The sequence below is a fragment of the Rutidosis leptorrhynchoides genome, chromosome 11, assembly GCF_046630445.1.
Source record: "Rutidosis leptorrhynchoides isolate AG116_Rl617_1_P2 chromosome 11, CSIRO_AGI_Rlap_v1, whole genome shotgun sequence".
Classification (NCBI taxonomy): Eukaryota; Viridiplantae; Streptophyta; class Magnoliopsida; order Asterales; family Asteraceae; genus Rutidosis; species Rutidosis leptorrhynchoides.
In genome coordinates, this window is record NC_092343.1 from 14111997 (window position 1) to 14184085 (window position 72089).

Here is a 72089-nt window from a genome sequence, read left to right on the forward strand (position 1 = left end):
TTGTTTGTTTGAAGCGATTTGACTGTGAATGTGTTTTTGTATAAAATGGTATGTGAACACTAGTAAGAACGAGTAAAATTGGCTTAATACTAATATTTAAATGGACGTCAGAATGGTTTCACGAATTATTTCGTTGATTATTTCTATAATTATTTCATTGGTTTCTCGAATTGATTCAATGCTTTCAACAAGAATATTTTTTTATAGTTTTAATTTTACTTTCCCAGATATTAAATCTCGCGTAAAAGTACTCATTTTAGTATGTGAAATAAATAGACTTTGATTGAATTTTTCTGTCAAAATACACTTATTTTTTCTAAATTTTCTCAATGAATCGGTCTAGATGAAATTGATTGGTTGAAGTGGTTTGATTGTGAATGTATTTTTGTATAAAATGGTATCTGAACACTAGTAAGAACGAGTAAAATTGGCTCAATACTAATATTTAAATGGACGTCAGAATGGTTTCACGAATTATTTCGTTGATTATTTCTATAATTATTTCATTGGTTTCTCGAATTGATTCAATGGTTTCAACAAGAATATTTTTGTACAGTTTTAATTTTACTTTCCCGGATATTAAATCTCGCGTAAAAGTACTCATTTTTGTGTGTGAAATAAATAGACTTTTCATGAATATTTCTGTCAAAATACACTTATTTTTTTAAATTTTCTCAATGAACCGGTCTAGATGAAATTGTTTGGTTGAAGCGTTTTGACTGTAAAAGTATTTTTGTCTTAAATGGTATGTGAAACCTAGTAAGAACGAGTAAAATTGGCTCAATAATAATATTTAAATGGACGTCAGAATGGTTTCACGAATTATTTCATTGATTATTTCTATAATTATTTCATTGGTTTCTCGAATTGATTCAATTCTTTCAACAAGAATATTTTTTTACAGTTTTAATTTTACTTTCCCAGATATTAAATCTCGCGTAAAAATACTCATTTTAGTGTGTGAAATAAATAGACTTTTCATGAATTTTTCTGTCAAAATACTCTTATTTTTTCTAAATTTTCTCAATGAATCGGTCTAGATGAAATTGTTTGGTTGAAGTGGTTTGATTGTGAATGTGTTTTTGTATAAAATGGTATGTGAACACTAGTAAGAACGAGTAAAATTGGCTCAATACTAATATTTAAATGGACGTCAGAATGGTTTCATGAATTATTTCGTTGATTATTTCTATAATTATTTCATTGGTTTCTCGAATTGATTCAATGGTTTCAACAAGAATATTTTTGTACAGTTTTAATTTTACTTTCCCAGATATTAAATCTCGCGTAAAAGTACTCATTTTAGTGTGTGAAATAAATAGACTTTTCATAAATTTTTCTGTCAAAATACTCTTATTTTTTCTAAATTTTCTCAATAAACAGGGCTAGATGAAATTGTTTGGTTGAAGCGGTTTGACTGTAAATGTATTTTTGTCTTAAATGGTATGTGAAACCTAGTAAGAACGAGTAAAATTGGCTCAATACTAATATTTAAATTGACGTCAGAATGGTTTCACGAATTATTTCATTGATTATTTCTATAATTATTTCATTGGTTTCTCGAATTGATTTAATGCTTTCAACAAGAATATTTTTTTACAGTTTTAATTTTACTTTCCCAAATATTAAATCTCGCGTAAAAGTACTCATTTTAGTGTGTGAAATAAATAGAATTTTCATAAATTTTTCTGTCAAAATACTCTTATTTTTTCTAAATTTTCTCAATGAACCGGTCTAGATGAAATTGTTTGGTTGAAGCGCTTTGACTGTAAATGTATTTTTGTCCTAAATGGTATGTGAAACCTAGTAAGAACGAGTAAAATTGGCTCAATACTAATATTTAAATGGACGTCAGAATGGTTTCACGAATTATTTCGTTGATTATTTCTATAATTATTTCATTGGTTTCTCGAATTGATTCAATGGTTTCAAAAAGAATAATTTTGTACAGTTTTAATTTTACTTTCCCAGATATTAAATCTCGCGTAAAAGTACTCATTTTAGTGTGTGAAATAAATAGACTTTTCATGAATTTTTCTGTCAAAATACTCTTATTTTTTCTAAATTTTCTCAATGAACAGGTCTAGATGAAATTGTTTGGTTTAAGCGGTTTGACTGTAAATGTATTTTTGTGTTAAATGGTATGTGAAACCTAGTAAGAACGAGTAAAATTGGCTCAATAATAATATTTAAATTGATGTCAGAATGGTTTCACGAATTATTTCATTGATTATTTCTATAATTATTTCATTGGTTTCTCGAATTGATTCAATGCTTTCAACAAGAATATTTTTTTACAGTTTTAATTTTACTTTCCCAGATATTAAATCTCGCGTAAAAGTACTCATTTTAGTATGTGAAATAAATAGACTTTTCATGAATTTTTTTGTCAAAATACTCTTATTTTTTCTAAATTTTCTCAATGAATCGGTCTAGATGAAATTGATTGGTTGAAGTGGTTTGATTGTGAATGTATTTTTGTATAAAATGGTATGTGAACACTAGTAAGAACGAGTAAAATTGGCTCAATACTAATATTTAAATGGACGTCGGAATGGTTTCACGAATTATTTCGTTGATTATTTCTATAATTATTTCATTGGTTTCTCGAATTGATTCAATGGTTTCAACAAGAATATTTTTGTACAGTTTTAATTTTACTTTCCCGGATATTAAATCTCGCGTAAAAGTACTCATTTTTGTGTGTGAAATAAATAGACTTTTCATGAATATTTCTGTCAAAATACACTTATTTTTTTAAATTTTCTCAATGAACCGGTCTAGATGAAATTGTTTGGTTGAAGCGGTTTGACTGTAAATGTATTTTTGTCTTAAATGGTATGTGAAACCTAGTAAGAACGAGTAAAATTGGCTCAATACTAATATTTAAATGGACGTCAGAATGGTTTCACGAATTATTTCGTTGATTATTTCTATAATTATTTCATTGGTTTCTCGAATTGATTCAATTCTTTCAACAAGAATATTTTTTTACAGTTTTAATTTTACTTTCCCAGATATTAAATCTCGCGTAAAAATACTCATTTTAGTGTGTGAAATAAATAGACTTTTCATGAATTTTTCTGTCAAAATACTCTTATTTTTTCTAAATTTTCTCAATGAATCGGTCTAGATGAAATTGTTTGGTTGAAGTGGTTTGATTGTGAATGTGTTTTTGTATAAAATGGTATGTGAACACTAGTAAGAACGAGTAAAATTGGTTCAATACTAATATTTAAATGGACGTCAGAATGGTTTCATGAATTATTTCGTTGATTATTTCTATAATTATTTCATTGGTTTCTCGAATTGATTCAATGGTTTCAACAAGAATATTTTTGTACAGTTTTAATTATACTTTCCCAGATATTAAATCTCGCGTAAAAGTACTCATTTTAGTGTGTGAAATAAATAGACTTTTCATGAATTTTTCTGTCAAAATATTCTTATTTTTTCTAAATTTTCTCAATAAACAGGGCTAGATGAAATTGTTTGGTTGAAGCGGTTTGACTGTAAATGTATTTTTGTCTTAAATGGTATGTGAAACCTAGTAAGAACGAGTAAAATTGGCTCAATACTAATATTTAAATTGACGTCAGAATGGTTTCACGAATTATTTCATTGATTATTTCTATAATTATTTCATTGGTTTCTCGAATTGATTTAATGCTTTCAACAAGAATATTTTTTTACAGTTTTAATTTTACTTTCCCAAAGATTAAATCTCGCGTAAAAGTACTCATTTTAGTATGTGAAATAAATAGACTTTTCATAAATTTTTCTGTCAAAATACTCTTATTTTTTCTAAATTTTCTCAATGAACCGGTCTAGATGAAATTTTTTGGTTGAAGCGCTTTGACTGTAAATGTGTTTTTGTCTTAAATGGTATGTGAAACCTAGTAAGAACCAGTAAAATTGGCTCAATAATAATATTTAAATGGACGTCAGAATGGTTTCACGAATTATTTCGTTGATTATTTCTATAATTATTTCATTGGTTTCTTGAATTGATTCAATGTTTTCAACAAGAATATTTTTGTACAGTTTTAATTTTACTTTCCCGGATATTAAATCTCGCATAAAAGTACTCATTTTTGTGTGTGAAATAAATAGACTTTTCATGAATATTTCTGTCAAAATACTCTTATTTTTATAAATTTTCTCAATGCACCGGTCTAGATGAAATTGTTTGGTTGAAGCGGTTTGACTGTAAATGTATTTTTGTCTTAAATGGTATGTGAAACCTAGTAAGAACGAGTAAAATTGACTCAATAATAATATTTAAACGGTCGTCAGAATGGTTTCACTAATTATTTCATTGATTATTTCTATAATTATTTCATTGGTTTCTCGAATTGATTCAATTCTTTCAACAAGAATATCTTTTTACAGTTTTAATTTTACTTTCCCAGATATTAAATCTCGCGTAAAAATACTCATTTTAGTGTGTGAAATAAATAGACTTTTCATGAATTTTTCTGTCAAAATACTCTTATTTTTTCTAAATTTTCTCAATGAATCAGTCTAGATGAAATTGTTTGTTTGAAGTGGTTTGACTGTGAATGTGTTTTTGTATAAAATGGTATGTGAACACTAGTAAGAACGAGTAAAATTGGCTCAATACTAATATTTAAATGGACGTCAGAATGGTTTCACGAATTATTTCGTTGATTATTTCTATAATTATTTCATTGGTTTCTCGAATTGATTCAATGATTTCAACAAGAATATTTTTGTACAGTTTTAATTTTACTTTCCCAGATATTAAATCTCGCATAAAAGTACTCATTTTAGTGTGAGAAATAAATAGACTTTTCATGAATTTTTCTGTCAAAATACTCTTATTTTTTCTAAATTTTCTCAATGAACAGGGCTAGATGAAATTGTTTGGTTGAAGCGGTTTGACTGTAAATGTATTTTTGTCTTAAATGGTATGTGAAACCTAGTAAGAACGAGTAAAATTGGCTCAATACTAATATTAAAATTGACGTAAGAATGGTTTCACGAATTATTTCATTGATTATTTCTATAATTATTTCATTCGTTTCTCAAATTGATTCAATGCTTTCAACAAGAATATTTTTTTACAGTTTTAATTTTACTTTCTCAGATATTAAATCTCGCGTAAAAGTACTCATTTTAGTGTGTGAAATAAATAGACTTTTCATGAATTTTTCAGTCAAAATACTCTTATTTTTTCTAAATTTTCTCAATGAACCGGTCTAGATGAAATTGTTTGGTTGAAGCGCTTTGACTGTAAATGTATTTTTGTCTCAAATGGTATGTGAAACCTAGTAAGAACCAGTAAAATTGGCTCAATACTAATATTTAAATGGACGTCAGAATGGTTTCACGAATTATTTCGTTGATTATTTCTATAATTATTTCAATGGTTTCTCGAATTGATTCAATGCTTTCAACAAGAATATTTTTGTACAGTTTTAATTTTACTTTCCCGGATATTAAATCTCGCGTAAAAGTACTCATTTTTGTGTGTGAAATATATAGACTTTTCATTAATATTTCTGTCAAAATACTCTTATTTTATCTAAATTTTCTCAATGAACCAGTCTAGATGAAATTGTTTGGTTCAAGCGCTTTGACTGTAAATGTATTTTTGTCTTAAATGGTATGTGAAACCTATTAAGAACGAGTAAAATTGGCTCAATACTAATATTTAAATGGACGTCCGAATGGTTTCACGAATTATTTCATTGATTATTTCTATAATTATTTCAATGGTTTCTCGAATTGATTCAATGCTTTCAACAAGAATATTTTTGTAGAGTTTTAATTTTACTTTCCCGGATATTAAATCTCGCGTAAAAGTACTTATTTTTGTGTGTGAAATATATAGACTTTTCATGAATATTTCTGTCAAAATACTCTTATTTTTTCTAAATTTTCTCAATGAACCGGTCTAGATGAAATTGTTTGGTTCAAGCGCTTTGACTGTAAATGTATTTTTTCTTAAATGGTATGTGAAACCTAGTAAGAACGAGTAAAATTGGCTCAATACTAATATTTAAATGGACGTCAGAATAGTTTCACGAATTATTTCATTGATTATTTCTATAATTATTTCAATGGTTTCTCGAATTGATTCAATGCTTTCAACAAGAATATTTTTGTACAGTTTTAATTTTACTTTCCCGGATATTAAATCTCGCGTAAAAGTACTCATTTTTGTGTGTGAAATAAATAGACTTTTCATGAATATTTCTGTCAAAATACTCTTATTTTTTTTAAATTTTCTCAATGAACCGGTCTAGATGAAATTGTTTGGTTGAAGCGGTTTGACTGTAAATGTATTTTTGTCTTAAATGGTATGTGAAACCTAGTAAGAACGAGTAAAATTGGCTCAATAATAATATTTAAATGGACGTCAGAATGGTTTCACGAATTATTTCATTGATTATTCCTATAATTATTTCATTGGTTTCTCGAATTGATTCAATTCTTTCAACAAGAATGTTTTTTTATAGTTTTAATTTTACTTTCCCAGATATTAAATCTCGCGTAAAAATAAGCATTTTATTGTGTGAAATAAATAGACTTTTCATGAATTTTTCTGTCAAAATACTCTTATTTTTTCTAAATTTTCTCAATGAATCGGTCTAGATGAAATTGTTTGGTTGAAGTGGTTTGACTGTGAATGTGTTTTTGTATAAAATGGTATGTGAACACTAGTAAGAACGAGTAAAATTGGCTCAATACTAATATTTAAATGGACGTCAGAATGGTTTCACGAATTATTTTGTTGATTATTTCTATAATTATTTCATTGGTTTCCCGAATTGATTTAATGGTTTCAACAAGAATATTTTTTTACAGTTTTAATTTTACTTTCCCAGATATTAAATCTCGCGTAAAAGTACTCATTTTAGTGTGTGAAATAAATAGACTTTTCATGAATTTTTTTGTCAAAATACTCTTATTTTTTCTAAATTTTCTCAATGAACAGGTCTAGATGAAATTGTTTGGTTGAGGTGGTTTGACTGTAAATGTATTTTTGTCTTAAATGGTATGTGAAACCTAGTAAGAACGAGTAAAATTGGCTCAATACTAATATTTAAATTGACGTCAGAATGGTTTCACGAATTATTTCATTGATTATTTCTATAATTATTTCATTAGTTTCTCAAATTGATTCAATGCTTTCAACAAGAATATTTTTTTACAGTTTTAATTTTACTTTCTCAGATATTAAATCTCGCGTAAAAGTACTCATTTTAGTGTGTGAAATAAATAGACTTTTCATGAATTTTTCTGTCAAAATACTCTTATTTTTTCTAAATTTTCTCAATGAACCGGTTTAGATGAAATTGTTTGGTTGAAGCGCTTTGACTGTAAATGTATTTTTGTTTTAAATGGTATGTGAAACCTAGTAAGAACCAGTAAAATTGGCTCAATACTAATATTTAAATGGACGTCAGAATGGTTTCACGAATTATTTCGTTGATTATTTCTATAATTATTTCAATGGTTTCTCGAATTGATTCAATACTTTCAACAAGAATATTTTTGTACAGTTTTAATTTTACTTTCCCGGATATTAAATCTCGCGTAAAAGTATTCATTTTTGTGTGTGAAATATATAGACTTTTCATGAATATTTCTGTCAAAATACTCTTATTTTTTCTAAATTTTCTCAATGAACCGGTCTAGATGAAATTGTTTGGTTCAAGCGCTTTGACTGTAAATGTGTTTTTGTCTTAAATGGTATGTGAAACCTAGTAAGAACCAGTAAAATTGGCTCAATACTAATATTTAAATTGACGTCAGAATGGTTTCACGAATTATTTCGTTGATTATTTCTATAATTATTTCAATGGTTTCTCGAATTGATTCAATGCTTTCAACAAGAATATTTTTGTACAGTTTTAATTTTACTTTCCCGGATATTAAATCTCGCGTAAAAGTACTCATTTTTGTGTGTGAAATAAATAGACTTTTCATGAATACTTCTGTCAAAATACTCTTATTTTTTTAAATTTTCTCAATGAACCGGTCTAGATGAAATTATTTGGTTGAAGCGGTTTGACTGTAAATGTATTTTTGTCTTAAATGGTATGTGAAACCTAGTAAGAACGAGTAAAATTGGCTCAATAATAATATTTAAATGGACGTCAGAATGGTTTCACGAATTATTTCATTGATTATTTCTATAATTATTTCATTGGTTTCTCGAATTGATTTAATTCTTTCAACAAGAATATTTTTTTATAGTTTTAATTTTACTTTCCCAGATATTAAATCTCGCGTAAAAATAAGCATTTTAGTGTGTGAAATAAATAGACTTTTCATGAATTTTTCTGTCAAAATACTCGTATTTTTTCTAAATTTTCTCAATGAATCGGTCTAGATGAAATTGTTTGGTTGAAGTGGTTTGACTGTGAATGTGTTTTTGTATAAAATGGTATGTGAACACTAGTAAGAACGAGTAAAATTGGCTCAATACTAATATTTAAATGGACGTCAGAATGGTTTCACGAATTATTTTGTTGATTATTTCTATAATTATTTCATTGGTTTCTCGAATTGATTTAATGGTTTCAACAAGAATATTTTTTTACAGTTTTAATTTTACTTTCCCAGATATTAAATCTCGCGTAAAAGTACTCATTTTAGTGTGTGAAATAAATAAACTTTTCATGAATTTTTTTGTCAAAATACTCTTATTTTTTCTAAATTTTCTCAATGAACAGGTCTAGATGAAATTGTTTGGTTGAGGTGGTTTGACTGTAAATGTATTTTTGTCTTAAATGGTATGTGAAACCTAGTAAGAACGAGTAAAATTGGCTCAATACTAATATTTAAATTGACGTCAGAATGGTTTCACGAATTATTTCATTGATTATTTCTATAATTATTTCATTGGTTTCTCAAATTGATTCAATGCTTTCAACAAGAATATTTTTTTACAGTTTTAATTTTACTTTCTCAGATATTAAATCTCGCGTAAAAGTACTCATTTTAGTGTGTGAAATAAATAGACTTTTCATGAATTTTTCTGTCATAATACTCTTATTTTTTCTAAATTTTCTCAATGAACCGGTCTAGATGAAATTGTTTGGTTGAAGCGCTTTGACTGTAAATATGTTTTTGTCTTAAATGGTATGTGAAACCTAGTAAGAACCAGTAAAATTGGCTCAATACTAATATTTAAATGGACGTCAGAATGGTTTCACGAATTATTTCGTTGATTATTTCTATAATTATTTCAATGGTTTCTCAAATTGATTCAATGCTTTCAACAAGAATATTTTTGTACAGTTTTAATTTTACTTTCCCGGATATTAAATCTCGCGTAAAAGTACTCATTTTTGTGTGTGAAATATATAGACTTTTCATGAATATTTCTGTCAAAATACTCTTATTTTTTCTAAACTGTCTCAATGAACCGGTCTAGATGAAATTGTTTGGTTCAAGCGCTTTGACTGTAAATGTATTTTTGTCTTAAATGGTATGTGAAACCTATTAAGAACGAGTAAAATTGGCTCAATACTAATATTTAAATGGACGTCAGAATGGTTTCACGAATTATTTCATTGATTATTTCTATAATTATTTCAATGGTTTCTCGAATTGATTCAATGCTTTCAACAAGAATATTTTTGTACAGTTTTAATTTTACTTTCCCGGATATTAAATCTCGCGTAAAAGTACTCATTTTTGTGTGTGAAATAAATAGACTTTTCATGAATTTTTCTGTCAAAATACTCTTATTTTTTCTAAATTTTCTCAATGAACCGGTTTAGACGAAATTGTTTGGTTGAAGCGGTTTAAATGTGAATGTCTTTTTTTTATAAAATGGTATGTGAAACCTAGTAAGAACGAGTAATATTGGCTCAATACTAATATTTAAATGGATGTCAGAATGGTTTCACGAATTATTTCATGTATTATTTCTATAATTATTTCATTGGTTTCTCTAATTGATTCAATGCTTTCAACAAGAATATATTTTTTATAGTTTTAATTTTAATTTCCTAGATATTAAATCTCGCGTAAAAGTACGCATTTTATTGTGTGAAATAAATAGACTTTTCATCAATTTTTCTATCAAAATACTCATATTTTTTCTAAATATTCTCAATGAACCGATCTAGATGAAATTATTTGGTTGAAGCAGTTTGACTGTGAATGTGTTTTTGTATAAAATGGTATGTAAAACCTAGTTAGAACGAGTAAAATTGGCTCAATACTAATATTTAAATGGATGTTAGAATGGTTTTACGAATTATTTCATGTATTATTTCTATAATTATTTCATTGGTTTCTCGAGTTGATTCAATGCTTTCAACAAGAATATTTTTTTATAGCTTTAATTTTACTTTCCTAGATATTAAATCTCGTGTAAAATTACTCATTTTAGTGTGTGAAATAAAAAGACTTTTCATGAATTTTTCTGTCAAAATACTCATATTTTTTCTAAATTTTCTCAATGAACCGGTCTAGATGAAATTGTTTGGTTGAAGCGGTTTGACTGTAAATGTGTTTTTGTCTTAAATGGTATGTGAAACCTACTAAGAACGAGTAAAAAATTGGCTCAATACTAATATTTAAATGGACGTCAGAATGGTTTCACGAATTATTTCATTGATTATTTCTATAATTATTTTATTGGTTTCTCGAATTGATTCAATGCTTTCAACAAGAGTATTTTTTACAGTTTTAATTTTACTTTCCTAGATTTTAAATCTCGCGTAAAAGTACTCATTTTAATGTGTGAAATAAATAGACTTTTCATGAATTTTTCTGTCAAAATACTCTTATTTTTTCTAAATTTTCTGAATGAACCGGTCTAGATGAAATTGTTTGGTTCAAGCAGTTTGACTGTGAATGTGTTTTTGTATAAAATGGTATGTGAAACCGAGTAAGAACGAGTAAAATTAGCTCAATACTAATATTTTAATGGACGTTAAAATGGTTTCATGAATTTTTTCATTGATTATTTCTTTAATTAGTTCATTGTTTTCTCGAATTGATTCAATGCTTTCAACAAGAATATTTTTTACAGTTTTAAATTTACTTTCCCAGATATTAAATCTCGTGTAAAAGTACTCATTTTAGTGTGTGAAATAAATAGACTTTTCATGAATTTTTCTGTCAAAATAGTCTTATTTTTTCTAAATTTTCTCAATAAACCGGTCTAGATGAAACTGTTTGGTTGAAGAGGTTTAATTGTAAATGTGTTTTTGTCTTAAATGGTATGTGAAACCTAGTAAGAACGAGTAATATTGCCTTAATACTAATATATAAATGGATGTCAGAATGGTTTTACGAATTATTTCATATATTATTTCTATAATTATTTCATTGGTTTCTCGAATTGATTTAATGTTTCAACAAGAATATTTTTTTATAGTTTTAATTTTACTTTCCTAGATACTAAATCTCGCGTAAAATTACTCATTTTAGTGTGTGAAATAAAAGGACTTTCCAAGAATTTTCTGTTAAAATACTGTTATTTTTTCTAAATTTTCTCAATGAACCTGTCTAGATGAAATTGTTTGGTTCAAGCGCTTTGACTGTAAATGTGTTTTTGTCTTAAATGGTATGTGAAACCTAATATGAACGAGTAAAATTGGCTCAATACTAATATTTAAATGGACGTCAAAATGGTTTCACGAATTATTTCGTTGATTATTTCTATAATTATTTCATTGGTTTATCGAATTGATTTAATGCTTTCAACAAGAATATTTTTGTACAGTTTTAATTTTACTTTCCGAGATATTAAATCTCGCGTAAAAGTACTCATTTTAGTGTGTTAAATAAATAGGCTTTTCATGAATTTTCCTGTCAAAATACTCTTATTTTTTCTAAATTTTCTCAATGAACTAGTCTAGATGAAATTGTTTGGTTGAAGCGGTTTGACTGTAAATGTATTTTTGTCTTAAATGGTATGTGAAACCTAGTAAGAACGAGTAAAATTGGCTCAATACTAATATTTAAATGGACGTCAGAATGGTTTCACGAATTATTTCATTGATTATTTCTATAACTATTTCATTGGTTTCTCGAATTGATTCAATGCTTTCAACAAGAATATTTTTTTACAGTTTTAATTTTACTTTCCCAGATATTAAATCTCGCGTAAAAATACTCATTTTAGTGTGTGAAATAAATAGACTGTTCATGAATTTTTCTGTCAAAATACTCTTATTTTTTCTAAATTTTCTCAATGAATCGGTCTAGATGAAATTGTTTGGTTGAAGCGGTTTGACTGTGAATGTGTTTTTGTATAAAATGGTATGTGAAGACTAGTAAGAACGAGTAAAATTGGCTCAATACTAATATTTAAATAGACGTCAGAATGGTTTCATAAATTATTTCATGTATTATTTCTATAATTATTTCATTGGTTTCTCAAATTGATTCAATGCTTTCAACAAGAATATTTTTTTACAGTTTTAATTTTACTTTCCTAGATATTAAATCTCGCGTAAAAGTACTCATTTTAGTGTGTGAAATAAATAGACTTTTCATGAATTTTTCTGTCAAAATACTCTTATTTTTTCTAAATTTTCTCAATGAACCGGTCTAGGCAAAATTGTTTGGTTGAAGCGGTTTAAATGTGAATGTCTTTTTGTATAAAATGGTATGTGAAACCTAGTAAGAACGAGTAATATTGGCTCAATACTAATATTTAAATGGATGTCAGAATGGTTTCACGAATTATTTCATGTATTATTTCTATAATTATTTTATTGGTTTTTCGAATTGATTCAATGCTTTCAACAAGAATATTTTTTTATAATTTTAATTTTAATTTTAATTTCCTAGATATTAAATCTCGTGTAAAAGTACGCATTTTATTGTGTGAAATAAATAGACTTTTCATGAATTTTTCTATCAAAATACTCATATTTTTTCTAAATATTCTCAATAAACCGGTCTAGATGAAATTGTTTGGTTGAAGCGGTTTGACTTTAAATGTGTTTTTGTCTTAAATTTTAGTGACCTGAACTTTTCCATGTTTATATATATTAATTGAGATTGATATTTATATGACTAAATGTTTCCTACGTGTTAAGCAATCAAACTTGTTAAGACTTGATTAAATGAAATAAGTTTCATATAGACAATTGATCACCCAAGTTGACCGGCGATTCACGAACGTTATAAAATTGTAAAAACTACATGTTGTGGTATATATAGACATATATATATGGTTTGACATGAGATTATGATTAGTAAGTATCTCACTAAGTATATTAACAATGTGTGATATACATAAGAAATGAGATTACTAAGTTAAGAAACTCGAAATGATATATATAACGATTATTGTTATGATAACGTCTACTTAATACATATGTATCATATTAAGATATTGATACACTATATTTAACATGATAAAATGATATTTAAATATATCATTAAGTGTTTTAACAATGAACTACATATGTAAAAACAAGACTACTAACTCAAGAATTACGAAACGAGACTTATATGTAACGATTATCGTTGTAACGATATTTTAATGTATATATCATATTAAGAGATATTCATACATCATAATATCATGATAATATAATAATTTAACATCTCATTTGATATAATAAACATTGGGTGTACAACATTAATTGAGATCGTTAACTTAAAGGTTTTAAAACAACACTTACATGTAACGACTAACAAAGACTTTACGACTCCATTAGAATGTATATACATGTTGTGTTTTGATATGTATTCTTACACTTTTGAAAGACTTCAAGACACATATCAAAGTACTTCTACTTAACAAAAATGCTTACAATTACATCCTCGTTCAGTTTCATCAACAATTCTACTCGTATGCACCCGTATTCGTACTCGTACAATACACAACTTTTAGATGTATGTACTATTGGTATATACACTCCAATGATCAGCTCTTAGCACCCCATGTGAGTCACCTAACACATTGAAATTTCCCGTTCTTATTGATTAAAAACGTTCCATATTAATTGATTTCGTTGCGAGGTTTTGACCTCTATATGAGACATTTTTCAAAGACTTCATTCATTTTTAAAACAAACCATAACCTTTATTTCATAAATAAAGGTTTAAAAAGCTTTACGTAGATTATCAAATAATGATAATCTAAAATATCCTGTTTACACACGACCATTACATAATGGTTTACAATACAAATATGTTACATCGAAATCAGTTTCTTGAATGCAGTTTTTACACAATATCATACAAACATGGACTCCAAATCTTGTCCTTATTTTAGTATGCAACAGCGGAAGCTCTTATTATTCACCTGAGAATAAACATGCTTTAAACGTCAACAAAAATGTTGGTGAGTTATAGGTTTAACCTATATATATCAAATCGTAACAATAGACCACAAGATTTCATATTTCAATACACATCCCATACATAGAGATAAAAATCATTCATATGGTGAACACCTGGTAACCGACATTAACAAGATGCATATATAAGAATATCCCCATCATTCCGGGACACCCTTCGGATATGATATAAATTTCGAAGTACTAAAGCATCCGGTACTTTGGATGGGGTTTGTTAGGCCCAATAGATCTATCTTTAGGATTCGCGTCAATTAGGGTGTCTGTTCTCTAATTCTTAGATTACCAGACTTAATAAAAAGGGGCATATTCGATTTCGATAATTCAACCATAGAATGTAGTTTCACGTACTTGTGTCTATTTTGTAAATCATTTATAAAACCTGCATGTATTCTCATCCCAAAAATATTAGATTTTAAAAGTGGGACTATAACTCACTTTCACAGATTTTTACTTCGTCGGGAAGTAAGACTTGACCACTGGTTGATTCACGAACCTATAACAATATATACATATATATCAAAGTATGTTCAAAATATATTTACAACACTTTTAATATATTTTGATGTTTTAAGTTTATTAAGTCAGTTGTCCTCGTTAGTAACCTACAACTAGTTGTCCACAGTTAGATGTACAGAAATAAATTGATAAATTTTATCTTGAATCAATCCACGACCCAGTGTATACGTATCTCAGTATTGATCACAACTCAAACTATATATATTTTGGAATCAACCTCAACCCTGTATAGCTAACTCCAACATTCACATATAGAGTGTCTATGGTTGTTCCGAAATATATATAGATGTGTCGACATGATAGGTCGAAACATTGTATACGTGTCTATGGTATCTCAAGATTACATAATATACAATACAAGTTGATTAAGTTATGGTTGGAATAGATTTGTTGAAATGTCCCGTTCTTATTGATTAAAAACGTTCCATATTAATTGATTTCGTTGCGAGGTTTTGACCTCTATATGAGACGTTTTTCAAAGACTGCATTCATTTTTAAAACAAACCATAACCTTTATTTCATAAATAAAGGTTTAAAAAGCTTTACGTAGATTATCAAATAATGATAATCTAAAATATCCTGTTTACACACGACCATTACATAATGGTTTACAATACAAATATGTTACATCGAAATTAGTTTCTTGAATGCAGTTTTTACACAATATCATACAAACATGGACTCCAAATCTTGTCCTTATTTTAGTATGCAACAGCGGAAGCTCTTAGTATTCACCTGAGAATAAACATGCTTTAAACGTCAACAAAAATGTTGGTGAGTTATAGGTTTAACCTATATATATCAAATCGTAACAATAGACCACAAGATTTCATATTTCAATACACATCCCATACATAGAGATAAAAATCATTCATATGGTGAACACCTGGTAACCGACAATAACAAGATGCATATATAAGAATATCCCCATCATTCCGGGACACCCTTCGGATATGATATAAATTTTGAAGTACTAAAGCATCCGGTACTTTGGATGGGGTTTGTTAGGCCCAATAGATCTATCTTTAGGATTCGCGTCAATTAGGGTGTCTGTTCCCTAATTCTTAGATTACCAGACTTAATAAAAAGGGGCATATTCGATTTCGATAATTCAACCATAGAATGTAGTTTCACGTACTTGTGTCTATTTTGTAAATCATTTATAAAACCTGCATGTATTCTCATCCCAAAAATATTAGATTTTAAAAGTGGGACTATAACTCACTTTCACAGATTTTTACTTCGTCGGGAAGTAAGACTTGGCCACTGGTTGATTCACGAACCTATAACAATATATACATATATATCAAAGTATGTTCAAAATATATTTACAACACTTTTAATATATTTTGATGTTTTAAGTTTATTAAGTCAGCTGTCCTTGTTAGTAACCTACAACTAGTTGTCCACAGTTAGATGTACAGAAATAAATCGATAAATATTATCTTGAATCAATCCACGACCCAGTGTATACGTATCTCAGTATTGATCACAACTCAAACTATATATATTTTGGAATCAACCTCAACCCTGTATAGCTAACTCCAACATTCACATATAGAGTGTCTATGGTCGTTCCGAAATATATATAGATGTGTCGACATGATAGGTCGAAATGTTGTATACGTGTCTATGGTATCTCAAGATTACATAATATACAATACAAGTTGGTTAAGTTATGGTTGGAATAGATTTGTTACCAATTTTCACGTAGCTAAAATGAGAAAAATTATCCAATCTTGTTTTACCCATAACTTCTTCATTTTAAATCCGTTTTGAGTGAATCAAATTGCTATGGTTTCATATTGAACTCTATTTTATGAATCTAAACAGAAAAAGTATAGGTTTATAGTCGGAAAAATAAGTTACAAGTCGTTTTTGTAAAGGTAGTCATTTCAGTCGAAAGAACGACGTCTAGATGACCATTTTAGAAAACATACTTCCACTTTGAGTTTAACCATAATTTTTGGATATAGTTTCATGTTCATAATAAAAATCATTTTCTCAGAATAACAACTTTTAAATCAAAGTTTATCATAGTTTTTAATTAACTAACTCAAAACAGCCCGCGGTGTTTCTACGACGGCGTAAATCCGGTTTTACGGTGTTTTTCGTGTTTCCAGGTTTTAAATCATTAAGTTAGCATATCATATAGATATAGAACATGTGTTTAGTTGATTTTAAAAGTCAAGTTAGAAGGATTAACTTTTGTTTGCGAACAAGTTTAGAATTAACTAAACTATGTTCTAGTGATTACAAGTTTAAACCTTCGAATAAGATAGCTTTATATGTATGAATCGAATGATGTTATGAACATAATTACTACCTTAATTTCCTTGGATAAACCTACTGGAAAAGAGAAAAATGGATCTAGCTTCAATGGATCCTTGGATGGCTCGAAGTTCTTGAAGCAGAATCATGACACGAAAACAAGTTCAAGTAAGATCATCACTTGAAATAAGATTGTTATAGTTATAGAAATTGAACCAAAGTTTGAATATGATTATTACCTTGTATTAGAATGATAACCTACTGTAAGAAACAAAGATTTCTTGAGTTTGGATGATCACCTTACAAGATTGGAAGTGAGCTAGCAAACTTGAAAGTATTCTTGATTTTATGAAACCAGAACTTTTGGAATTTATGAAGAACACTTAGAACTTGAAGATAGAACTTGAGAGAGATCAATTAGATGAAGAAAATTGAAGAATGAAAGTATTTGTAGGTGTTTTTGGTCGTTGGTGTATGGATTAGATATAAAGGATATGTAATTTTGTTTTCATGTAAATAAGTCATGAATGATTACTCATATTTTTGTAATTTTATGAGATATTTCATGCTAGTTGCCAAATGATGGTTCCCACATGTGTTAGGTGACTCACATGGGCTGCTAAGAGCTGATCATTGGAGTGTATATACCAATAGTACATACATCTAAAAGCTGTGTATTGTACGAGTACGAATACGGGTGCATACGAGTAGAATTGTTGATGAAACTGAACGAGGATGTAATTGTAAGCATTTTTGTTAAGTAGAAGTATTTTGATAAGTGTATTGAAGTCTTTCAAAAGTGTATAAATACATATTAAAACACTACATGTATATACATGTTAACTGAGTCGTTAAGTCATCGTTAGTCGTTACATGTAAATATTGTTTTGAAACCTTTAGGTTAACGATCTTGTTAAATGTTGTTAACCCAATGTTTATAATATCAAATGAGATTTTAAATTATTATATTATCATGATATTATGATGTACGAATATCTCTTAATATGATATATATACATTAAATGTCGTTACAACGATAATCGTTACATATATGTCTCGTTTCAAAATTATTAAGTTAGTAGTCTTGTTTTTACATATGTAGTTCATTGTTAATATACTTAATGATATGTTTAATTATCATAATATAATGTTAACTATATATATAACCATATATATGTCATCATATAGTTTTTACAAGTTTTAACGTTCGTGAATCACCGGTCAACTTGGGTGGTCAATTGTCTATATGAAACCTATTTCAATTAATCAAGTCTTAACAAGTTTGATTGCTTAACATGTTGGAAACATTTAATCATGTAAATATCAATCTCAATTAATATATATAAACATGGAAAAGTTCGGGTCACTACAGTACCTACCCGTTAAATAAATTTCGTCCCGAAATTTTAAGCTGTTGAAGGTGTTAACGAATCTTCTGGAAATAGATGCGGGTATTTCTTCTTCATCTGATCTTCACGCTCCTAGGTGAACTCGGGTCCTCTACGAGCATTCCATAGAACCTTAACAATTGGTATCTTGTTTTGCTTAAGTCTTTTAACCTCACGATCCATTATTTCGACGAGTTCTTCGATGAATTGGAGTTTTTCGTTGATTTGGATTTCATCTAACGGAATAGTGAGATCTTCTTTAGCAAAACATTTCTTCAAATTTGAGACGTGGAAAGTGTTATGTACAGCCGCGAGTTGTTGAGGTAACTCAAGTCGGTAAGCTACTGGTCCGACACGATCAATAATCTTGAATGGTCCAATATACCTTGGATTTAATTTCCCTCGTTTACCAAATCGAACAACGCCTTTCCAAGGTGCAACTTTAAGCATGACCATCTCTCCAATTTCAAATTCTATATCTTTTCTTTTAATGTCAGCGTAGCTCTTTTCTCGACTTTGAGCGGTTTTCAACCGTTGTTGAATTTGGATGATCTTCTCGGTAGTTTCTTGTATAATCTCCGGACCCATAATCTGTCTATCCCCCACTTCACTCCAACAAATCAGAGACCTGCACTTTCTACCATAAAGTGCTTCAAACGGCGCCATCTCAATGCTTGAATGGTAGCTGTTGTTGTAGGAAAATTCTGCTAATGGTAGATGTCGATCCCAACTGTTTCCGAAATCAATAACACATGCTCGTAGCATGTCTTCAAGCGTTTGTATCGTCCTTTCACTCTGCCCATCAGTTTGTGGATGATAGGCAGTACTCATGTCTAGACGAGTTCCTAATGCTTGCTGTAATGTCTGCCAGAATCTTGAAATAAATCTGCCATCCCTATCAGAGATAATAGAGATTGGTATTCCATGTCTGGAGACGACTTCCTTCAAATACAGTCGTGCTAACTTCTCCATCTTGTCATCTTCTCTTATTGGCAGGAAGTGTGCTGATTTGGTGAGACGATCAACTATTACCCAAATAGTATCAAAACCACTTGCAGTCCTTGGCAATTTAGTGATGAAATCCATGGTAATGTTTTCCCATTTCCATTCCGGGATTTCGGGTTGTTGAAGTAGACCTGATGGTTTCTGATGCTCAGCTTTGACCTTAGAACACGTCAAACATTCTCCCACGTATTTAGCAACATCGGCTTTCATACCCGGCCACCAAAAATGTTTCTTGAGATCCTTGTACATCTTCCCCGTTCCAGGATGTATTGAGTATCTGGTTTTATGAGCTTCTCTAAGTACCATTTCTCTCATATCTCCAAATTTTGGTACCCAAATCCTTTCAGCCCTATACCGGGTTCCGTCTTCCCGAATATTAAGATGCTTCTCCGATCCTTTGGGTATTTCATCCTTTAAATTTCCCTCTTTTAAAACTCCTTGTTGCGCCTCCTTTATTTGAGTAGTAAGGTTATTATGAATCATTATATTCATAGATTTTACTCGAATGGGTTCTCTGTCCTTCCTGCTCAAGGCATCAGCTACCACATTTGCCTTCCCCGGGTGGTAACGAATCTCAAAGTCGTAATCATTCAATAATTCAATCCACCTACGCTGCCTCATATTCAGTTGTTTCTGATTAAATATGTGTTGAAGACTTTTGTGGTCGGTATATATAATACTTTTAACCCCATATAAGTAGTGCCTCCAAGTCTTTAATGCAAAAACAACCGCGCCTAATTCCAAATCATGCGTCGTATAATTTTGTTCGTGAATCTTCAATTGTCTAGACGCATAAGCAATCACCTTCGTTCGTTGCATTAATACACAACCAAGACCTTGCTTTGATGCGTCACAATAAATCACAAAATCATCATTCCCTTCAGGCAATGACAATATAGGTGCCGTAGTTAGCTTTTTCTTCAATAACTGAAACGCTTTCTCTTGTTCATCATTCCATTCAAATTTCTTCCCTTTATGCGTTAATGCAGTCAAGGGTTTTGCTATTCTGGAAAAATCTTGGATGAACCTTCTGTAGTAACTAGCTAGTCCTAAAAACTGGCGTATGTGTTTCGGAGTTTTCGGGGTTTCCCACTTTTCAACAGTTTCTATCTTTGCTGGATCCACCTTAATACCTTCTTTGTTCACTATGTGACCAAGGAATTGAACTTCTTCCAACCAAAATGCACACTTTGAAAACTTAGCGTACAATTCTTCCTTCCTCAATACTTCTAACACCTTTCTCAAATGTTCACCGTGTTCTTGGTCATTCTTTGAGTAAATAAGTATGTCATCAATGAAAACAATGACAAACTTGTCAAGGTATGGTCCACACACTCGGTTCATAAGGTCCATGAACACAGCTGGTGCATTAGTTAAACCAAACGGCATGACCATAAACTCGTAATGACCGTAACGTGTTCTGAAAGCAGTCTTTGGAATATCATCTTCTTTCACCCGCATTTGATGATACCCGGAACGTAAGTCAATCTTTGAATAAACAGACGAGCCTTGTAGTTGATCAAATAAGTCGTCGATTCTCGGTAGTGGGTAGCGATTCTTGATGGTAAGTTTGTTCAACTCTCGGTAGTCGATACACAACCTGAATGTACCATCTTTCTTCTTGACAAACAAAACAGGAGCTCCCCACGGTGATGTGCTTGGTCGAATGAAACCACGCTCTAAAAGTTCTTGTAATTGGCTTTGCAGTTCTTTCATTTCGCTGGGTGCGAGTCTGTAAGGAGCACGAGCTATTGGTGCAGCTCCTGGTACAAGATCTATTTGAAATTCAACGGATCGATGTGGAGGTAATCCCGGTAATTCTTTCGGAAATACATCGGGAAATTCTTTTGCAATGGGAACATCATTGATGCTCTTTTCTTCAGTTTGTACTTTCTCGACGTGTGCTAGAACAGCATAGCAACCTTTTCTTATTAGTTTTTGTTCCTTCAAATTACTAATAAGATGTAGCTTCGTGTTGCCCTTTTCTCCGTACACCATTAAGGGTTTTCCTTTTTCTCGTATAATGCGAATTGCATTTTTGTAACAGACGATCTCTGCTTTCACTTCTTTCAACCAGTCCATACCGATTATCACATCAAAACTTCCTAACTCTACTGGTATCAAATCAATCTTAAATGTTTCGCTAACCAGTTTAATTTCTCGATTCCGACATATATTATCTGCTGAAATTAATTTACCATTTGCTAATTCGAGTAAAAATTTACTATCCAAAGGCGTCAATGGACAACTTAATTTAGCACAAAAATCTCTACTCATATAGCTTCTATCCGCACCCGAATCAAATAAAACGTAAGCAGATTTATTGTCAATAAGAAACGTACCCGTAACAAGCTCCGAGTCTTCCTGTGCCTCTGCCGCATTAATATTGAAAACTCTTCCGCGGCCTTGTCCATTCGTGTTCTCCTGGTTCGGGCAATTTCTAATAATGTGGCCCGGTTTTCCACATTTATAACAAACTACATTGGCATAACTTGCTCCGACACTACTTGCTCCGCCATTACTCGTTCCGACACCATTTGTTCCTTTCGTTCTATTAACCCCTGGTCCGTAAACCTCACACTTCGCCGCGCTATGACCATTTCTTTTACACTTGTTGCAAAATTTGGTGCAGAACCCCGAGTGATACTTTTCACACCTTTGGCATAGCTGCTTCTGATTGTTGTTGTTGTTGCGGTTATTATTGTTGTTGGGATGATTGTTGTAGTTGCTGTTGCTGTTGTTGTTATTGTTGTTGTTGGGCCGTTTGTTGTAGTTGCGATTGATGTTGCGATTGTTGGGATAATTGTTGCGATTATTGTTGTAATTGCTGTTGTTGTTGTATTGGTGATTATTATCACCGTTATCCTCCCACTTTCTTTTGACTTGCTTCACATTGGCCTCTTCAGCAGTCTGTTCTTTAATTCTTTCTTCAATCTGGTTCACTAGTTTGTGAGCCATTCTACATGCCTGTTGTATAGAGGCGGGCTCGTGTGAACTTATATCTTCTTGGAATCTTTCCGGTAATCCTTTCACAAATGCGTCGATCTTCTCTTCCTCATCTTCGAATGCTCCCGGACACAATAGGCACAATTCTGTGAATTGTCTTTCGTACGTGGTAATATCAAATCCTTGGGTTCGTAACCCTCTAAGTTCTGTCTTGAGCTTATTGACCTCGGTTCTGGGACGGTACTTCTCGTTCATCAAGTGCTTGAATGCTGACAACGGTAGTGCGTACGCATCGTCTTGTCCCACTTGCTCTAGATAGGTATTCCACCATGTTAACGCAGAACCTGTGTAGGTATGCGTAGCGTACTTCACTTTGTCCTCTTCAGTACACTTACTTATGGCAAACACCGATTCGACCTTCTCGGTCCACCGTTTCAATCCGATCGGTCCTTCGGTTCCATCAAATTCCAAAGGTTTGCAGGCGGTGAATTCTTTGTAGGTGCATCCTACACGATTTCCTGTACTGCTAGATCCAAGGTTATTGTTGGTATGTAGCGCAGCCTGTACTGCGGCTATGTTTGAAGCTAGAAAAGTACGGAATTCCTCTTCATTCATATTCACGGTGTGTCGAGTAGTCGGTGCCATTTCCTTCAAAATAGTCAAATGGAACAAGTTAATCATACAGAATATTAAGAGTAGTTAATAGTATTTCGTAGCATAATATGAACTCATTTATAAAAGCTTTTTCTTCATATTAGCGTTTTATAAGTTTAAATTCGGGTAGTACCTACCCGTTAAGTTCATACTTAGTAGCTAATATACAATTCAACTACTACAATTCTATATGAAAAACTGATTATAATAATATTTCGCGTTCAAACTTTTATACAATATTTTACAAACTTACAATACCGCTTATTTTACATAAAGCATGAAATATAGCACACAATAACTTTGATACAAGATAGTTGTGAAGATAATTCTAGCTAGTACACAAGTCGTTCAGCAAAGGCAATAAAGACACGTAATTCATACGTCCAGAAACAAGTCATGCATTCTGGTTTTACTAGGATTACTTCCCATCCTTGGTCTTGTGGAACATAACCATTATGGCCGTTGATAAGACAGCGTGTTGTAACGTCGTCAAAAGGACGAGGGTTACGTAATGTCCAACAGTCCCGTAACAATCTAAAAACCTCATTTCTTACCCCAATTACCGACTCCGTCACTTGTGGAAACGTTTTGTTTAATAGTTGTAGCCCGATGTTCTTGTTCTCACTTTGGTGAGAAGCGAACATTACTAATCCGTAAGCATAACATGCTTCTTTATGTTGCATGTTAGCCGCTTTTTCTAAATCACGAAGTCCAATATTCGGATATATTGAGTCAAAATAATTTCTTAACCCGTTGCGTAAAATAGCATTTGGGTTCCCCGCAATATATGCGTCAAAGTAAATACATCGTAACTTATGGGTTTCCCAATGTGCTATCCCCCATCTTTCAAACGAAAGTCTCTTATAAACCAAGACATTCTTGGAACGTTCTTCGAATGTCTTACAAACTGATCTCGCCTTAAATAGTTGTGCCGAGGAATTCTGGCCGACTCTAGACAAGATTTCATCAATCATGTCTCCGGGTAGGTCTCTTAAAATATTGGGTTGTCTATCCATTTTGTGTTTTTAAACTGTAAAATAGACAAGAGTTAGATTCATAAAAAAATACTTATTAATACAAGCAATTTTTACATATATCATAAAGCATAAGAACACTATATTACATATATTACACCACACGAATACAACTATCTTATTCCGACTCGCTCGTTTCTTCTTCTTCGGTTTTGGTTCGTTTTGTCAAGTTTCTAGGGATATATGATGTTCCCCTAATACGAGCCGTCGTTGTCCACATTGGTTTAGAAAAACCTGGTGGTTTAGAGGTTCCCGGGTCATTGTTACAACTTAAGGACTTCGGGGGTTGACGATACATATAAAGTTCATCGGGGTTGGAATTAGATTTCTCTATTTTTATGCCCTTTCCCTTATTATTTTCTTTTGCCTTTTTAAATTCAGTTGGGGTAATTTCTATAACATCATTGGAATTCTCGTCGGAATCCGATTCATCGGAGAATTGGTAATCCTCCCAATATTTTGCTTCCTTGGCGGAAACACCATTGACCATAATTAACCTTGGTCGGTTGGTTGAGGATTCTCTTTTACTTAACCGTTTTATTATTTCCCCCACCGGTTCCGATTCTTCTTCCGGTTCCGATTCTTCTTCCGGTTCCGACTCTTCTTCCGGTTCCTCTTCGGGAACTTGTGAATCAGTCCACGAATCATTCCAATTTACATTTGACTCTTCATTATTATTAGGTGAGTCAATGGGACTTGTTCTAGAGGTAGACATCTATCACATAATATCAAACACGTTAAGAGATTAATATATCACATAATATTCATATGTTAAAAATATATAGTTTCCAACAAAAATGTTAAGCAATCATTTTTAAAGAAAACACGGTCGAAGTCCAGAATCACTAATGCATCTTAACAAACTCGATAAGACACACTAATGCAAATTTTCTGGTTCTCTAAGACCAACGCTCGGATACCAACTGCAATGTCCCGTTCTTATTGATTAAAAACGTTCCATATTAATTGATTTCGTTGCGAGGTTTTGACCTCTATATGAGACGTTTTTCAAAGACTGCATTCATTTTTAAAACAAACCATAACCTTTATTTCATAAATAAAGGTTTAAAAAGCTTTACGTAGATTATCAAATAATGATAATCTAAAATATCCTGTTTACACACGACCATTACATAATGGTTTACAATACAAATATGTTACATCGAAATTAGTTTCTTGAATGCAGTTTTTACACAATATCATACAAACATGGACTCCAAATCTTGTCCTTATTTTAGTATGCAACAGCGGAAGCTCTTAGTATTCACCTGAGAATAAACATGCTTTAAACGTCAACAAAAATGTTGGTGAGTTATAGGTTTAACCTATATATATCAAATCGTAACAATAGACCACAAGATTTCATATTTCAATACACATCCCATACATAGAGATAAAAATCATTCATATGGTGAACACCTGGTAACCGACAATAACAAGATGCATATATAAGAATATCCCCATCATTCCGGGACACCCTTCGGATATGATATAAATTTCGAAGTACTAAAGCATCCGGTACTTTGGATGGGGTTTGTTAGGCCCAATAGATCTATCTTTAGGATTCGCGTCAATTAGGGTGTCTGTTCCCTAACTCTTAGATTACCAGACTTAATAAAAAGGGGCATATTCGATTTCGATAATTCAACCATAGAATGTAGTTTCACGTACTTGTGTCTATTTTGTAAATCATTTATAAAACCTGCATGTATTCTCATCCCAAAAATATTAGATTTTAAAAGTGGGACTATAACTCACTTTCACAGATTTTTACTTCGTCGGGAAGTAAGACTTGGCCACTGGTTGATTCACGAACCTATAACAATATATACATATATATCAAAGTATGTTCAAAATATATTTACAACACTTTTAATATATTTTGATGTTTTAAGTTTATTAAGTCAGCTGTCCTTGTTAGTAACCTACAACTAGTTGTCCACAGTTAGATGTACAGAAATAAATCGATAAATATTATCTTGAATCAATCCACGACCCAGTGTATACGTATCTCAGTATTGATCACAACTCAAATTATATATATTTTGGAATCAACCTCAACCCTGTATAGCTAACTCCAACATTCACATATAGAGTGTCTATGGTTGTTCCGAAATATATATAGATGTGTCGACATGATAGGTCGAAATGTTGTATACGTGTCTATGGTATCTCAAGATTACATAATATACAATACAAGTTGGTTAAGTTATGGTTGGAATAGATTTGTTACCAATTTTCACGTAGCTAAAATGAGAAAAATTATCCAATCTTGTTTTACCCATAACTTCTTCATTTTAAATCCGTTTTGAGTGAATCAAATTGCTATGGTTTCATATTGAACTCTATTTTATGAATCTAAACAGAAAAAGTATAGGTTTATAGTCAGAAAAATAAGTTACAAGTCGTTTTTGTAAAGGTAGTCATTTCAGTCGAAAGAACGACGTCTAGATGACCATTTTAGAAAACATACTTCCACTTTGAGTTTAACCATAATTTTTGGATATAGTTTCATGTTCATAATAAAAATCATTTTCTCAGAATAACAACTTTTAAATCAAAGTTTATCATAGTTTTTAATTAACTAACCCAAAACAGCCCGCGGTGTTACTACGACGGCGTAAATCCGGTTTTACGGTGTTTTTCGTGTTTTCAGGTTTTAAATCATTAAGTTAGCATATCATATAGATATAGAACATATGTTTAGTTGATTTTAAAAGTCAAGTTAGAAGGATTAACTTTTGTTTGCGAACAAGTTTAGAATTAACTAAACTATGTTCTAGTGATTACAAGTTTAAACCTTCGAATAAGATAGCTTTATATGTATGAATCGAATGATGTTATGAACATCATTACTACCTTAATTTCCTTGGATAAACCTACTGGAAAAGAGAAAAATGGATCTAGCTTCAATGGATCCTTGGATGGCTCGAAGTTCTTGAAGCAGAATCATGACACGAAAACAAGTTCAAGTAAGATCATCACTTGAAATAAGATTGTTATAGTTATAGAAATTGAACCAAAGTTTGAATATGATTATTACCTTGTATTAGAATGATAACCTACTGTAAGAAACAAAGATTTCTTGAGGTTGGATGATCACCTTACAAGATTGGAAGTGAGCTAGCAAACTTGAAAGTATTCTTGATTTTATGAAACTAGAACTTTTGGAATTTATGAAGAACACTTAGAACTTGAAGATAGAACTTGAGAGAGATCAATTAGATGAAGAAAATTGAAGAATGAAAGTGTTTGTAGGTGTTTTTGGTCGTTGGTGTATGGATTAGATATAAAGGATATGTAATTTTGTTTTCATGTAAATAAGTCATGAATGATTACTCATATTTTTGTAATTTTATGAGATATTTCATGCTAGTTGCCAAATGATGGTTCCCACATGTGTTAGGTGACTCACATGGGCTGCTAAGAGCTGATCATTGGAGTGTATATACCAATAGTACATACATCTAAAAGCTGTGTATTGTACGAGTACGAATACGGGTGCATACGAGTAGAATTGTTGATGAAACTGAACGAGGATGTAATTGTAAGCATTTTTGTTAAGTAGAAGTATTTTGATAAGTGTATTGAAGTCTTTCAAAAGTGTATAAATACATATTAAAACACTACATGTATATACAATTTAACTGAGTCGTTAAGTCATCGTTAGTCGTTACATGTAAATATTGTTTTGAAACCTTTAGGTTAACGATCTTGTTAAATGTTGTTAACCCAATGTTTATAATATCAAAAGAGATTTTAAATTATTATATTATCATGATATTATGATGTACGAATATCTCTTAATATGATATATATACATTAAATGTCGTTACAACGATAATCGTTACATATATGTCTCGTTTCAAAATTATTAAGTTAGTAGTCTTGTTTTTACATATGTAGTTCAGTGTTAATATACTTAATGATATGTTTAATTATCATAATATAATGTTAACTATATATATAACCATATATATGTCATCATATAGTTTTTACAAGTTTTAACGTTCGTGAATCACCGGTCAACTTGGGTGGTCAATTGTCTATATGAAACCTATTTCAATTAATCAAGTCTTAACAAGTTTGATTGCTTAACATGTTGGAAACATTTAATCATGTAAATATCAATCTCAATTAATATATATAAACATGGAAAAGTTCGGGTCACTACATTTGTTACCAATTTTCACGTAGCTAAAATGAGAAAAATTATCTAATCTTGTTTTACCCATAACTTCTTCATTTTAAATCCGTTTTGAGTGAATCAAATTGCTATGGTTTCATATTGAACTCTATTTTATGAATATAAATAGAAAAAGTATAGGTTTATAGTCAGAAAAATAAGTTACAAGTCGTTTTTGTAAAGGTAGTCATTTCAGTCGAAAGAACGACGTCTAGATGACCATTTTAGAAAACATACTTCCACTTTGAGTTTAACCATAATTTTTGGATATAGTTTCATGTTCATAATAAAAATCATTTTCATAGAATAACAACTTTTAAATCAAAGTTTATCATAGTTTTTAATTAACTAACCCAAAACAGCCCGCGGTGTTACTACGACGGCGTAAATCCGGTTTTACGGTGTTTTTCGTGTTTTCAGGTTTTAAATCATTAAGTTAGCATATCATATAGATATAGAACATGTGTTTAGTTGATTTTAAAAGTCAAGTTAGAAGGATTAACTTTTATTTGCGAACAAGTTTAGAATTAACTAAACTACGTTCTAGTGATTACAAGTTTAAACCTTCGAATAAGATAGCTTTATATGTATGAATCGAATGATGTTATGAACATCATTACTACCTCAAGTTCCTTGGATAAACCTACTAGAAATGAGAAAAATAGATCTAGCTTCAAATGATCCTTGGATGGCTTGAAAGTTCTTGAAGCAGAATCATGACACGAAAACAATTTCAAGTAAGATTTCCACTCGAAATAAGATTGTTATAGTTATAGAAATTGAATTAAAGTTTGAATATGATTATTACCTTGTATTAGAAAGATAACCTACTGTAAGTAATAAAGGTTTCTTGATCTTGGATGATTACTTGGAATGGATTTAGAAAACTTGGAAGTAAACTTGCAATCTTGGAAGTATTCTTGATTTTATGAAACTAGAACTTTTGGAATTTATTAAGAACACTTAGAACTTGAAGATAGAACTTGAGAGAGATCAATTAGATGAAGAAAATTGAAGAATGAAAGTGTTTGTAGGTGTTTTTGGTCGCTGGTGTATGGATTAGATATAAAGGATATAAAATTTTGTTTTCATGTAAATAAGTCATGAATGATTACTCATATTTTTGTAATTTTATGAGATATTTCGTGCTAGTTGCCAAATGATGATTCTCACATGTGTTAGGTGACTCACATGGGCTGCTAAGATCTGATCATTGGAGTGTATATACCAATAGTACATACATCTAAAAGCTGTGTATTGTACGAGTACGAATACGGGTGCATACAAGTAGAATTGTTGATGAAACTGAACGAGGATGTAATTGTAAGCATTTTTGTTAAGTAGAAGTATTTTGATAAATGTCTTAAAGTCTTTCAAAAGTGTATGAATACATATTAAAACACTACATGTATATACATTTTAATTGAGTCGTTAAGTCATCGTTAGTCGTTACATGTAAATGTTGTTTTGAAACCTTTAGGTTAATGATTTTGTTGAATGTTGTTAACCCATTGTTTATTATAACAAATGAGATGTTAAATTGTTATATTATCATGATATTATGATATATAATATATCTTAGTATGATATATATACAGTTAAATGTCGTTACAACGATAATCGTTACATATATGTCTCGTTTCGAAATCATTAAGTTAGTAGTCTTATTTTTACATATGTATTTCATTGTTAATACACTTAATAATATATTTACTTATAATTTAACATAATTAACCAAGTGTATCAATATCTTAATATGATTCATATGTACCTAGTAAGACGTTGTTATAACGATAATCGTTATATATATCGTTTTCGAGTTTTTTAAATTAATAGTCTCATTTTTATGTATATAACTCATTGTTAAAATACCTAATTAGATACATACTTATAATAAAATCATGTTAACTATATATATAACCATATATATGTCATCGTATAGTTTTTACAAGTTTTAACGTTCGTGAATCACCGGTCAACTTGGGTGGTCAATTGTCTATATGAAACCTATTTCAATTAATCAAGTCTAAACAAGTTTGATTGCTTAACATGTTGGAAACACTTAATCATGTAAATAACAATTTCATTTAATATATATATAAACATGGAAAAGTTCGGGTCACTACAGTACCTACCCGTTAAATAAATTTCGTCCCGAAATTTTAAGCAGTTGGAGGTGTTGACGTATCTTCTGGAAATAAATGAGGGTATTTCTTATTCATCTGATCTTCACGCTCCCAGGTGAACTCGGGTCCTCTACAAGCATTCCATCGAACCTTAACAATCGGTATCTTGTTTTGTTTAAGTCTCTTAACCTTACGATCCATTATTTCGACGGGTTCTTCAATGAATTGAAGTTTTTCATTGATTTGGATTTTGTCCAACGGAATAGTGAAATCTTCTTTAGCAAAACATTTCTTCAAATTTGAGACGTGAAAAGTGTTATGTACAGCCGCGAGTTGTTGAGGTAGCTCCAGTTGGTAAGCTACTGGTCCGACACGATCTATAATCTTGAATGGTCCAATGTACCTTGGATTTAGTTTCCCCCGTTTACCAAATCTAACAATGCCTTTCCAAGGTGAAACCTTAAGCATGACCATTTCACCAATTTCAAACTCTATATGTTTTCTTTTACTGTCCGCGTAGCTCTTTTGTCGACTCTGGGCGGTTTTCAATCTTTGTTGAATTTGGATGATTTTCTCGATAGTTTCTTGTATTATCTCCCGACCCGTAATTTATCTATCCCCCACTTCACTCCAAAAAATCAGAGACCTGCACTTTCTACCATAAAGAGCTTCAAACGGCGCCATCTCAATGCTTGAATGGTAGCTGTTGTTGTAGAAAAATTCTGCTAACGGTAGATTTCGATCCCAACTGTTTCCGAAATCAATAACACAAGCTCGTAGCATGTCTTCAAGCATTTGTATCGTCCTTTCGCTCTGCCCATCAGTTTGTGGATGATAGGCAGTACTCATGTTTAGACGAGTTCCCAATGCTTGCTGTAATGTCTGCCAGAATCTTGAAATAAATCTGCCATCCCTATCAGAGATAATAGAGATTGGTATTCCATGTCTGGAGATGACTTCCTTCAAATACAGTCGTGCTAACTTCTCCATCTTGTCATCTTCTCTTATTGGCAGGAAGTGTGCTGACTTGGTGAGACGATCAACTATTACCCAAATAGTATCATAACCACTTGCAGTCCTTGGCAATTTAGTAATGAAATCCATGGTAATGTTTTCCCATTTCCATTCCGGGATTTCAGGTTGTTGTAGTAGACCTGATGGTTTCTGATGTTCAGCTTTGACCTTAGAACACGTCAAACATTCTCCTACATATTTAGCAATATCGGCTTTCATACCTGGCCACCAAAAATGTTTCTTAAGATCCTTGTACATCTTCCCCGTTCCAGGATGTATTGAGTATCTGGTTTTATGAGCTTCTCTAAGTACCATTTCTCTCATATCTCCAAATTTTGGTACCCAAATTCTTTCAGCCCTATACCGGGTTCTGTCTTCTCGAATATTAAGATGCTTCTCCGATCCTTTGGGTATTTCATCCTTTAAATTTCCCTCTTTTAAAACTCCTTGTTGCGCCTCCTTTATTTGAGTAGTAAGGTTAGTGTGAATCATTATATTCATAGATTTTACTCGAATGGGTTCTCTGTCCTTTCTGCTCAAGGCGTCGGCTACCACATTTGCCTTCCCCGGGTGGTAACGAATCTCAAAGTCGTAATCATTCAACAATTCAATCCACCTACGCTGCCTCATATTCAGTTGTTTCTGATTAAATATGTGTTGAAGACTTTTGTGGTCGGTATATATAATACTTTTGACCCCATATAAGTAGTGCCTTCAAGTCTTTAATGCAAAAACAACCACGCCTAATTCCAAATCATGTGTCGTATAATTTTGCTCGTGAATCTTCAATTGTCTAGACGCATAAGCAATCACCTTCGTCCGTTGCATTAATACACAACCGAGACCTTGCTTTGATGCGTCACAATAAATCACAAAATCATCATTCCCTTCAGGCAATGACAATATAGGTGCCGATAGTTTGCTTTTTCTTCAATAATTGAAACGCCTTCTCTTGTTCATCCTTCCATTCAAATTTCTTCCATTTATGCGTTAATGCAGTCAAGGGTTTTGCTATTTTGGAGAAATATTGGATGAATCTTCTGTAGTAACCAGCCAATCCTAAAAATTGTCGTATATGCTTTGGAGTTTTTGGGGTTTCCCACTTTTCAACGGTTTCGATCTTTGCCGGGTCTACCTGGATACCTTCTTTGTTCACTATGTGACCGAGGAATTGAACTTCTTCCAACCAAAATGCACACTTTGAAAACTTAGCGTACAGTTTTTCTTTCCTCAATACTTCTAGCACTTTTCTCAAATGTTTTTCGTGCTCTTGATCATTCTTTGAGTAAATAAGTATGTCATCGATGAAAACAATGATAAACTTGTCAACATATGGCCCACACACTCGGTTTATAAGGTCCATGAACACAGCTGGTGCGTTAGTCAATCCAAACGGCATAACCATAAACTTGTAATGACCATAACGCGTCCTAAAAGCAGTTTTTGGAATATCATCCTCCTTTACTCCCATTTGATGATATCCAGAACGTAAATCGATCTTCGAATAAACCGACGAGCCTTGTATGAAAGGACCCGTTCATATACATTATAAACGATTCACAATAGTTGATTACATTGCGAGGTATTTGACCTCTATATGATACATTTTACAAACATTGCATTCGTTTTTAAAAGACACACTTTCTTTACATTGAAAATTGACAGGCATGCATACCATTTCATAATATCCACTATCCAACTATAAATTGATTTAATAATAATCTTTGATAAACTCAATGACTCGAATGCAACGTTCTTCGAAATATGCTATGAAAGACTCCAAGATTTCTTTAACATCCGGTACTTTGGATGGGGTTTGTCAGGCCCAATAGATCTATCTTTAGGATTCGCGTCAATTAGGGTGTCTGTTCCCTAATTCTTAGATTACCAGACTAAAAAGGGGCATATTCGATTCGATAATTCAACCATAGAATGTAATTTCGATTACTTGTGTCTATTTCGTAAAACAGTTATAAAAGCAGCGCATGTATTCTCAGTCCCAAAAATATATATTGCAAAAGCATTTAAAAAGGGAGCAAATGAAACTCACCATACTGTATTTCATAGTAAAAATACATATAACGTCATTGAACAAGTGCAAGGTTTGCCTCGGATTCACGAACCTAAATTAATTATATATAATTATGTGTTGGTCAATATTTGTCTAACAAATTAGGTCAAGTCATAGTGTACCACAATCCTAATGCTCGAAACTAATATGCAAAAGTCAACAAAAGTAAATTTGACTCAAAATAATTTCCAAAAATCTATACATGATTAATATATAGTTTAAATATCGTCGTTTTATATTTTTAAAAGATTTATTAAAGTAAATAATATAATTTATTTATTAATAAATAAAATTTTATATTAAATTTATATAATAAAATATACTTTTATATATATTAAGTAATAAAATTTATAGGGTTAATTTAATATCATAAAGATAATATGATCGGTATTATTAAAGTAAGTTATTACACGTAGTAAAATATGTTTGTATCACATATTTATTTGATAAAATAATATCTATAATGATAGTAAGTAAAAGTTGTATTATTTTGTAATAATAATTATTATTATAAAAATATCAATATTTATAATTACTAAGATGACATTATGATAAAACGATAATTCTAATTATGATAACTTTAATATTTACGATAATTTTTAATATTATCTTTAAAATAATAATTCTATTTAAAATAATAATAATAATAATGATATTTTATAGTAACAATGACATTTCTATTAAAATGATAATTTTTGTTAAAATGATAGTTTTAATACTAACGATACTTTTAATAATAATAGTAATGATAAAAATAATAAGAACGATAATTTTATCTAAATCAATATCTTATAATATTTTAATTTCATCATGATACTCTTACTCATTATTTCCTAATCGTTTCGTTTAATAGCTTTTAATCGTCTTTTATATCGTGTTCATAATAATGATAATAATAGTAATCAAAATAATTAGGTGTTACAAATATTTATTTTAATTACACTAATATTAATAATGATAGTTACTATAACATTTTTAACGATAATACTAATAATTATCTTAATGATAATATAGTAATAATAATAATAACAATGACAATATCCATTTTTAAATAATGATATATATATTAATAATAATAATAATAATAATAATAATAATAATAATACTAATAATAATAATAATAATAATTGGATAATAATAATAATAATACTAATTATAACTTTAACGATAATAACGATAGTAATAATAAAAAAAACAATTTTTAATGATAAATCCCTTTTATTGATAAAGATAATAATAATGATAATAATAAGATAAAACTAGAACGACGATAAAAACGACGATAATAATAATCATTTTTAATAAAAATATCGAAAATTTAATTGATTATAACTTCTAATCCGTTCATCGAAGCCATTCGATATCTAAAGGAAAAGTCCTTAATTTTTCGCTAGCTTTCCAAGGACATGCATATCTTATACCTTATCTCAACCGCAAGTGTAACTTATTCAAGATTCAACCTAACCTGTCTAAGGGCAATATCAAAAGTACAAGCATGCATAATCCTAAATACTCGAGCACTAGTCAGATATACACTATTAGTATGTAAAAGTTAAATTATGAGTACTCACGTATCAATATTGAGATTCAATATTGCAGGAAAGGTACGTAGACGCAACGGAAATGATAAATACTATATTGACCTCACGAGTATACCCATGAACCATACTCAATCACCTCCATAGCTATAACCCATAATTTCCTTAATCCTATCCTACTCGAAAAACAATTTCGAAATCACTCGGACAGCACTCCGTCATAATATTTTATGTATACTAATAATATCTTGAAATAATACGGAGTAAATATATATATGTAAATCGATTGAGAGAGTTTAGAGAAAAATATTTTCAAGTTTCTATGAAATAATGAAACCTATTGAATTCTATTTATAATAGACTTTTGAATTATTAAAGTGAATTATTAAAGTATGATTTATTAAAGTGAATTATTAAAGTATGAATTATTAAAGCGAATTATTAAAGTATGAATTATTAAAGTGAATTATTAAAGTATGAATTATTAAAGTGAATTATTAAAGTATGAATTATTAAAGTGAATTATTAAAGTTAAAGTAAAGTAAAAATAAAGTAAAGGTAAAGTTTAAGTATAGTAAAAGTATAAAACTATGTACGTATAATTTACGTATAAATATATATAATATTAATTTAAATCGTTATATATATTTAATAAAATAAAATATAAATATCGTTATCTTTATCATACTAGTTAAGTAATGAGTTGTCAAAAGTGGTTCTAGATATTTATAAAAGTTATATACGTTTTAATAATAAAGTTCTTTTTAAACTGAAAACGTTTTTGTACGTTTGAAACTAAATAGATCAATCGAGTCTTTATGAGATTCAATCTTCCACTATCCTTTGTCTAGTTCTTAATGATTGACAATTTGTTCTTATTTATAAATCACTTTACCATTTTTCGAATATTGTTAAAACGGAAAGATTTCTCAAATCAACGTGGGCCTTTCAACAGAGACTTGTAATCATAATTCAATATATCTGATAATTCAATCATTTGATCTTATCTTCTAATTCCATTGATAAATATTTTAAAATAGATACAATCATATAAAGTATTTAATCTAATATTTTGTTTACGTTTCAAGTTATAATATATATACACATATACATATATAATCATATTCATTTAATGGTTCGTGAATCGTTGGAACTTGGTCGAGGTTGAATGAATGTATGAACATAGTTTAAAATTCTTACAATTTAACTTAACAAATATTGCTTATCGTGTCGGAAACATATAAAGATTAAAGTTTAAATTTGGTTGGAAATTTCCGGGTTGTCACAGTACCTACCCGTTAAAGAAATTTCGTCTCGAAATTTGAGTGGAAAGGTCGTGAATGATAATAAATATGTTTTCATGATGCAAACGGGCTGAAAATTAGAGTTTTATCATCAGCGAATAATTTGGATAAAGAATCCATTTATATGAAGAGTACGAATGAAGCTAACATAGAAGAGTGAAATGAGTAAGTGTAGATTCATCTTATCATTTGATGTAGATATGATTGATTCCCAGATTTCAAGGGATTTGAAGAAAATCTTCTTAATATGATTTGACTCTCCGGTAATCAAGGGAATTAGGATTCGCTTTAAATGCGATCGTCCATTTTAATTGTTCTGTCGGAGATTTTCTTATAAATTCACTTCCTTCATTTCCTTACAATTCACACCTTCTGTTGATGCATTCTATGCAAGTCCCTAGACATCTACCCACGTCCATTGCAGGTACAACAGTTTACAGGCCACCATGATTGCTCGTTATTATCCTATCCGTGTTTGTATGTGGTTACAGGAACTGCATGAACGAGATTTAGATGTTTAACTATGTTAGACTTAGTCAGACGTACGAGTGAAGCCTCACTAGTACGGCTGACAGTCTCATACGCACGGTTGATGCTGAGCTAAGTCACAATTACAACCTAAATGAGAAGACACGAGTGAGTGATCACCCGTACAGCTGATGAAGCCAACTCGTACGTGTGATGAATGAATCGTATGGGTGAGTCAACAGCAGGGGTATATAAATTCTTATGTTCTTCATTTTAGGTTAAGCCTCTCATTTGTTACACACACTCAGATCTAGTGAGCTCCTCCGATTCTCTCTCAGTCTAAATCACTCAGGTGGTGAATAATAGCTCTAGGTGTTGATCTAATCACACTTGATTTAGTTGTGGTTTGACTAAATTAACCAAAAAAAAAAAAAACAACTTAACATATTCACTAGAGGGTTTGATTCACTTATTCCGCCATTATGTGAGTTAAATCTGTTGATTTCTAAGTTCCTAGTCATGTTTCATCACCTTCTATTCTTTCTCCCCTCAACTCATATTTTAAAGTATTCATCAATATGCTCTATCCAGTTCTGATTCTCGATATACTTCTAACTTTCATATCGGTCATTCTTCTTTTTCATCTACTGCCGGAAGAATCTATTTACTTCTACTATACTCTTGGGTTTATAGTGTTTCTAGTTCTCCCGTGTCTTTATATTGCTATATGCATCGATATATATGGTTTATAATTTCTGGTTTGTCGTTGGGCTTTATATGTTCCCTTATATTTCAAAGTCTCTACTTCTGTCTTCTATAATCATTATCATTCACAGTTAATGCTCTCTTTTATTTGCTGCAATTTATACCCCAATTTCTATTTTGGAGTTTTGTCCTTTCGTTTCTTCTTCTTGCGATTAAACACCGCTTGTAATGGTCCAGAATTCACAGATATGAATTTCGGAATGAACATTGTTAATGTTCTAGGAAGGAAATTGTGATGGCACGATCTTGACTTGTCAAATTACTAGAATATCTTGGAAAAGGCCGAATCATCAAGAAATATTTTCTTGATATTTTAGAGGTTAAATAGAATACAAGAGTCGTATAACATGGCACATGATGATGTTATAATCTATGAATCATCACGTTCCATTTAGAAACTCAGCATGACTTACTGTAATATAATCACATTGATCAAGTGTCATTATATTATACTAATTCATGCTTCAGTTCCCAACACTACTTCAAAATATTCCTATTTTAAACTTGAATGTTTCAGAATTTGGAAACTAAAATAGTTTCTTTTATGATGTAATAAAGATAGCGCGAAGAGGTAAATGATTTCAAATAAGAAAAATTAAGAAAATATCTTCAGAAATATGGAGGATATTTATAATGAAAGATATGATGATATTTTAGAATTTCTAATATCAGAGGATGATGAAGAATATTGTCCGCAGGGGTTTAGAGTCAGGAGCAAGGTATTCGTTAATGACTTCAGCAGGTACTGAATCATTTGGATCCTTTGAAGTTAGGTTCAGTCTTTGTAATTTGTCCACAGCCTCCTTCCTACTTTGCTCAATCCGTTTTCCAGTTCCAAAACTTCTCTTTTTCTGCGCTTTGCCAGCACACTTCATCATTATCATCCAGCTTTTACCGTTTAAAGTCATTTATAGTTTTTGCTGCTTCATCAGTATTTTTTCCATTTTCGGAGAACCAATTCGTAGTTCGGAGTGTTTTTCAGAAACTTCACATTCAAATTAAGTCCTGAAGATAGACGTTATATATACACATATAACTGTTGGCGTAGACATGCTGCGAGATTTCAAAATACTGATTGCTAATTCCCAATGATTCGTATGGCAATTCTCATTACAAGATGCCAATGACTAAATGATGGGGTTTCAATGAATAATTATAATGACTTTTTGGAGAGGCTAAAGTCAAAGGGTAATGAAGTTGTTGGTACATCTGTTAATAATGTGGTGGAATGTAAAAGGTTCCCTGGTAACGATGGTGTATATCTCAAGGTTATAATAAGGTTAGTCTGACTGAAAAGTCGAAGTTGACTTGCTCGAGCTGTGACAAAATTGGCTACTTTGAATAGGAGTCGCAAAGTTATTTTTGCTAATAAATGCCAAAGAATCTGACCCGGATACGTTGTTTAAACTTTTACTTTGGTTTCAAGAGTTTTTCGGGTACATAACTGTGGGTAACATGTGGTTGGATCATCATCTCGATTTCTCATCATTCGAAGTGTCTTCAGAAATTTTCGAAGGGTTTGAACACAGATTGTAATCGTTAACATACATTTGATGTTCTAACACAGTTTTGAAGTCAAAATATAGCTTGTGAAAGATGTAAGGATCTAAGAGTGATGATTTTGGTCATATCTCAAGTTGAATTTTGAGATTTCAAAATCAGAATATGTAATTAAATTTTGAATGAGTATGGTTGTTTTGATTTCTATAAAAGAATGTATATTATTGTGAAAGTAGGGAGTATAATGGATGATTTGTTGAATCAGATTCGAAGAATGTAACATATTAATTGTGAATTTATATATCTCTCGGGTATTACCTACCCGTTAAAAAAAATTTCACAATTAATATTTTGTACAAAAGAATTTTATTACAGTCTTTATGAAAAAATATATATATGTATATTTTCTTCAGATGTAAAATAGATTTAATGAGTTAATGTTAAATTAAACTCATTTGATTTACGGTTGAAACTAGAATTGAATAATCCCTAAAGGCTTTAAAAAGTACATAACTTTTACGCAGTATTTCTTTAATGACATTGAAATTATGAATCAATACTTCGTTATTTGTTGATGTATGATGTTCGGTTCGTGGAATTCTTGTGAATTTCGCAAAGTACGAATGATGTTATCTGAAAAGTTTCGGGTACATCGATGATGAAAGTGTAAAATCAAATATATACTTGATTTATTATGAATTGGAATTTGTTGAATTGCGACAGAGATTGTAGTTAACGCTGGTTAAGTTGCGACCGAAGGACGTACATTATTGCATATTTGTAATATGAATTAACCGAGTAGTTAAGATTCACACACAATAGCTTAGCACGGAAAGATTTATTTCAAAATATATATATATATATATATATATATATATATATATATATATATATATATATATATATATATATATATATATATATATATATATATATATATATATATATATATATATATATAATATACATATAATTTCTTCAGAGGGAATGAGTTAATTCTTCATAACTCGTTGATACAATATTCACGTTATTGATTCGTAATGATGTCCATAGTGATTCTTGAACTGACGGAGTTTGTGATGTTATCGGTGTTGTTGATTCGGATGTTGACTGTACTGACGATGCTGGTAACGCTGACGGTACTGTTGATGTTGTTGGTAAAGCAAGTTTAGCTTGTTAATCACACACCATTTTTGTCAGGGTTTCTACTCTTCCTTCTATCATTTTGGTTCGTTTAACTGATTTATGGTTAGGGCTAGATTAGATAATCTCTAAGACTTTAGAGATTACATAATCGCCGCGGAATGTTTCTCCAATGAAGTTATGAATTAATACTTCATCAGTTATTGTTGTTGGTACTCCTTGGTATCTACGGTGCGTATGACGTTGATGCTCATGGGACAGATTGTGAAGTTGAGGTTTACGACGCAGTTGTGGTTGGAGGTGGTTATGGTACTGTTGGCGTTGATGATGGTGGTACTGGTTATGCTACTGGTGCTGCTGCTGGTGTCTGTAATCTTTGCACCATATTCTCCAAAGCCACTACCCGAGCGCGAAGCTCGTTGACTTCTTCTATTATACCGGGGTGATTGTCGGTTCGGGCGAGTGGATAAATATAATCTAGAATTTGATGTAGTATATAATCGTGACGAGATACTCTGGAAATGAGAGAGAAAATGGTGTTTTGGATTGGTTCGCCGGTAAGTGCTTCAGGTTCTTCGTTAAGAGGGCAATGGGGTGGATGGAAGGGATCACCTTCTTCTTGTCTCCAATGATTGAGGAGGCTACGAACCCATCCCCAATTCATCCAGAATAGATCATGGCTGATTGGTTGATCCATTCCGGTCACACTGCTTTCAGAGCTGGAGTGGGATTCCATTTCAGAATTCGAGGAACTTGAATTAATGATGAATTCCATTTCCTACGATTGAATAAGGATTTTTTTAGATATGAAATGATTTTAGGTTATCGGATGGTATTCTAATTACATAGAATATTCATAGATATAGAACAAAAGATTTCGTAGATTATGGAGGAATTTGCGGGATATGTCAGGTAAAGTTTAAAGTAACAGATACGATAAGATATGATTTAGCAGATACGCTAAGATATGAATTTTGTCTATACACTACTCATGCAATTAATGTAGCAAGACATGTCTAGACTAGTAATGATAAGCAGGTAATTTCCTAAGAATGATAAGCAGATGATTTCCGACTAAAAATGATAAGCAAAACTTTTGACATGCAGACACGGTCGAAGTCCAGACTCACTAATGCATCCTAACGACTTATCAGTTAGACACACTAATGCAGACATGGTTCGCTAAGACCACCGCTCTGATACCAACTGAAAGGACCAGTTCATATACATTATAAACGATTCACAATAGTTGATTACATTGCGAGGTATTTGACCTCTATATGATACATTTTACAAACATTGCATTCGTTTTTAAAAGACAAACGTTCTTTACATTGAAAATTGACAGGCATGCATACCATTTCATAATATCCACTATCCAACTATAAATTGATTTAATAATAATCTTTGATAAACTCAATGACTCGAATGCAACGTTCTTCAAAATATGCTATGAAAGACTCCAAGTAATATCTTTAAAATGAGCAAATGCACAGCGGAAGATTTCTTTAACACCTGAGAATAAACATGCTTTAAAGTGTCAACCAAAAGGTTGGTGAGTTCATTAGTTTATCATAATCATTTATTTCCATCATTTTAATAGACCACAAGAATTTCATTTCCACTTCTCATAAATATACGTCCCATGCATAGAGACAAAAATAATCATTCATTTGGTGAACACCTGGTAACCGACATTAACTAGATACATATAAGAATATCCCCTATCATTCCGGGATCCTCCTTCGGACATGATATAAATTTCGAAGTACTAAAGCATCCGGTACTTTGGATGGGGTTTCTCAGGCCCAATAGATCTATATTTAGGATTCGGGTCAATTAGGGTGTCTGTTCCCTAATTCTTAGATTACCAGACTAAAAAGGGGCATATTCGATTCGATAATTCAACCATAGAATGTAATTTCGATTACTTGTGTCTATTTCGTAAAACATTTATAAAAGCAGCGCATGTATTCTCAGTCCCAAAAATATATATTGCAAAAGCATTTAAAAAGGGAGCAAATGAAACTCACCATACTGTATTTCGTAGTAAAAATACATATAACGTCATTTAACAAGTGTAAGGTTGGCCTCGGATTCACGAACCTAAATTAATTATATATAATTATGTGTTGGTCAATATTTGTCTAACAAATTATGTCAAGTCATAGTGTACCACAATCCTAATGCTCGAGACTAATATGCAAAAGTCAACAAAAGTAAATTTGACTCAAAATAATTTCCAAAAATCTATACATGATTAATATATAGTTTAAATATCGTCGTTTTATATTTTTAAATATTTTTAAAAGATTTATTAGAGTAAATAATATAATTTATTTATTAATAAATAAAATTTTATATTAAATTTATATAATAAAATATACTTTTATATATATTAAGTAATAAAATTTATAGGGTTAATTTAATATCATAAAGATAATATGATAGGTATTATTAAAGTAAGTTATTACACGTAGTAAAATATATTTGTATCACATATTTATTTGATAAAATAATATCTATAATGATAGTAAGTAAAAGTTGTATTATTTTGTAATAATAATTATTATTATAAAAATATCAATATTTATAATTACTAAGATGACATTATGATAAAACGATAATTCTAATTATGATAACTTTAATATTTACGATAATTTTTAATATTATCTTTAAAATAATAATTCTATTTAAAATAATAATAATAATGATATTTTATAGTAACAATGACATTTCTATTAAAATGATAATTTTTGTTAAAATGATAGTTTTAATACTAACGATACTTTTAATAATAATAGTAATGATAAAAATAATAAGAACGATAATTTTATCTAAATCAATATCTTATAATATTTTAATTTCATCATGATACTCTTACTCATTATTTCCTAATCGTTTCGTTTAATAGCTTTTAATCGTCTTTTATATCGTGTTCATAATAATGATAATAATAGTAATCAAAATAATTAGGTGTTACAAATATTTATTTGAATTACACTAATATTAATAATGATAGTTACTATAACATTTTTAACGATAATACTAATAATTATCTTAATGATAATATAGTAATAATAATAATAACAATGACAATATCCATTTTTAAATAATGATATATATATTAATAATGATAATAATAATAATAATACTAATAATAATAATAATAAGGATAATAATAATAATACTAATTATAACTTTAACTATAATAACGATAGTAATAATAAAAAAAACAATTTTTAATGATAAATCCCTTTTATTGATAAAGATAATAATAATGATAATAATAAGATAAAACTAGAACGAAGATAAAAACGACGATAATAATAATCATTTTTAATAAAAATATCGAAATATTAATTGATTATAACTTCTAATCCGTTCATCGAAACCATTCGATATCTAAAGGAAAAGTCCTTAATTTTTCGCTAGCTTTCCAAGGACATGCATATCTTATACCTTATCTCAACCGCAAGTGTAACTTATTCAAGATTCAACCTAACCTGTCTAAGGGCAATATCAAAAGTACAAGCATGCATAATCCTAAATACTCGAGCACTAGTCAGGGATACACTATTAGTATGTAAAAGTTAAATTATGCGTACTCACGTATCAATATTGAGATTCAATATTGCAGGAAAGGTACGTAGACGCAACGGAAATGATAAATACTATATTGACCTCACGAGCATACCCATGAACCATACTCAATCACCTCCATAGCTATAACCCATAATTTCCTTAATCCTATCCTACTCGAAAAACAATTTCGAAATTACTCGGACAGCACTCCGTCGTAATATTTTATGTATACTAATAATATCTTGAAATAATACGGAGTAAATATATATATGTAAATCGATTGAGATAGTTTAGAGAAAAATATTTTCAAGTTTCTATGAAATAATGAAACCTATTGAATTCTATTTATAATAGATTTTTGAATTATTAAAGTGAATTATTAAAGTATGAATTATTAAAGTGAATTATTAAAGTATGAATTATTAAAGTGAATTATTAAAGTATGAATTATTAAAGTGAATTATTAAAGTATGAATTATTAAAGTGAATTATTAAAGTATGAATTATTAAAGTGAATTATTAAAGTTAAAGTAAAGTAAAAATAAAGTAAAGGTAAAGTTTAAGTATAGTAAAAGTATAAAACTATGTACGTATAATACGCGTATAAATATATATAATATTAATTTAAATCGTTATATATATTTAATAAAATAAAATATAAATATCATTATCTTTATCATACTAGTTAAGTAATGAGTTGTCAAAAGTGGTTCTAGATATTTATAAAAGTTATATACGTTTTAATAATAAAGTTCTTTTTAAACTGAAAACGTTTTTGTACGTTTGAAACTAAATAGATCAATCGAGTCTTTATGAGATTCAATCTTCCACTATCCTTTGTCTAGTTCTCAATGATTGACAATTTGTTCTTATTTATAAATCACTTTACCATTTTTCGAATATTGTTAAAACGGAAAGATTTCTCAAATCAACGTGGGCCTTTCAACAGAGACTTGTAATCATAATTCAATATATCTGATAATTCAATCATTTGATCTTATCTTCTAATTCCATTGATAAATATTTTGAAACAGATACAATAATATAAAGTATTTAATCTAATATTTTGTTTACGTTTCAAGTTATAATATATATACACATATACATATATAATCATATTCGTTTAATGGTTCGTGAATCGTTGGAACTTGGTCGAGGTTGAATGAATGTATGAACATAGTTTAAAATTCTTGCAATTTAACTTAACAAATATTACTTATCGTGTCGGAAACATATAAAGATTAAAGTTTAAATTTGGTTGGAAATTTCCGGGTTGTCACATTGTATTTGATCAAATAAGTCGTCAATTCTCGGCAGTGGATAACGGTTTTTTATGGTAAGTTTGTTCAACTCTCTGTAGTCAGGAGCTCCCCATGGTGATGTGCTTGGTCGAATGAAACCACGTTCTAATAGTTCTTGCAGTTGGCTTTGCAGTTCTTTCATCTCGCTGGGTGCGAGTCTATAAGGAGCACGAGCTATTGGTGCAGCTCCTGGTACAAGATCTATTTGAAATTCAACAGATCGATGTTGAGGTAGTCCCGGTAATTCTTTCGGAAATACATCGGGAAATTCTTTTGCGACGGGAACATCATTGATGCTCTTTTCTTCGGTTTGTACTTTCTCGACGTGTGATAGAACAGCATAGCAACCTTTTCTTATTAGTTTTTGTGCCTTCAAATTACTAATAAGATGTAGCTTCATGTTGCCCTTTTCTCCGTACACCATTAAGGGTTCTCCTTCTTCTCGTACAATGCGAATTGCATTTTTATAACATACGATCTCTACTTTCACCTTCTTTAGCCAGTCCATGCCAACTATTACATCAAAACTCCCTAACTCTACTGGTATCAAATCAATCTTAAATATTTTGCTACCCAGTTTAATTTCTCGATTCCGGCATATATTATCTGCTGAAATTAATTTACCGTTTGGTAATTCGAGTAAAAATTTACTATCCAACGGCGTCAATGGACAACTTAATTTTGCACAAAAATCTCTACTCATATAGCTTCTATCCGTACCCTAATCAAATAAAACGTAAGTAGATTTATTGTCAATAAGAAACGTACCCGTAACAAGCTCCGGGTCTTCCTGTGCCTCTGCCACATTAATATTGAAAACTCTTCCGCGGCCTTGTCCATTCGTGTTCTCCTGATTCGGGCAATTTCTAATAATGTGGCCCAGTTTTCCACATTTAAAACAAACTACATTGGCATAACTTGCTCCGACACTACTTGCTCCGCCATTACTCGTTCCGACACCATTTGTTCCTTTCGTTCTGTTAACCCCTGGTCCGTAGACCTCACACTTCACCGCGCTATAACCATTTCTTTTACACTTGTTGCAAAATTTGGTGCAGAACCCCGAGTGATACTTTTCACAACTTTTGAAATGTCCCGTTCTTATTGATTAAAAACGTTCCATATTAATTGATTTCGTTGCGAGGTTTTGACCTCTATATGAGACGTTTTTTAAAGACTGCATTCATTTTTAAAACAAACCATAACCTTTATTTCATAAATAAAGGTTTAAAAAGCTTTACGTAGATTATCAAATAATGATAATCTAAAATATCCTGTTTACACACGACCATTACATAATGGTTTACAATACAAATATGTTACATCGAAATCAGTTTCTTGAATGCAGTTTTTACACAATATCATACAAACATGGACTCCAAATCTTGTCCTTATTTTAGTATGCAACAGCGGAAGCTCTTAATATTCACCTTAGAATAAACATGCTTTAAACGTCAACAAAAATGTTGGTGAGTTATAGGTTTAACCTATATATATCAAATCGTAACAATAGACCACAAGATTTCATATTTCAATACACATCCCATACATAGAGATAAAAATCATTCATATGGTGAACATCTGGTAACCGACATTAACAAGATGCATATATAAGAATATCCCCATCATTCCGGGACACCCTTCGGATATGATATAAATTTCGAAGTACTAAAGCATCCGGTACTTTGGATGGGGTTTGTTAGGCCCAATAGATCTATCTTTAGAGTTCGCATCAATTAGGGTGTCTGTTCCCTAATTCTTAGATTACCAGACTTAATAAAAAGGGGCATATTCGATTTCGATAATTCAACCATAGAATGTAGTTTCACGTACTTGTGTCTATTTTGTAAATCATTTATAAAACCTGCATGTATTCTCATCCCAAAAATATTAGATTTTAAAAGTGGGACTATAACTCACTTTCACAAATTTTTACTTCGTCGGGAAGTAAGACTTGGCCACTGGTTGATTCACGAACCTATAACAATATATACATATATATCAAAGTATGTTCAAAATATATTTACAACACTTTTAATATATTTTGATGTTTTAAGTTTATTAAGTCAGCTGTCCTCGTTAGTAACCTACAACTAGTTGTCCACAGTTAGATGTACAGAAATAAATCGATAAATATTATCTTGAATCAATCAACGACCCAGTGTATACGTATCTCAGTATTGATCACAACTCAAACTATATATATTTTGGAATCAACCTCAACCCTGTATAGCTAACTCCAACATTCACATATAGAGTGTCTATGGTTGTTCCGAAATATATATAGATGTGTCGACATGATAGGTCGAAACATTGTATACGTGTCTATGGTATCTCAAGATTACATAATATACAATACAAGTTGATTAAGTTATGGTTGGAATAGATTTGTTACCAATTTTCACGTAGCTAAAATGAGAAAAATTATCCAATCTTGTTTTACCCATAACTTCTTCATTTTAAATCCGTTTTGAGTGAATCAAATTGCTATGGTTTCATATTGAACTCTATTTTATGAATCTAAACAGAAAAGTATAGGTTTATAATCGGAAAAATAAGTTACAAGTCGTTTTTGTAAAGGTAGTCATTTCAGTCGAAAGAACGACGTCTAGATGACCATTTTAGAAAACATACTTCCACTCTGAGTTTAATCATAATTTTTGGATATAGTTTCATGTTCATAATAAAAATCATTTTCTCAGAATAACAACTTTAAAATCAAAGTTTATCATAGTTTTTAATTAACTAACCCAAAACAGCCCGCGGTGTTACTACGACGGCGTAAATCCGGTTTTACGGTGTTTTTCGTGTTTCCAGATTTTAAATCATTAAGTTAGCATATCATATAGATATAGAACATGTGTTTAGTTGATTTTAAAAGTCAAGTTAGAAGGATTAACTTTTGTTTGCGAACAAGTTTAGAATTAACTAAACTATGTTCTAGTGATTACAAGTTTAAACCTTCGAATAAGATAGCTTTATATGTATGAATCGAATGATGTTATGAACATTATTACTACCTTAATTTCCTTGGATAAACCTACTGGAAAAGAGAAAAATGGATCTAGCTTCAATGGATCCTTGGATGGCTCGAAGTTCTTGAAGCAGAATCATGACACGAAAACAAGTTCAAGTAAGATCATCACTTGAAATAAGATTGTTATAGTTATAGAAATTGAACCAAAGTTTGAATATGATTATTACCTTGTATTAGAATGATAACCTACTGTAAGAAACAAAGATTTATTGAGGTTGGATGATCACCTTACAAGATTGGAAGTGAGCTAGCAAACTTGAAAGTATTCTTGATTTTATGAAACTAGAACTTTTGGAATTTATGAAGAACACTTAGAACTTGAAGATAGAACTTGAGAGAGATCAATTAGATGAAGAAAATTGAAGAATGAAAGTGTTTGTAGGTGTTTTTGGTCGTTGGTGTATGGATTAGATATAAAGGATATGTAATTTTGTTTTCATGTAAATAAGTCATGAATGATTACTCATATTTTTGTAATTTTATGAGATATTTCATGCTAGTTGCCAAATGATGGTTCCCACATGTTTTAGGTGACTCACATGGGCTGCTAAGAGCTGATCATTGGAGTGTATATACCAATAGTACATACATCTAAAAGCTGTGTATTGTACGAGTACGAATACGGGTGCATACGAGTAGAATTGTTGATGAAACTGAACGAGGATGTAATTGTAAGCATTTTTGTTAAGTAGAAGTATTTTGATAAGTGTATTGAAGTCTTTCAAAAGTTTATAAATACATATTAAAACACTACATGTATATACATTTTAACTGAGTCGTTAAGTCATCGTTAGTCGTTACATGTAAATATTGTTTTGAAACCTTTAGGTTAACGATCTTGTTAAATGTTGTTAACCCAATGTTTATAATATCAAAAGAGATTTTAAATTATTATATTATCATGATATTATGATGTACGAATATCTCTTAATATGATATATATACATTAAATGTCGTTACAACGATAATCGTTACATATATGTCTCGTTTCAAAATTATTAAGTTAGTAGTCTTGTTTTTACATATGTAGTTCATTGTTAATATACTTAATGATATGTTTAATTATCATAATATAATGTTAACTATATATATAACCATATATATGTCATCATATAGTTTTTACAAGTTTTAACGTTCGTGAATCACCGGTCAACTTGGGTGGTCAATTGTCTATATGAAACCTATTTCAATTAATCAAGTCTTAACAAGTTTGATTGCTTAACATGTTGGAAACATTTAATCATGTAAATATCAATCTCAATTAATATATATAAACATGGAAAAGTTCGGGTCACTACATAACCTATATATATCAAATCGTAACAATAGACCACAAGATTTCATATTTCAATACACATCCCATACATAGAGATAAAAATCATTCATATGGTGAACACCTGGTAACCGACATTAACAAGATGCATATATAAGAATATCCCCATCATTCCGGGACACCCTTCGGATATGATATAAATTTCGAAGTACTAAAGCATCTGGTACTTTGGATGGGGTTTGTTAGGCCCAATAGATCTATCTTTAGAGTTCGCGTCAATTAGGGTGTCTGTTCCCTAATTCTTAGATTACCAGACTTAATAAAAAGGGGCATATTCGATTTCGATAATTTAACCATAGAATGTACTTTCACGTACTTGTGTCTATTTTGTAAATCATTTATAAAACCTGCATGTATTCTCATCCCAAAAATATTAGATTTTAAAAGTGGGACTATAACTCACTTTCACAGATTTTTACTTCGTCGGGAAGTAAGACTTGGCCACTGGTTGATTCACGAACCTATAACAATATATACATATATATCAAAGTATGTTCAAAATATATTTACAACACTTTTAATATATTTTGATGTTTTAAGTTTATTAAGTCAGCTGTCCTCGTTAGTAACCTACAACTAGTTGTCCACAGTTAGATGTACAGAAATAAATCGATAAATATTATCTTGAATCAATCCACGACCTAGTGTATACGTATCTCAGTATTGATCACAACTCAAACTATATATATTTTGGAATCAACCTCAACCCTGTATAGCTAACTCCAACATTCACATATAGAGTGTCTATGGTTGTTTCGAAATATATATAGATGTGTCGACATGATAGGTCGAAACATTGTATACGTGTCTATGGTATCTCAAGATTACATAATATACAATACAAGTTGATTAAGTTATGGTTGGAATAGATTTGTTACCAATTTTCACGTAGCTAAAATGAGAAAAATTATCCAATCTTGTTTTACCCATAACTTCTTCATTTTAAATCCGTTTTGAGTGAATCAAATTGCTATGGTTTCATATTGAACTCTATTTTATGAATCTAAACAGAAAAGTATAGGTTTATAATCGGAAAAATAAGTTACAAGTCGTTTTTGTAAAGGTAGTCATTTCAGTCGAAAGAACGACGTCTAGATGACCATTTTAGAAAACATACTTCCACTCTGAGTTTAATCATAATTTTTGGATATAGTTTCATGTTCATAATAAAAATCATTTTCTCAGAATAACAACTTTAAAATCAAAGTTTATCATAGTTTTTAATTAACTAACCAAAAACAGCCCGCGGTGTTACTACGACGGCGTAAATCCGGTTTTACGGTGTTTTTCGTGTTTCCAGGTTTTAAATCATTAAGTTAGCATATCATATAGATATAGAACATGTGTTTAGTTGATTTTAAAAGTCAAGTTAGAAGGATTAACTTTTGTTTGCGAACAAGTTTAGAATTAACTAAACTATGTTCTAGTGATTACAAGTTTAAACCTTCGAATAAGATAGCTTTATATGTATGAATCGAATGATGTTATGAACATCATTACTACCTTAAGTTCCTTGGATAAACCTACTGGAAAAGAGAAAAATGGATCTAGCTTCAATGGATCCTTGGATGGCTCGAAGTTCTTGAAGCAGAATCATGACACGAAAACAAGTTCAAGTAAGATCATCACTTGAAATAAGATTGTTATAGTTATAGAAATTGAACCAAAGTTTGAATATGATTATTACCTTGTATTAGAATGATAACCTACTGTAAGAAACAAAGATTTCTTGAGGTTGGATGATCACCTTACAAGATTGGAAGTGAGCTAGCAAATTGAAAGTATTCTTGATTTTATGAAACTAGAACTTTTGGAATTTATGAAGAACACTTAGAACTTGAAGATAGAACTTGAGAGAGATCAAATATATGAAGAAAATTGAAGAATGAAAGTGTTTGTAGGTGTTTTTGGTCGTTGGTGTATGGATTAGATATAAAGGATATGTAATTTTGTTTTCATGTAAATAAGTCATGAATGATTACTCATATTTTTATAATTTTATGAGATATTTCATGCTAGTTGCCAAATGATGGTTCCCACATGTGTTAGGTGACTCACATGGGCTGCTAAGAGCTGATCATTGGAGTGTATATACCAATAGTACATACATCTAAAAGCTGTGTATTGTACGAGTACGAATACGGGTGCATACGAGTAGAATTGTTGATGAAACTGAACGAGGATGTAATTGTAAGCATTTTTATTAAGTAAAAGTATTTTGATAAGTGTATTGAAGTCTTTCAAAAGTGTATAAATACATATTAAAACACTACATGTATATACATTTTAACTGAGTCGTTAAGTCATCGTTAGTCGTTACATGTAAGTGTTGTTTTGAAACCTTTAGGTTAACGATCTTGCTAAATTTTGTTAACCCAATGTTTATAATATCAAATGAGATTTTAAATTATTATATTATCATGATATTATCATGTATGAATATCTCTTAATATGATATATATACATTAAATATCTTTACAACGATAATCGTTACATATATGTCTCGTTTAAAAATCATTAAGTTAGTAGTCTTGTTTTTACATATGTAGTTCATTGTTAATATACTTAATGATATGTTTACTTATCATAGTATCATGTTAACTATATATATATCCATATATATGTCATCATATAGTTTTTACAAGTTTTAACGTTCGTGAATCACCGGTCAACTTGGGTGGTCAATTGTCTATATGAAACATATTTCAATTAATCAAGTCTTAACAAGTTTGATTGCTTAACATGTTGGAAACATTTAATCATGTAAATATCAATCTCAATTAATATATATAAACATGGAAAAGTTCGGGTCACTACAGTACCTACCCGTTAAATAAATTTCGTCCCGAAATTTTAAGCTGTTGAAGGTGTTGACGAATCTTCTGGAAATAGATGCGGGTATTTCTTCTTCATCTGATCTTCACGCTCCCAGGTGAACTCGGGTCCTCTACCAGCATTCCATCGAACCTTAACAATTGGTATCTTGTTTTGCTTAAGTCTTTTAACCTCACGATCCATTATTTCGACGGGTTCTTCGATGAATTGAAGTTTTTCGTTGATTTGGATTTCATCTAACGAAATAGTGAGATCTTCTTTAGCAAAACATTTCTTTAAATTCGAGACGTGGAAAGTGTTATGTACAGCCGCGAGTTGTTGAGGTAACTCTAGTCGGTAAGCTACTGGTCCGACACGATCAATAATCTTGAATGGTCCAATATACCTTGGATTTAAGTTCCCTTGTTTACTAAATCGAACAACGCCTTTCCAAGGTGCAACTTTAAGCATGACCATCTCTCCAATTTCAAATTCTATATCTTTTCTTTTAATGTCAGCGTATCTCTTTTGTCGACTTTGGGCGGTTTTCAACCGTTTGTTGAATTTGGATGATCTTCTCGGTAGTTTCTTGTATAATCTCCGGATCCGTAATCTGTCTATCCCCCACTTCACTCCAACAAATCGGAGACCTGCACTTTCTACCATAAAGTGCTTCAAACAGCACCATCTCAATGCTTGAATGGTAGCTGTTGTTGTAGGAAAATTCTGCTAACGGTAGATGTCGATCCCAACTGTTTCCGAAATCAATAACACATGCTCGTAGCATGTCTTCAAGCGTTTGTATCGTCCTTTCGCTCTGCCCATCAGTTTGTGGATGATAGGCAGTACTCATGTCTAGACGAGTTCCTAATGCTTGCTGTAATGTCTGCCAGAATCTTGAAATAAATCTGCCATCCCTATCAGAGATAATAGAGATTGGTATTCCATGTCTGGAGATGACTTCCTTCAAATACAGTCGTGCTAACTTCTCTATCTTGTCATCTTCTCTTATTGGCAATAAGTGTGCTGATTTGGTGAGACGATCAACTATTACCCAAATAGTATCAAAACCACTTGCAGTCCTTGGCAATTTAGTGATGAAATCTATGGTAATGTTTTCCCATTTCCATTCTGGGATTTCGGGTTGTTGAAGTAGACCTGATGGTTTCTGATGCTCAGCTTTGACCTTAGAACACGTCAAACATTCTCCTACGTATTTAGCAATATCGGCTTTCATACCCGGCCACCAAAAATGTTTCTTGAGATCCTTGTACATCTTCCCCGTTCCAGGATGTATTGAGTATCTGGTTTTTTGAGCTTCTCTAAGTACCATTTCTCTCATATCTCCAAATTTTGGTACCCAAATCCTTTCAGCCCTATACCGGGTTCCGTCTTCCCAAATATTAAGATGCTTCTCCGATCCTTTGTGTATTTCATCCTTTAAATTTCCCTCTTTTAAAACTCCTTGTTGCGCCTCCTTTATTTGAGTAGTAATGTTATTATGAATCATTATATTCATAGATTTTACTCGAATGGGTTCTCTGTCCTTCCTGCTCAAGGCATCGGCTACCACATTTGCCTTCCCCGGGTGGTAACGAATCTCAAAGTCGTAATCATTCAATAATTCAATCCACCTACGCTGCCTCATATTCAGTTGTTTCTGATTAAATATGTGTTGAAGACTTTTGTGGTCGGTATATATAATACTTTTGACCCCATATAAGTAGTGCCTCCAAGTCTTTAATGCAAAAACAACCGCGCCTAATTCCAAATCATGCGTCGTATAATTTTGTTCGTGAATCTTCAATTGTCTAGACGCATAAGCAATCACCTTCGTTCGTTGCATTAATACACAACTGAGACCTTGCTTTGATGCATCACAATAAATCAAAAAATCATCATTCCCTTCAGGCAATGACAATATAGGTGCCGTAGTTAGCTTTTTCTTTAATAACTAAAACGCTTTCTCTTGTTCATCATTCCATTCAAATTTCTTCCCTTTATGCGTTAATGCAGTCAAGGGTTTTGCTATTCTGGAAAAGTCTTGGATGAACCTTCTGTAGTAACCAGCTAGTCCTAAAAACTGGCGTATGTGTTTCGGAGTTTTCGGGGTTTCCCACTTTTCAACAGTTTCTATCTTTGCCGGATCCACCTTAATACCTTCTTTGTTCACTATGTGACCGAGGAATTGAACTTCTTCCAACCAAAATGCACACTTTGAAAACTTAGCGTACAATTCTTCCTTCCTCAATACTTCTAACACCTTTCTCAAATGTTCACCATGTTCTTGGTCATTCTTTGAGTAAATAAGTATGTCATCAATGAAAACAATGACAAACTTGTCAAGGTATGGTCCACACACTCGGTTCATAAGGTCCATGAACACAGCTGGTGGATTAGTTAAACCAAACGGCATGACCATAAACTCGTAATGACCGTAACGTGTTCTGAAAGCAGTCTTTGGAATATCATCTTCTTTCACCCGCATTTGATGATACCCGGAACGTAAGTCAATCTTTGAATAAACAGACGAGCCTTGTAGTTGATCAAATAAGTCATCGATTCTCGGTAGTGGGTAGCGGTTCTTGATGGTAAGTTTGTTCAACTCTCGGTAGTCGATACACAGCCTGAATGTACCATCTTTCTTCTTGACAAACAAAACAGGAGCTCCCCACGGTGATGTGCTTGGTCGAATGAAACCACGCTCTAAAAGTTCTTGTAATTGGCTTTGTAGTTCTTTCATCTCGCTGGGTGCGAGTCTGTAAGGAGCACGAGCTATTGGTGCAGCTCCTGGTACAAGATCTATTTGAAATTCAACGGATCGATGTGGGGGTAATCCCGGTAATTCTTTCGGAAATACATCAGGAAATTCTTTTGCGACGGGAACATCATTGATGCTCTTTTCTTCAGTTTGTACTTTCTCGACGTGTGCTAGAACAGCATAGCAACCTTTTCTTATTAGTTTTTGTGCCTTCAAATTACTAATAAGATGTAGCTTCGTGTTGCCCTTTTCTCCGTACACCATTAAGGGTTTTCCTTTTTCTCGTATAATGCGAATTGCATTTTTGTAACAAACGATCTCCGCTTTCACTTCTTTCAACCAGTCCATACCGATTATCACATCAAAACTCCCTAACTCTACTGGTATCAAATCAATCTTAAATGTTTCGCTAACCAGTTTAATTTCTCGATTCCGACATATATTATCTGCTGAAATTAATTTACCATTTGCTAATTCGAGTAAAAATTTACTATCCAAAGGCGTCAATGGACAACTTAATTTAGCACAAAAATCTCTACTCATATAGCTTCTATCCGCACCCGAATCAAATAAAACGTAAGCAGATTTATTGTCAATAAGAAACGTACCCGTAACAAGCTCCGGGTCTTCCTGTGCCTCTGCCGCATTAATATTGAAAACTCTTCCACGGCCTTGTCCATTCGTGTTCTCCTGGTTCGAGCAATTTCTAATAATGTGTCCCGGTTTTCCACATTTATAACAAACTACATTGGCATAACTTGCTCCGACACTACTTGCTCCACCATTATTCGTTCCGACACCATTTGTTCCTTTCGTTCTATTAACCCCTGGTCCGTAGACCTCACACTTCGCCGCGCTATGACCATTTCTTTTACACTTGTTGCAAAATTTGGTGCAGAACCCCGAGTGATTCTTTTCACACCTTTGGCATAGCTGCTTCTGATTGTTGTTGTTGTTGCGGTTATTATTGTTGTTGGGATGATTGTTGTAGTTGCTATTGTTGTTGTTGTTGTTGTTGTTGGGCCGTTTGTTGTAGTTGCGATTGATGTTGCGATTGTTGGGATAATTGTTGCGATTATTGTTGTAATTGCTGTTGTTGTTGTATTGGTGATTCTTATCACCGTTTTCCTCCCACTTTCTTTTGACTTGCTTCACATTGGCCTCTTCAGCAGTCTGTTCTTTAATTCTTTCTTCAATTTGGTTCACGATTTTGTGAGCCATTCTACATGCCTGTTGTATGGAGGCGGGCTCGTGTGAACTTATATCTTCTTGGATTCTTTCCGGTAATCCTTTCACAAACGCATCGATCTTCTCTTCCTCATCTTCGAATGCTCCCGGACACAATAGGCACAATTCTGTGAATCGTCTTTCGTACGTGGTAATATCAAATCCTTGGGTTCGTAACCCTCTAAGTTCTGTCTTGAGTTTATTGACCTCGGTTCTGGGACGGTACTTCTCGTTCATCAAGTGCTTGAATGCTGACCACGGTAGTGCGTACGCATCGTCTTGTCCCACTTGCTCTAGATAGGTATTCCACCATGTTAACGCAGAACCTGTGAAGGTATGCGTAGCGTACTTTACTTTGTCCTCTTCAGTACACTTACTTATGGCAAACACCGATTCGACCTTCTCGGTCCACCGTTTCAATCCGATCGGTCCTTCGGTTCCATCAAATTCCAAAGGTTTACAGGCAGTGAATTCTTTGTAGGTGCATCCTACACGATTTCCTGTACTGCTAGATCCAAGGTTATTGTTGGTATGTAGCGCAGCCTGTACTGCGGCTATGTTTGAAGCTAGAAAAGTACGGAATTCCTCTTCATTCATATTCATGGTGTGTCGAGTAGTCGGTGCCATTTCCTTCAAAATAGTTAAATGGAACAAGTTAATCATACAGAATATTAAGAGTAGTTAATAGTATTTCGTAGCATAATATGAACTCATTTATAAAAGCTTTTTCTTCATATTAGCGTTTTATAAGTTTAAATTCGGGTAGTACCTACCCGTTAAGTTCATACTTAGTAGCTAATATACAATTTAACTACTACAATTCTATATGAAAAACTGATTATAATAATATTTCGCGTTCAAACTTTTATACAATATTTTACAAACTTACAATACCGCTTATTTTACATAAAACATGAAATATAGCACACAATAACTTTGATACAAGATAGTTGTGAAGATAATTCTAGCTAGTACACAAGTCGTTCAGCAAAGGCAATAAAGACACGTAATTCATACGTCCAGAAACAAGTCATGCATTCTGGTTTTACTAGGACTACTTCCCATCCTTGGTCTTGTGCAACATAACCATTATGGCCGTTGATAAGACAGCGTGTTGTAACGTCGTCAAAGGGACGAGGGTTACGTAATGTCCAACAGTCCCGTAATAATCTAAAAACCTCATTTCTTACCCCAATTACCGACTCCGTCACTTGTGGAAACGTTTTGTTTAATAGTTGTAGCCCGATGTTCTTGTTCTCACTTTGGTGAGAAGCGAACATTACTAATTCGTAAGCATAACATGCTTCTTTATGTTGCATGTTAGCCGCTTTTTCTAAATCATGAAGTACTATATTTCGGATACATTGAGTCAAAATAATTTCTTAACCCGTTGCGTAAAATAGCATTTGGGTTCCCCGCAATATATGCGTCAAAGTAAACACATCGTAACTTATGGGTTTCCCAATGTGATATCCCCCATCTTTCAAACGAAAGTCTCTTATAAACCAAGACATTCTTGGAACGTTCTTCGAATGTCTTACAAACTGATCTCGCCTTAAATAGTTGTGCCGAGGAATTCTGGCCGACTCTAGACAAGATTTAATCAATCATGTCTCCGGGTAGGTCTCTTAAAATATTGGGTTGTCTATCCATTTTGTGTTTTTAAACTGTAAAATAGACAAGAGTTAGATTCATAAAAAAATACTTATTAATACAAGCAATTTTTACATATATCATAAAGCATAAGAACACTATATTACATATATTACACCACACGAATACAACTATCTTATTCCAACTCGCTCGTTTCTTCTTCTTCGGTTTTGGTTCGTTTTGCCAAGTTTCTAGGGATATATGATGTTCCCCTAATACGAGCCGTCGTTGTCCACATTGGTTTAGAAAAACCTGGTGGTTTAGAGGTTCCCGGGTCATTGTTACAACTTAAGGACTTCGGGGGTTGACGATACATATAAAGTTCATCGGGGTTGGAATTAGATTTCTCTATTTTTATGCCCTTTCCCTTATTATTTTCTTTTGCCTTTTTAAATTCAGTTGGGGTAATTTCTATAACATCATCGGAATTCTCGTCGGAATCCGATTCATCGGAGAATTGGTAATCCTCCCAATATTTTGCTTCCTTGGCGGAAACACCATTGACCATAATTAACCTTGGTCGGTTGGTTGAGGATTTTCTTTTACTTAACCGTTTTATTATTTCCCCCACCGGTTCTATTTCTTCATCCGGTTCCGATTCTTCTTCCGGTTCCGATTCTTCTTCCGGTTCCGACTCTTCTTCCGGTTCCTCTTCGGGAACTTGTGAATCAGTCCACGAATCATTCCAATTTACATTTGACTCTTCATTATTATTAGGTGAGTCAATGGGACTTGTTCTAGAGGTAGACATCTATCACATAATATCAAACGCGTTAAGAGATTAATATATCACATAATATTCACATGTTAAAAATATATAGTTTCCAACAAAATTTGTTAAGCAATCATTTTTCAAATAAACACGGTCGAAGTCCAGACTCACTAATGCATCCTAACAAACTCGATAAGACACACTAATGCAAAATTCTGGTTCTCTAAGACCAACGCTCGGATACCAACTGAAATGTCCCGTTCTTATTGATTAAAAACGTTCCATATTAATTGATTTCGTTGCGAGGTTTTGACCTCTATATGAGACGTTTTTCAAAGACTGCATTCATTTTTAAAACAAACCATAACCTTTATTTCATAAATAAAGGTTTAAAAAGCTTTACGTAGATTATCAAATAATGATAATCTAAAATATCCTGTTTACACACGACCATTACATAATGGTTTACAATACAAATATGTTACATCGAAATCAGTTTCTTGAATGCAGTTTTTACACAATATCATACAAACATGGACTCCAAATCTTGTCCTTATTTTAGTATGCAACAGCGGAAGCTCTTAATATTCACCTGAGAATAAACATGCTTTAAACGTCAACAAAAATGTTGGTGAGTTATAGGTTTAACCTATATATATCAAATCGTAACAATAGACCACAAGATTTCATATTTCAATACACATCCCATACATAGAGATAAAAATCATTCATATGGTGAACACCTGGTAACCGACATTAACAAGATGCATATATAAGAATATCCCCATCATTCCGGGACACCCTTCGGATATGATATAAATTTCGAAGTACTAAAGCATCCGGTACTTTGGATGGGGTTTGTTAGGCCCAATAGATCTATCTTTAGAGTTCGCGTCAATTAGGGTGTCTGTTCCCTAATTCTTAGATTACCAGACTTAATAAAAAGGGGCATATTCGATTTCGATAATTCAACCATAGAATGTAGTTTCACGTACTTGTGTCTATTTTGTAAATCATTTATAAAACCTGCATGTATTCTCATCCCAAAAATATTAGATTTTAAAAGTGGGACTATAACTCACTTTCACAGATTTTTACTTCGTCGGGAAGTAAGACTTGGCCACTGGTTGATTCACGAACCTATAACAATATATACATATATATCAAAGTATGTTCAAAATATATTTACAACACTTTTAATATATTTTGATGTTTTAAGTTTATTAAGTCAGCTGTCCTCGTTAGTAACCTACAACTAGTTGTCCACAGTTAGATGTACAGAAATAAATTGATAAATATTATCTTGAATCAATCCACGACCCAGTGTATACGTATCTCAGTATTGATCACAACTCAAACTATATATATTTTGGAATCAACCTCAACCCTGTATAGCTAACTCCAACATTCACATATAGAGTGTCTATGGTTGTTCCGAAATATATATAGATGTGTCGACATGATAGGTCGAAACATTGTATACGTGTCTATGGTATCTCAAGATTACATAATATACAATACAAGTTGATTAAGTTATGGTTGGAATAGATTTGTTACCAATTTTCACGTAGCTAAAATGAGAAAAATTATCCAATCTTGTTTTACCCATAACTTCTTCATTTTAAATCCGTTTTGAGTGAATCAAATTGCTATGGTTTCATATTGAACTCTATTTTATGAATCTAAATAGAAAATTATAGGTTTATAATCTCAAAAATAAGTTACAAGTCTTTTTTGTAAAGGTAGTCATTTCAGTCGAAAGAACGACGTCTAGATGACCATTTTAGAAAACATACTTCCACTCTGAGTTTAATCATAATTTTTGGATATAGTTTCATGTTCATAATAAAAATCATTTTCTCAGAATAACAACTTTAAAATCAAAGTTTATCATAGTTTTTAATTAACTAACCCAAAACAGCCCGCGGTGTTACTACGACGGCGTAAATCCGGTTTTACGGTGTTTTTCGTGTTTCCAGGTTTTAAATCATTAAGTTAGCATATCATATAGATATAGAACATGTGTTTAGTTGATTTTAAAAGTCAAGTTAGAAGGATTAACTTTTGTTTGCGAACAAGTTTAGAATTAACTAAACTATGTTCTAGTGATTACAAGTTTAAACCTTCGAATAAGATAGCTTTATATGTATGAATCGAATGATGTTATGAACATCATTACTACCTTAAGTTACTTGGATAAACCTACTGGAAAATAGAAAAATGGATCTAGCTTCAATGGATCCTTGGATGGCTCGAAGTTCTTGAAGCAGAATCATGACACGAAAACAAGTTCAAGTAAGATCATCACTTGAAATAAGATTGTTATAGTTATAGAAATTGAACCAAAGTTTGAATATGATTATTACCTTGTATTAGAATGATAACCTACTGTAAGAAACAAAGATTTCTTGAGGTTGGATGATCACCTTACAAGATTGGAAGTGAGCTAGCAAACTTGAAAGTATTCTTGATTTTATAAAACTAGAACTTTTGGAATTTATGAAGAACACTTAGAACTTGAAGATAGAACTTGAGAGAGATCAATTAGATGAAGAAAATTGAAGAATGAAAGTGTTTGTAGGTGTTTTTGGTCGTTGGTGTATGGATTAGATATAAAGGATATGTAATTTTGTTTTCATGTAAATAAGTCATGAATGATTACTCATATTTTTGTAATTTTATGAGATATTTCATGCTAGTTGCCAAATGATGGTTCCCACATGTGTTAGGTGACTCACATGGGCTGCTAAGAGCTGATCATTGGAGTGTATATACCAATAGTACATACATCTAAAAGCTGTGTATTGTACGAGTACGAATACGGGTGCATACGAGTAGAATTGTTGATGAAACTGAACGAGGATGTAATTGTAAGCATTTTTATTAAGTAGAAGTATTTTTATAAGTGTATTGAAGTCTTTCAAAAGTGTATAAATACATATTAAAACACTATATGTATATACATTTTAACTGAGTCGTTAAGTCATCATTAGTCGTTACATGTAAGTGTTGTTTTGAAACCTTTAGGTTAACGATCTTGTTAAATGTTGTTAACCCAATGTTTATAATATCAAATGAGATTTTAAATTATTATATTATCATGATATTATCATGTATGAATATCTCTTAATATGATATATATACATTAAATATCTTTACAACGATAATCGTTACATATATGTCTCGTTTAAAAATCATTAAGTTAGTAGTCTTGTTTTTACATATGTAGTTCATTGTTAATATACTTAATGATATGTTTACTTATCATAGTATCATGTTAACTATATATATATCCATATATATGTCATCATATAGTTTTTACAAGTTTTAACGTTCGTGAATCACCGGTCAACTTGGGTGGTCAATTGTCTATATGAAACATATTTCAATTAATCAAGTCTTAACAAGTTTGATTGCTTAACATGTTGGAAACATTTAATCATGTAAATATCAATCTCAATTAATATATATAAACATGGAAAAGTTCGGGTCACTACACCTTTGGCATAGCTGCTTCTGATTGTTGTTGTTGTTGCGGTTGTTATTGTTGTTGGAATGATTGTTGTAGTTGCTGTTGTTGTTGTTGTTGTTGTTGTTGTTGTTGTTGTTGTTGTTGTTGTTGGGCCGTTTGTTGTAGTTGCGATTGATGTTGAGATTGTTGGGATAATTGTTGCGATTATTATTGTAATTGCTGTTGTTGTTGTATTGGTGATTCTTATCACCGTTTTCCTCCCACTTTCGTTTGACTTGCTTCACATTGGCCTCTTCAGCCGTCTGTTCTTTAATTCTTTCCTCAATCTGGTTCACTAGTTTGTGAGCCATTCTACATGCCTATTATATGGAGGCGGGCTCATGTGAACTTATATCTTCTTGGATTCTTTCTGGTAATCCTTTCACAAACGCGTCGATCTTCTCTTCCTCATCTTCGAATGCTCCCGGACACAATAGGCACAATTCTGTGAATCGTCTTTCGTACGTGGTAATATAAAATCCTTGGGTTCGTAACCCTCTAAGTTCTGTCTTGAGCTTATTGACCTCGGTTCTGGGACGGTACTTCTCGTTCATCAAGTGCTTGAATGCTGACCACAATAGTGCGTACGCATCATCTTGTCCCACTTGCTCTAGATAGGTATTCCACCATGTTAACGCAGAACCTGTGAAGGTATGCATAGCGTTCTTCACTTTGTCCTCTTCAGTACACTTACTTATGGCAAACACCGATTTGACCTTCTCGGTCCACCGTTTCAATCCGATCGGTCCTTCGGTTCCATCAAATTCCAAAGGTTTGCAGCAGTGAATTCTTTGTAAGTGCATCCTACACGATTTCCTGTACTGCTAGATCCAAGGTTATCGTTGGTATGTAGCGCAGCCTGTACTGCGGCTATGTTTGAAGCTAGAAAAGTACGGAATTCCTCTTCATTCATATTCATGGTGTGTCGAGTAGTCGGTGCCATTTCCTTCAAAATAGTCAAATGGAACAAGTTAATCATACAGAATATTAAGAGTAGTTAATAGTATTTCGTAGCATAATATGAACTCATTTATAAAAGCTTTTTCTTCATATTAGCGTTTTATAAGTTTAAATTTGGGTAGTACCTACCCGTTAAGTTTATACTTAGTAGCTAATATACAATTCAACTACTACAATTCTATATGAAAAACTGATTATAATAATATTTCGCGTTCAAACTTTTATACAATATTTTACAAACTTACAATACCTCTTATTTTACATAAAGCATGAAATATAGCACACAATAACTTTGATACAAGATAGTTGTGAAGATAATTCTAGCTAGTACACAAGTCGTTCAGCAAAGGCAATAAAGACACGTAATTCATACATCCAGAAACAAGTCATGCATTTTGGTTTTTCTAGGACTACTTCCCATCCTTGGTCTTGTGGAACATAACCGTTATGGCCGTTGATAAGACAGCGTGTTATAACGTCGTCAAAGGGACGAGGGTTACGTAATGACCAACAATCTCGTAATAACCTAAAAACCTCATTTCTTACCCCAATTACCGATTCCGTCACTTGTGGAAACGTTTTGTTTAATAGTTATAGCCCGATTTTCTTTTTCTCACTTTGGTGAGAAGCGAACATTACTAACCCGTAACATAGCATGCTTCTTTATGTTGCATGTTAGCCGCTTTTTCTAAATCATGAAGTACTATATTCGGATACATTGAGTAAAAATAATTTCTTAACCCGTTGTGTAAAATAGCATTTGGGTTCCCCGCAATATATGCGTCAAAGTAAACACATCGTAACTTATGGGTTTCCCAATGTGATATCCCCCATCTTTCAAACGAAAGTCTCTTATAAACCAAGACATTCTTGGAACATTCTTCGAATGTCTTACAAACTGATTTCGCCGTAAATAGTTGTGCCGAAGAATTCCGACCGACTCTAGACAAGATTTCATCAATCATGTCTCCGGGTAGGTCTCTTAAAATATTGGGTTGTCTATCCATTTTATGTTTTTATACTGTAAAATAGACAAGAGTTAGATTCATAAAAAAAAATACTTATTAATACAAGCAATTTTTACATATATCATAAAGCATAAGCACACTATATTACATATATTACACCACACGAATACAACTATCTTATTCCGACTCGCTCATTTCTTCTTCTTCGGTTTTGGTTCATTTTGCCAAGTTTCTAGGGATATATGATGTTCCCCTAATACGAGCTGTCATTTTCCACAACGGTTTAGAAAAACCTGGTGGTTTAGAGGTTCCCGGGTCATTGTTACAACTTAAGGGCTTCGGGGGTTGACGATACATATAAAGTTCATCGGGGTTGGAATTAGATTTCTCTATTTTTATGCCCTTTCCCTTATTATTTTCTTTTGCCTTTTTAAATTCAGTTGGGGTAATTTCTATAACATCATCGGAATTCTCGTCGGAATCCGATTCATCGGAGAATTGGTAATCCTCCCAATATTTTGCTTCCTTGGCGGAAACACCATTGACCATAATTAACCTTGGTCGGTTAGTTGAGGATTTTCTTTTACTTAACCATTTTATTATTTCCCCCACCGGTTCTATTTCCTCCTCCGGTTCCTCCTCTTCCGGTTCTGATTCTTCTTCCGGTTCTTCTTCGGGAACTAGTGAATCAGTCCAATATATATTCGACTCTTCGTTATTATTAGGTGAGTCAATGGGATTTGAACTAGAGGTAGACATCTATCATACAATATCAAACATGTTAAGAGATTAATATATCACATAATATATACATGTTAATAATATATAGTTTCCAACAAAAATGTTAAGCAATCATTTGTAAAGAAAACATGGTCGAAGTCCAGACTCACTAATGCATCCTAACAAACTCGATAAGACACACTAATGCAAATTTTCTGGTTCTCTAAGACCAACGCTCTGATACCAACTGAAATGACCCGTTCTTATTGATTAAAAACGTTCCATATTAATTGATTTCGTTGCGAGGTTTTGACCTCTATATGAGACATTTTTCAAAGACTGCATTCATTTTTAAAACAAACCATAACCTTTATTTCATAAATAAAGGTTTAAAAAGCTTTACGTAGATTATCAAATAATGATAATCTAAAATATCCTGTTTACACACGACCATTACATAATGGTTTACAATACAAATATGTTACATCAAAATCAGTTTCTTGAATGCAGTTTTTACACAATATCATACAAACATGGACTCTAAATCTTGTCCTTATTTTAGTATGCAACAGCGGAAGCTCTTAGTATTCACCTGAGAATAAACATGCTTTAAACGTCAACAAAAATGTTGGTGAGTTATAGGTTTAACCTATATATATCAAATCGTAACAATAGACCACAAGATTTCATATTTCAATACACATCCCATACATAGAGATAAAAATCATTCATATGGTGAACACCTGGTAACCGACATTAACAAGATGCATATATAAGAATATCCCCATCATTCCGGGACACCCTTCGGATATGATATAAATTTCTAAGTACTAAAGCATCCGGTACTTTGGATGGGGTTTGTTAGGCCCAATAGATCTATCTTTAGGATTCGCGTCAATTAGGGTGTCTGTTCCCTAATTCTTAGATTACCAGACTTAATAAAAAGGGGCATATTCGATTTCGATAATTCAACTATAGAAAGTAGTTTCACGTACTTGTGTCTATTTTGTAAATCATTTATAAAACCTGCATGTATTCTCATCCCAAAAATATTAGATTTTAAAAGTGGGACTATAACTCACTTTCACAGATTTTTACTTCGTCGGGAAGTAAGACTTGGCCACTGGTTGATTCACGAACCTATAACAATATATACATATATATCAAAGTATGTTCAACATATATTTACAACATTTTAATATATTTTGATGTTTTAAGATTATTAAGTCAGCTGTCCTCGTTAGTAACCTACAACTAGTTGTCCACAGTTAGATGTGCAGAAATAAATCGATAAATATTATCTTGAATCAATCCACGACCCAGTGTATACGTATCTTAGTATTGATCACAACTCAAACTATATATATTTTGGAATCAACCTCAATCCTGTATAGCTAACTCCAACATTCACATATAGAGTGTCTATGGTTGTTCCGAAATATATATAGATGTGTCGACATGATAGGTCGAAACATTGTATACATGTCTATGGTATCTCAAGATTACATAATATACAATACAAGTTGATTAAGTTATGGTTGGAATAGATTTGTTACCAATTTTCACGTAGCTAAAATGAGAAAAATTATCCAATCTTGTTTTACCCATAACTTCTTCATTTTAAATCCGTTTTGAGTGAATCAAATTGCTATGGTTTCATATTGAACTCTATTTTATGAATCTAAACAGAAAAAGTAAAGGTTTATAGTCGGAAAAGTAAGTTACAAGTCATTTTTGTAAAGGTAGTCATTTCAGTCGAAAGAACGACGTCTAGATGACCATTTTAGAAAACATATTTCCACTTTGAGTTTAACCATAATTTTTAGATATAGTTTCATGTTCATAATAAAAATTATTTTCCCAGAATAACAACTTTTAAATCAAAGTTTATCATAGTTTTTAATTAACTAACCCAAAACAGCCCGTGGTGTTACTACGACGGCGTAAATCCGGTTTTACGGTGTTTTTCGTGTTTCCAGGTTTTAAATCATTAAGTTAGCATATCATATAGATATAGAACATGTGTTTAGTTGATTTTAAAAGTCAAGTTAGAAGGATTAACTTTTATTTGTGAACAAGTTTAGAATTAACTAAACTACGTTCTAGTGATTACAAGTTTAAACCTTCGAATAAGATAGCTTTATATGTATGAATCGAATGATATTATGAACATTATTACTACCTCAAGTTCCTTGGATAAACCTACTGGAAATGAGAAAAAATAGATCTAGCTTGAAAGGATCCTTGGATGGCTTGAAAGTCCTTGAAGCAGAATCATGACACGAAAACAATTTCAAGTAAGATTTCCACTCGAAATAAGATTGTTATAGTTATAGAAATTGAATTAAAGTCTGAATATGATTATTACCTTGTATTAGAAAGATAACCTACTGTAAGTAACAAAGGTTTCTTGATCTTGGACGATTGCTTGGAATGGATTTAGAAAACTTGGAAGTAAACTTGCAATCTTGGAAGTATTCTTGATTTTATGAAACTAGAACTTTTAGAATTTATGAAGAACACTTAGAACTTGAAGATAGAACTTGAGGGAGATCAATTAGATGAAGAAAATTGAAGAATGAAAGTGTTTGTAGGTGTTTTTGGTCGTTGGTGTATGGATTAAATATAAAGGATATGAAATTTTGTTTTCATGTAAATAAGTCATGAATGATTACTCATATTTTTGTAATTTTATGAGATATTTCATGCTAGTTGGCAAATGATGGTTCCCACATGTGTTAGATGACTCACATGGGCTGCTAAGAGCTGATCATTGGAGTGTATATACCAATAGTACATACATCTAAAAGTTGTGTATTGTACGAGTACGAATACGGGTGCATACGAGTAGAATTGTTGATGAAACTGAACGAGGATGTAATTGTAAGCATTTTTGTTAAGTAGAAGTATTTTGATAAGTGTCTTGAAGTCTTTCAAAAGTGTATGAATACATATTAAAACACTACATGTATATACATTTTAACTGAGTCGTTAAGTCATCGTTAGTCGTTACATGTAAATGTTGTTTTGAAAACTTTAGGTTAATGATCTTGTTGAATGTTGTTAACCCATTGTTTATTATAACAAATGAGATGTTAAATTGTTATATTATCATGATATTATTATATATAATATATCTTAGTATGATATATATACAGTTAAATGTCGTTACAACGATAATCGTTACATATATGTCTCGTTTCGAAATCATTAAGTTAGTAGTCTTATTTTTACATATGTATTTCATTGTTAATACACTTAATAATATATTTACTTATCATTTAACATAATTAACCAAGTGTATCAATATCTTAATATGATTCATATGTACCTAGTAAGACGTTGTTATAACGATAATAGTTATATATATCGTTTTTGAGTTTCTTAAATTAATAGTCTCATTTTTATGTATATAACTCATTGTTAAAATACCTAATGAGATACATACTTATAATAAAATCATGTTAACTATATATATAACCATATATATTTCATCGTATAGTTTTTACAAGTTTTAACGTTCGTGAATCACCGGTCAACTTGGGTGGTCAATTATCTATATGAAACCTATTTCAATTAATCAAGTCTTAACAAGTTTGATTGCTTAACATGTTAGAAACACTTAATCATGTAAATAACAATTTCATTTAATATATATATAAACATGGAAAAGTTCGGGTCACTACAATGTCGGATCAGTAGCTTACCAACTGGAGCTACCTCAACAACTCGCGGCTGTACATAACACTTTCCACATCTCGAATTTGAAGAAATATTTTGCTAAAGAGGATCTCACTATTCCATTAGACGAAATCCAAATCAATGAAAAACTTCAATTCATTGAAGAACCCGTCGAAATAATGGATCGTGAGGTTAAGAGACTTAAACAAAACAAGATACCGATTGTTAAGGTTCAATGGAATGCTCGTAGAGGACCTGAGTTCACCTAGGAGCGTGAAGATCAGATGAAGAAGAAATACCCGCATCTATTTCCAGAAGATTCGTCAACACCTTTAACATCTTAAAATTTCGGGACGAAATTTATTTAACGGGTAGGTACTGTAGTGACCTGAACTTTTCCATGTTTATATATATTAATTGAGATTGATATTTACATGACTAAATGTTTCCAACATGTTAAGCAATCAAACTTGTTAAGACTTGATTAAATGAAATAAGTTTCATATAGACAATTGATCACCCAAGTTGACCGGCGATTCACGAACGTTACAAAATTGTAAAAACTACATGTTGTGGTATATATAGACATATATATATGGTTGACATGAGATTATTATGAGTAAGTATCTCACTAAGTATATTAACAATGTGTGATATACATAAGAAATGAGATTACTAAGTTAAGAAACTCGGAATGATATATATAACGATTATTGTTATGATAACGTCTAATAAATACATATGTATCATTTTAAGATATTGATACACTATATTTAACATGATAAAATGATATTTAAATATATCATTAAGTGTGTTAACAATGAACTACATATGTAAAAACAAGACTACTAACTCAAGAATTACGAAACGAGACTTATATGTAACGATTATCGTTGTAACGATATTTTAATATATATATCATATTAAGAGATATTCATAGATCATAATATCATGATAATATAATAATTTAACATCTCATTTGATATAATAAACATTGGGTTAACAACATTAATTGAGATCGTTAACTTAAAGGTTTCAAAACAACACTTACATGTAACGACTAACGAAGACTTAACGACTCCATTAGAATGTATGTACATGTTGTGTTTTGATATGTATTCTTACACTTTTGAAAGACTTCAAGACACATACCAAAGTACTTCTACTTAACAAAAATGTTTACAATTACATCCTCGTTCAGTTTCATCAACAATTCTACTCGTATGCACCCGTATTCGTACTCGTACAATACACAGCTTTTAGATGTATGTACTTTTGGTATATACACTCCAATTATCAGCTCTTAGCAGCCCATGTGAGTCACCCTACACATGTTCTATATCTATATGATATGCTAACTTAATGATTTAAAACCTGAAAACACGATGAACACCATAAAATCGGATATACGCCGTCGTAGTGAAACCGGGGGCTATTTTGGTTTGTATAATTAAAAACTATGATAAACTTTGATTTAAAATTTGTTCTTCTGGGAAAATGATTTTTCATATGAACATGAAACTATATCCAAAAATCTTGGTTAAACTCAAAGTGAAAGTATGTTTTTCAAAATAGTCATCAAGATGTCGTTCTTTCGACGGAAATGACTACCTCTTTAGTAATTGACATGTAACTTATATTTTTGACTATAAGCCAATACTTTTTATATTTGGATTCTTAAATTAGAGTTCAATATGAAGGAGTTATGGGTAAAACAAGATTGGATATTTTTGATCTTTTTAGCTACGGGAAATGTTTAACAAATCTATACAAATCATATCCAAGCTAATTTATATTGTATTATACATGTATTCTAATATATTATGTAATCTTGGGATACCATAGACACGTATGCAAATGTTTTGACATATCATATCGACCCATGTATATATATTATTTGGAACAACCATAGACACTCTATATGCAGTAATGTTGGAGTTAGCTATACAGGGTTGAGGTTGATTCCAAAAATATATATACTTTGAGTTGTGATCTAGCTTGAGACGTGTATACACTGGGTTGTGGATTGATTCAAGATAATATATATCGATTTATTTCTGTACATCTAACTGTGGACAACTAGTTGTAGGTTACTAACGAGGACAGCTGACTTAATACACTCAAATCTTTAAAACAAAATAAAAATGGTTGTAATTATATTTTGATCATACTTTGATATATATGTACATATTTGTATAGGTTCGTGAATCGATCTGTGGCCAAGTCTTATTTCCGAGGAAGGAAATATCTATGAAAGTGAGTTATAGTCCCACTTTTAAAATCTAATATTTTTGGGATGAGAATACATGCATGTTTTATAAATGATTTACAAAATAGACACAAGTACGTGAAACTACATTCTATGGTTGAATTATCGAAATCGAATATGCCCCTTTTTATTAAGTCTGGTAATCTAAGAATTAGGGAACAGATACCTTAATTGACGCGTATCCTAAAGATAGATCTATTGGGCCTAACAAACCCCATCCAAAGTACTGGATGCTTTAGTACTTCGAAATTTATATCATATCCGAAGGGTGTCCTGGAATGATGGGGATATTCTTATATATGCATCTTGTTAATGTCGGTTACCAGGTGTTCACCATATGAATAATTTTTATCTCTATGTATGGGATGTGTATTGAAATATGAAATCTTGTGGTCTATTGTTACGATTTGATGTATATAGGTTAAGCCTATAACTCACCAACATTTTTGTTGACGTTTAAAGCATGTTTATTCTTAGGTGAATACTAAGAGCTTCCGCTGTTGCATACTAAAATAAGGACAAGATTTGGAGTCCATGTTTGTATGATATTGTGTAAAAACTGCATTTAAGAAACATATGTCGATGTAATATATTTCTATTGTAAACCATTATGTAATGGTCGTGTGTAAACAGTATATTTTAGATTATCATTATTTGATAATCTGCGTAATGTTTTTAAAACCTTTATTGATAAAATAAAGGTTATGGTTGTTTTAAAAATGAATGCAGTCTTTGAAAAACGTCTCATATAGAGGTCAAAATCTCGCTACAAAATCTATTAATATGGAACGTTTATAATCAATATGAATGGGACATTTCATAAATGCTATGTGAAACCTAGTAAGAACGAGTAAAATTGGCTCAATACTAATATTTAAATGGATGTCAGAATAGTTTCACGAATTATTTTATGTATTATTTCTATATTTATTTCATTGGTTTCTCGAATTGATTCAATGCTTTCAACAAAAATATTTTTTACAGTTTTAATTTTACTTTCCTAGATATTAAATCTCGCGTAAAAGTACTCATTTTAGTGTATGAAATAAATAGACTTTTCATGAATTTTTCTGTCAAAATACTCTTATTTGTTCTAAATTTTCTGAATGAACCGGTCTAGATGAAATTGTTTGGTTGAAGCGGTTTGACTGTGAATGTGTTTTTGTATAAAATGGTTTGTGAAACCTAGTTAGGACGAGTAAAATTGGCTCAATACTAATATTTAAATGGACGTTAGAATGGTTTCACGAATTATTTCATTTTTATTTCTATAATTATTTCATTGGTTTCTCGAATTGGTTCAATGCTTTCAA